General features: G+C 44.2%; 1 protein-coding gene across 1 annotated transcript; it reads left to right on the top strand.

Annotated features, from left to right (window-relative positions):
• The first annotated feature begins 10,086 nt into the window (after positions 1-10,086).
• On the top strand, positions 10,087-46,027 carry ACTR2 (actin related protein 2). The gene is made up of 9 exons (XM_069955576.1): positions 10,087-10,261; positions 26,665-26,775; positions 32,210-32,425; positions 33,468-33,540; positions 37,735-37,871; positions 39,478-39,627; positions 42,586-42,731; positions 42,948-43,080; positions 45,271-46,027. The coding sequence occupies exons 1-9, from the start codon at positions 10,214-10,216 to the stop codon at positions 45,439-45,441; spliced, it is 1,185 nt and encodes a 394-aa protein (XP_069811677.1). The 5' UTR covers positions 10,087-10,213; the 3' UTR covers positions 45,442-46,027.
• The last annotated feature ends 19,925 nt before the right edge of the window (positions 46,028-65,952 follow it).

Below are 65,952 nucleotides of genomic sequence, written 5' to 3'. Positions count from 1 at the left end.
CCAGTAAAAATAAATAAATAAATTAATTAGTATAACAAACTTATGGTGCGTTTACACAGAGAGATTTATCTGACAGATCTTTGAAGCCAAAGCCAGGAACAGACTATACACAGGGAACAGGTCATAAAGGAAAGACTGAGATTTCTCCTCTTTTCAAATCCATTCCTGGCTTTGGCTTAAAAAATCTGTCAGATAAATCTGCCTGTGTAAACGCACCAAAAGACTGTCTTTTTATTAATATAAATTAGTCCGGGTACTGCAAAAATAAATATCCAATACTTACATGCCCCGATCCACCGCCATGCCTCCTTGATGTACCAAATAAACATTTTTTTCTTTTTTAATAAAAGAGACCTATTACACAAAAAAAAACCTGTTGAATCCTATATTCTTTGCTGACGGCTTTCAAAAAGACGTCCAATGTTTGCAGATGACGGCCATCTATAATAATCATGATCATTAGAGATGGCCGTCAAATATCGGACGTCTTTTTAATAGCCATCAGCAATAATGGCTGCAAAATCTCGCAGTATGAACCTAGCCATTGGGTAGATTCACAAATGGCGGCCATCTTTCATAACAACGGACGTCATTGTGCAAATAACACCTGTTATTTTGAAGTAACGGACATTATGCACAATGATGGCTGTTGTTATGAAAACAGACGGCATTTTTACATCGTGTGAACCTAGCCATACAGTATTAAGGATATTAATTTACTTCCACGATTTTATTTACAAGGAAAAGAATTAGGGAAAACATAGTATTATAGCAATATGTTTAACTAATACATAAAAAACACAGCTGTGCACATAAAGTTGCCTATTGCACATGTATATGCTAAAGGGACATTAAAATCATGATGTGATATATTCAGTGTTACCACTAGAGGTCTCCAATGTGCAGGGAAGATGATGTGACCTCATACCAGAAGACCCAGTCATCAGGCCTCTGCACTGTGTTACATACTATAAAATTAGAAGGAAACAGGAAGGCACCACAATAATATAAAAAAAACTGAGTGCGAATCTTTCCAGCTCAATACAAGATACTAACACAAACAACAAAAGAACAGGAAAAATGGGCTGCACCTCCAATAAACAAGTAATATACTTTATTATATAATACAAGGCACAAACTTTAAAACCTCTTAAGGCTATGTTCACACTGCGTATGAGTCCGGCCGCATTTCGTACGCCGCCGTACATGTGCGGCTGAAACTACGGGCGTGGGAAAAAAAATCGGCATGCGGCCGATTGCGTTCGAACCGCGAACATACGCCCGCAGTACAGTTATGCTTCCCTAGCTTGTTTCGAAGCGATCTGAAACGGGTCATTTACTTGGAAATCTTCGCCCAGCCCCGTAAAACTCACAGAACCTTTTGGATCGAAAAATCAAGTTCAATTTGGCTGAAATAAGTACTTCGTACGGGACCGCATGGGAATCCACGGCCGTGAGTTGGAACATTTCCGTCCTCAAACAATGGTCTTGTTCATTTTTCACGGTGCCGCATGCGATCCGGCCGTAAGCTCATACGCAGTGTGCACTGTGCGGGCGTATATCGTATACTTTCAAGCGAACGCATCAACCTCAAAACTACATGCATATATTCGCGGTTCGCACTACGGACGGACTCATACTCAGTGTGAACATAGCCTAAAGGATTAGTTTGGGATCTGATTTTTTTTTTTCCAAAACAGACGGGGAGATGGGTGAACATAACAACATGCACTGACCTCCGCGGCTCCAGCGCTGGGATCCGCTGTCATCCCGGGTCCCTCCTCGGCCGCTGACTAGCTGAGTGGGCCTGACACTTCACGTCCCAGGGTGATAGCACTGGAGTCTGGGAGGTAAGTGTTGTTATTTTCACCCACTTTCCTCCTTTAAAACACAATATGTAGGTTTGGACTTGAATTGTCCACTTTCTCAACAGGTCGAAAGGGGAAAAGCACCCCAAAATTTGTTACACAATGTGCCCTTAGTACTGCAAAATCCCAACTGTACCCAGACAGGACTCACAAGGTTAGAAGCACCCTTTGGAGTGCAGATTGCACTGGAATTATTTAAAGGTACCATGTCGAGTCTTTTAGGCACGACACAGTTTAACTAGTATCCAGGCAATCACAGGTACTAGGCCTCACTCGTAACCAGGCAACCACAGGTAGCAGGCTTAACTGGTATCCAGGCAACCACAGGTATTAGGCCTCTGGTATCCAGGCAACCACAGGTACTAGGCTTCACTAGTATCCAGGCAACCACAGGTACTAGGCCTCATGTGTAATCCGGCAACCACAGGTAGCAGGCCTAACTGGTATCCAGGCAACCACAGATACTGGGCCTCTGGTTTCCAGGCAACCACAGGTACTAGGCTTCACTGGTATCCAGGCAACCATAGGTACCAGGCTTCACTAGTATCCGGGCAACCAAAGGCCTCAATGGTATCCAGGCAACCACAGGTACTAGCCCTCTGGTATCCAGGAAACACCGGTACTAGGCTTCACTGGTATCCAGGCAACCATAGGTACTAGGCCTCACTTGTAACTAGGCAACCACAGGTAGCAGGCCTAACTGGTATCCAGGCAACCACAGGTACTAGGCTTTACTGGTATCCAGGCAACCAAACGTACTAGGCTTCACTAGTACCCAGGCAACCACAGGCACTAGACATCACTGGTATTCAGGGAACCACAGTACCAGGCTTTACTGGTATCCAGGCAACCAAAGGCTTCAATGATAGGTACTAGGTACTAGGCTTCACTCGTATCCGGGCAACAAAAGGCCTCAATGGTATCCAGGCAACCACAGGTACTAAGCTTCACTGGTATCCAGGCAACCATAGGTACTAGGCTTTACTAGTACCCAGACAACCACAGGTACTAGGTCTCAATAGTATCCAGGCAACCACAGGTACATAACCCACATAACTAAGCCCACCCTCATAACTACCACAATATGGCGGTAATAGGTGCTCATGGTGTGGTGGTATTATTTGCTTTGTATATAACTGCTCTCAGTACACTGGATTTGGTCAGTAAGTATGATGACATTATGCATGGTTATGATATTTTTCTTTGTATTCTCTATAGACTGTAGACTTTGCTGGTACCGGTTTACATTACATGCGGCACATTTTAAAAGCATTTGTTTTGGTGCAGAAATACCTGTGAGCCAAAACAACAAAGTTCTCAGCAGGGCAGATTGCATTGCCATATTTTTATGGTAAGGCCAGCAGTGAGAGTTAATTATGATGGAAGAGGTTAGGTGGGCTAAGGGGGGGGGGGGGGGACTTGGGGTATTGATTTTGGTGTGTCTTAACAAAAATGGCTGTTCACTCCCACCAATAGTTTGGAGGTATGCATGCAAGTGTATGAATGGAGATACATGGGGGGGGGGGGGGGAGTAAAGAAGGTTGCACTTATTCTTGATTTTATAATGATGAAATGTATGCAGGACCAGGCGGACACCAACCTATTATTTTCACTTTTAGGGTAGCTTCACACGTACCGACTCGCAGCGTTGATAACGCTGCGAGTCGGCTAGGTCCTGGCAGATCACTTTCACTACATACACACAGCGGTCTGAACAACCGCTGCGTGTATGTAATTCTGCCGGTCGCTTAACCCCTTCAGCTGCCGCCCGGCTCCCGCTCTGTATACATTACCTGTCCTCGCTGCACGGGGTTCCGGCGTACTGCTCTCCCGCCCGGCCAATCAGTGGCTGCGGCAGGGCAACACACTGGTTGGCCGGGCGGGAGAGCAGTATGCCGGGACCCCATGCATCGAGGACAGGTAATGTATGCGGAGTGGGAGCCGGGCGGCAGCTGAAGGGGTTAAGCGGCCAGCAGAATTACATACACGCAGCGGTCGTTCAGACCGCTGCGTGTATGTAATGAAAGTGATCTGCCAGGACCTAGCCGACTCGCAGCGATATTAACGCTGCGAGTCGGTACGTGTGAAGCTACCCTTATACAAGATCTTGCATTGTGTCCTCCACCTCACGAGCAAAACAAAGATCACAGATGTGCGCACGACGTATAAAGAGATTTTACACATTCAAGTCCTGTTAAAGGGCCATCTTTTTGAAGTCACATCTGTGGCTGTGTGTGAAAAGGAGAAGGTGAATCTGCTGCAGAAGGCTGGCAGCTTGTAATAAATGACAGTCTTTGATATACAATCTTGTTTGCTTCAAGGCAAAGGTAGTATAGTGTATAGACATGGTGAAAAATCATTGTCAGATGTGAACGGCCTCCAAATAAAAGGAAACTTCTTTTGAAAATTATTCCTCTATTTGACTATGTGTTGATGTTTAGTGTTCAGTCACATCCTGTAACACTGAAATCACAAAATCACTAGTGTAAAAAATAAAAAAATAGAATTTTGTGTGTTTTTATAGCTTATTAAAAGTCAGGGGGGAAACACATTAAAGAACCTGTAGCACATTGAGTAAAAAAAAATTAAAAGCACTACAGTCGATTTTGTCCAGACAACTTATGACAGGAGTGACACGTGGAAGCTCCAATTGACATCGGGAAGAATGAGCACATTCTGTTACATTTCTTCCTCTGTATAGAAGTAAATATAACAAAAACTTTATAATATCTTATCAGACAAAAATGCTTCCTTCTCCTGTTATCAAGTAGGTCTTGTGCTGATTGAAAAAAAGAGACTAAACACATGAAATCCCAGCCATTACAGACAGTCACAGCTCAATGTGTCCATTAATCACCTGACTGCCTTCTCTGTCAGTGTGTAGATGACCTGGGAAACACTGGACTTCCTGCATTTAGTCTATTTTTTTCAACTAACTTCAGGAGACTGGACCTGGATTTTCAAGTAAGTTTAGCTCTGTTTTACAGCATGATAACAAAAACAACAACAAAGTCCCACAAAATGTAAAAGTCACTTGAAGACAGTGGGTGCAGAAACATAATAAAGAAAGTATACTCACCCTTTCCTGCCCTTCCATAGCACCACCCTGAAGTCTCTTCGGCAGCCACCTGATGCCATTTTAAAGGGGCTGTCTAGGATTAAAATGTCTTATATATTGTTATATATCTGGTCTGATAGTCACCTACCCCGATCCCCAATAGCTGCCATTTGATGCTCCTGGGCCTCACTTGTCACCTCCACTTCTTCTTGTGTTTCATCGACCCCACAGGAATTGTTCTGCTCACTCTGGTGGCAGCAGTGACTTGTCTCTGTGAGCTGCAGGGGATTGGAGTATGTAAGTATAACTTTAAAGCAGCACTACTAGGAATTTTATTTTCTTTCTCTTAGAACAGTTTTGATAACAAATGCAATGCTGTAAAATCCCATACTGGCAGCTTTATTGTCAAGATGAGAGCCCTGTTGACTGCACATTGGACTTGCTGAATGCCACAGCATCCCACTGGCGTCCGATGTGTACTGGTGTTATGGTGACCCAGGGGTGCAAGGTGTAGTATGCAAGGCTTAGTGTGGTAATAAAAGCAGCTATGTTTCCCCTTGAGTTTCCTTTGAGAGGTTATGCTGAGGAAGCCAAACAAGAGACAGCGGGGCACGTCGGCATACTGCAACTTCTCCAGCTGCTTCAGATAAGTCCTTGTGCAGACTGGTAGGATGGAGATAAACTTGTGAGCCATAATTCCCTTAGCGTGGACATGTTCAGCAGCATAGACTTAATTAACTGCAGGCACTGGCCAAAGGGCCAGGTACTGAAAGGAACCCCCTCTGATACTTTGCAGGGATCAGGCTTGTCTAGAAACTGACTGTAACTGGATCTCAGCTAGACTAAATCTCTATATATAGACAACAAGGGAGCTACCTATTGGTGGAGAGAAGCCTGAGGTAGCCCAGCGCAAGTTTGGCCACAAGTGGAGGGAAATTGTTTTTGGGCTATGATAGGCCCAGAGGAAGGGAGCTGGCTGTCAAACCTCCTCTCAAGCAGGTTCAGATTGTCACATACACAGTTAACCCTTTGAGCATGAGCTTGCCATACCTGAATAGAACCACTACACAATAGACAATCAACTACAGTTTTATACACTTTGTTCACAGATTAAAGGGGTACTCCGGCGAAAACCTTTTTCTTTCAAATTAACTGGTTTCACAAAGTTATATAGATTTGCAATTTACTTCTATTTAAAAATCTCACGTCTTCCAGTACTTATCAAGAAAAGGTGTATTCTTTCCAATCTGATACAGTGCTCTCTGCTGCAACCTCTGTCCATGTCAGGAACTGTCCAGAGCAGGAGAGTTTTTCTATGGGGTTTCCTGCTGCTCTGGGCAGTTCCTGACATGCACAGAGGTGGCAGCAGAGAGCACTGTGTAAGACTGAAATGGAAACACCATTTCCTGCAGGACATATGGCAGCTGATAAGTACTTGAGATTTTTAAATAGCAGTAAATTACAAATCTATATTACTTTCTGAAACCAGTTGATTTAAAAGAAAAAGGGGAGTACCCCTTTAACCCCTTAGACCTGGAATAGAGATACAGTGATCAATGCACCCCTCCCTTGTGTTTGGGGAGATAATTGTCCTCTACTCTCAGGATCAGTGGTGGTCCCCTACCAATCCGCTAGTTATTCCCTATCATGTGAATAGAGGATAACTTGTTGGGGTGATCATTATAATGTATTTATTCTGTATAGTAATACATGTTAAAGAAAGAAAAAAAAGTGGGGAAATGAGACAGGAAGCATATTCATAAGAAACTGAATGCAAGATCAAGGAGCTGCGTCCATGACCATGTAGTGTCTATTAGCCAATCAGTGTGGGGATGTCCTCTAGCACAGGGGTAGGGAACCTTGGCCCTACAGCGGTTGCAAAACTACAACTCTCATCATGCCTGGACTGCCAAAGCTAAAGCTTTATTTGGCCAGGCATGATGGGAGTTGTAGTTTTGCAACAGCTGGAGAGCGACGGTTCCCTACCCCTGATCTATACGCATAGACTGTCTGCTATGTGACGGAGTGGTGTAGTACATAATTTTGAGGTGCTGTAGCTGTAGGATGGCTCTAGGCTAGCTCTATTATAGGGACACTATGTATAACTATTAGTGATGAGCGAATAGTATTCGATCGAATAGCTATTCGAAATAATAGTACGCTATTCGTGCTATTCGATTGCGCTTGAGTATTCGAACGATAACGCAGTAAAAATTCAATTCGCCTTCCCACATTCCCTGGCGCTTTTTTCCAGCCAATAAACATGCAGGGGGCGGGAGGGACAGTCACTAGGAGTAGGCAGGACTTAAAAAAAACCCTCTAACTGTGATTGGCTGGCTAAACTACATCAACTCCTGAATATAAGAATAGTGATTTCAGATTTGTGTCACTTGCTGGTTGGAGCTAGAGAGGGACAGACTGTATACCAGGGAGAGAAAGCTTTTAGGTGAAGTTAGGTAGGGATTGACCCCCAAAAGCCCTTGTTAGGGCTAAAAGTATAAAAACCATATATTAAGAAGCTGTTGTGAGACAGGCAGCGTGTTCAGACATCTACTGATGAGTGTGATATACTGTGAGTGTAGGATAATAGCTGTTATCTTGCTTCTACTGATTTGCGCAGTCTGCGTCCTGTAAAGGAGTTGAAGGGCTCTTTCATTTTATTATTGTAAAAAACAATTATATATCCGGTATACGGCTGTATACTGTGAGTGCAAAATAATACCTGTTATCTTGCTACTACTGATTTGTTTTTGTTATTACGTATATTACACTGCACCTGACCTGATACGTATGCAAATGCGTACTGCTAGACCAAAACGCTTCTACTTTATGTTCATAATTTGTTCGGGACTCTTTGGCGTACACTTGGGAAAATTGGGATATTCGCTCATCACTAGTGTTAGATGCACCCAGGCATGCTACCCCTGCTGTCCTATATGCATCCGGAGGTGTTGGCATCATTTCCTGAGGTGTTATTGTGCACTTGGTGACCTCCTAGTGGTCGAATATTGATTTCCAGGTCCCAAGTATTTTTCTCCTATAGACTATAATGGCATTCGATATTTGTTCGAATATACGAATATTGGGAGCTATTCAAAGCGAATTTTGAATTATCAAATATTTCACTATTCGCTCATCTCTAGTGATGATCGAATAGTGAAATATTCAAATATTCGATATTCGTACGAATATCTCCCGAATATTTGAATATTCGACCCCATTAACCCCTTAAGGTCAAAGCCTATTTTCGTTTTTGCGCTTTTGCTTTTTCCATTTTATGTTTAAAAGTCCATAGCGCTTGCATTTTTTCACCTAGAGACGTATATGAGCGCTTATTTTTTGCGAAACCAATTGTACTTTGCAATGACAGGCATTATTTTTCCATAACATATGCTGCGAAACCGGAAAAAAATCATTTGCGCTGTCAAATTGAAGAAAAAACGAATTTGTTTTGATTTCGGGGAGTTTTGCATTTACGCCGTCCGTCCTATGGTAAAACTGACTTGTTATGCATGTTCCTCAAGTCGTTACGATTACTATGATATATAACATGTATAACTTATATTGTATCTGATGGCCTGTAAAAAATTCAAACCATTGTTAACAAATATACGTTCCTTAAAATCGCTCCATTCCCAGGCTTATAGCGCTTTTATCCTTTGGTCTATGGGGCTGTGTCAGGTGTCAGTTTTTGCGCCATGATGTGTTCTTTCTATCGATACCTTGATTGCGCATATACGACTTTTTGATCGTTTTTTATTACATTTTTTCTGGATTTGATGCGACCAAAAATGCGCAATTTTGCACTTTGGAATTTTTTTGCGCTGACGCCGTTTACCGTGCGAGATCAGGAATGTAATTAATTAATAGTTCGGGCGATTACGCGCGCGGTGATACTAAATATGTTTATTTATTTATTTATTTATTTATATTTATAAAATGGGAAAAGGGGGGTGATTTGGACTTTTATTAGGGGAGGGGGCTTTTTATTAATAAAAACACTTTTTTACTTTTTTTTTTTACTGTAACTAGAAGCCCCCCTGGGGGGCTTGTATATACATAGCACTGATCTCTCATAGAGATCAATGCTGTGTATATACACAGCAAAGATCGATTAGATCGGTCATAGATTACTATGGCCTGCTGCAGGCCATAGCAATCTATTGCCGAGCCGGGATCAGCGTCATTCCGACGCTGAGGCCCGGCACGGGCAGAAGAACGGATCTCGCCCCCGCGATCCGTCCCACTAGACACCAGGGACGTGAGGTCTGAAGCCTCTAAGTGCAGCTGTCAGGTTTGACAGCTGCACTTAGAGGCTTAATTAGCCGGCGCGGCAACGGGACCCGCGCCGGCTAATAGAGGCACTGCCCGGCTGCACGTGTCAGCCGGGATCAGCGCCGTTCAGAGCGGTGAACACCCCGAGCGGCACCATGACGTATCAGATACGTCATGGGTTGCTAAGGGGTTAAAGTCTATGGGAACAAGGATTCGATTATTGAAAAACATCTATTCGACCACTTGGAGGTAAAAACCGGAAGCTGGGGGATTTGAACGCTTATCGAATATTTGGCGAACTATTCGATAATATTCGATAGATCGAATGCCTTACTATTCGATCAAACAGCATTCACTCATCTCTAATAAATATGTTATGTGTGCATTATGGCTCTGTCTATGGCAAGAAAAGGGAACTTGCCGCCCTCCAACTGTTGCAAAATTACAATTTCCACCATGCTTTGTCAGCCAAGGCAGGCATGATGGGAATTGTAGTTTTGCAGCAGCTGGAGGGTGGCACTTTCCACTCTCAGGCTCCATGGAGACACTGTCCAGGAATCATGGGCGTGGTCACAGTACACAAGGGTGGAGCCTCAATATGAAATATGTACAGCGCCACGCCCACTTTTCTCCCTTCAGCCATTACGTGCTATTACACAAATCACTGTACGTGAGAACGGCGTTATCCACCCCCGTACTAATTACACGCCAGCAACAAAGATGGCGTCCGACGCTTCATTGCGCTTTTTGAATGGAAGACAAACCGGCTTCCTGGCCGCGGCGTCCAATCATCTCGCCCGCTCGCCCACTCTCTCCACAGGCGTCTCGCGCCGCTCCCTGATTGGCCGCATTGGGGCGGAGGGCTGGGCCTGACGCGTCAGATCACGTGCCCCTGACTTACCGGAGGAGGAGAAGGAGAAGTAATAGTAGGTGTCGGGGCGGGGGGAGCGCACTTCCGGTTTTGCCAGTCATTGAGAGCTTGGCGGCTCGGGCGGAAGGAGGCACCGAGGAGATGGACAGCCAAGGCAGGAAGGTGGTGGTGTGCGACAACGGGACCGGGGTGAGTCGGGAAGCCCTCCGGGGGGGACACACACTGGGCGTTGGTTGTCACCTCCCTCCGTGCTCCCCCTCAGTCAGTGGCCATCTGCAGCAGCACACCCAGTGCCAGCGGCGCCCACACAGCAGCCTGCCTGTCATCTATGGATGGCAGCCTCTCCTAGCATCATGGCCCGGATCTCTATGGCGCCCGCATATACCGCAGCTGCCCTCTGCCTGGATGCATGGCACAGGGGGGCAAATGCTGAGGGTCTATGGGGAAACCAGGGGCCCCTAGTCTGATCGGGTCCAGGGGCCCCACTGTTCTATCCTCATGTATACTGCCCTATAGATGTATATACCACTGCTATATCCTCCTGTATAATGCCCTATAGATGTATATACCACTGCTATATCCTCCTGTATACTGCCCTATAGATGTATATACCACTGCTATATCCTCCTGTATAGTGTATATGGCCCTATAGATGTCTATACCACTGTTCTATCCTCATGTATAATGTGTATATACCCCTGTTATATCCTCATGTATAGTGTATATGGCCCTATAGATGTATATACTACTGTTATATCCTGCTGTATACGGTATATGGCCCTATAGATGTATATACTACTGTTATATCCTCCTGTATAGTGTATATGGCCCTATAGATGCCTATACCACTGTTCTATCCTCCTGTATACTGTATATGGCCCTATAGATGTATATACTACTGTTATATCCTCCTGTATAGTGTATATGGCTCTATAGATGTCTATACCACTGTTCTATCCTCCTGTATACTGTATATGGCCCTATAGATGTATATACCACTGTTCTATCCTCCTGTATACGGCCCTATAGATGTATATACTACCGTCGTTTGCCGTATTTCATTCATTTATAGCGCTGTTCCTCATCCCTGGTTTGTTGGATGTTGCAGAACTACAACCCCCATCATGTCTATAAAGCCTTCAGCTCTCCAGGCAAGGTAGGAGTTGTAGTTGTGCAGCTGCTAGAGCGCCACCAGGTAGGGGAACCTTAATCTATGAGGGTGTTTCGGTATTTCCCTAACGTGATCTGGCGGTTCAGGAGTTAATAATGTCTTCCTGCCTGTCCCCGCCTGCTGGGGAGGGAGGGGAGCTGCAGGCCCCAGCCTGATCACAGAGCTGCATACCTTGACATGTGTTGAGGTGGCAGCAAAATATTTTATGGTTTCTTTTCTAATGTTTAATCTCATCAGAAAGTCTGTGAGCGCTGATTCCCCCCCCCCCCCCCATCACCATGTGACCAGATCGGGATGATCTATGAATTGATCTATGTGTCTGCTTAAAATATTCACAAAATCTAAATAATCATCAACTAGTTCCTTAGATTTCCCTGCTGCCCGGTTGATACATCGATCTAGTTGTGCGGCGATATTGCCAGTGATGCATAGGGTGCAATACCAGATGCAACCTGTGCGCAGGAATGGCGCTGTTTCTGTGGTCACCCAGAACTAAGATGCTGAAATCTTTAGTCGTTTGACTCAAGATGTTGATGACTCAGACTACTGGCTAACACAGGGGAAGTGTTCTCGGTGAGCTGACCCTGCAAATTCGCCAGAAACTGAGAGGCTGTGCAGGACTGGGCTGCCGTCTATTAGGTACAATGACAGGAAGAGGCTGGATGGCTGCGAGATAAGAGAACACTACGGGCTGTGTCGCTGCAGGACGGACGGCTGACGTTTACACTTAGTACAAGTGCTGAGAGTTCTCGATTTATGGTCCACATCATGTTGTACTGTGTCCCCGCTTTCTATCGATGATTATTAGCCGGTCGGCAAAAGTTCTAAAACTTTGTGAATTTGTTCCCTTGAAAGTGTCACTGTTCAAATTTTTTTTTCAGAAATCAATAGTACAATCAATAGATTTAAAGAAACTTTGTAATTGGGTTTATTAGCTGAAAATGCATTTTTATCATGAAAAAGCAGTTTGAAGCGCTTTCCTTTTCTATGGAGAGGGGAGGGGTGGAGGGAGATGAGGCACCAAAACAGGACAACAAAGAGTTAATTTACAGCTACATCACTGGGCTATCTCCTCTGAAGTCAGCACTAACCTCTGAATACCGTCTTTCACTCAGGTCCCGCTGTGTAATCCTCATTTCCTGATAATGAGCAGTGAATGAGAGAGAGGAGGGAGGGGGGGGACCTGGGGAAAGTCTTTTTGAATGCAGATAATTTGCCTAATAAACCCAATTACAAAGTTTATTAAAATCGCCTGTACTATTGATTTCTGAAAAAAAAAAAAAAAAAAATTACGACAGTGACACTTTAAGCAAATATGGCCTCTAAACCGCCATCTTGGAGTGTATATCTGTGTGGATGTGCTGTCCGCCTACATACGTGATCTCTGCCCATATACAATGTATAGATGTCCTGAAATAAAGGGGGCTTCCTGGCCATGGCTGGGAATGGGGGTGGGGGGCAAATAATTAACAATCAAACTTGACCTCTTGAGCTCGATTGCTCCTGACGGCTCTGGCTAAAAGGCCCTAATGTCACTATAAATACATGTGTGTGTGTGTATATACAGCACCGGCTCCTGGTCACTGCCACTTCCTTGTTCCTGTGATGTGTTGCACCCCCACAGTACTGCCCCGCTCAGCCTGAACAGGCATTTTTTTGCAGGGACCTAACACTGAGCAGCTGTGGGGGAGCAGGGGAGGTGAGTATGTATGTATATATAATTTTTTTTTTTAGTACCCCAGCTATTTTATTTTTTCATCCCTGGACAACCCTTTAAAGGAAACTATCAAAAGGTTAGACAAATCTAACCTGCTGATAGCCCCCTATTACGCAGACAGAGCTGAGGATGAATGTATTTCTCTTACCTTCTTCCTCAGCGACGTCCCTGTGCTGTTAGCAGTTTAATCCTGTGTCTGGACACCATTAGGAGCACTGCCCTGTCCCCATCATGCAAGCCGAATTGGCGCTCTGGGGGCGGGGAAGTGCTACTAACGGCGCTCCAGGACAGGGATGGCGCCAAAGAGGAAGGTAAGAGACACGGGGAGATTTATCAAACATGGTGTAAAGTGAAACTGGCTCAGTTGCCCCTAGCAACCAATCAGATTCCACCTTTTATTTTCCAAAGAGTCTGTGAGGAATGAAAGGTGGAATCTGATTGGTTGCTAGGGGCAACTGGGCCAGTTTCACTTTACTCCATGTTTGATAAATCTCCCCTACAGTGTCCTTCTCGGCGCCCTATTTGCAATAGGGGGCTATCAGCAGGTTAGATTTGTCACACCTGCTGATAGTTCCCCTTTAAGCGATAGTTGTTTACTCTCCTGACCTCCAAGGAGGAGGATGCTCTATAATTGTTATATGGGTCATTCATGTATTTACTATAACAGATATAAATTACACCCAGAGCTGCATTCACAGTTCTGCCAGCATCATTTCTGATGTAGGAAAAGCTACAGGAGTCCATACATCTTGGACAGGTGACTCCTGTAATCTCCGTCGTGTGATCGGCCAGGCATTCTTACCACCAGGATGAGTACTCGAGTATTGAACGGGAAGGGCTAATATAGAAAATAACTATTTGTCTACTGAAAACAAAGTTTCACTGTTTCCCATAGCAGGAAGCGGCTTGTAAATGTGGCAAACTCTGGATCAGTGCAAGATCAGTAATGCAAAATACTAACAAAGTTACTCAGCTTTTTTTTATGATGTCAATAAACTTCTTAAATTGCTGGTCAAAGGTGACTGTAAGCTGTAAGGCGTCTTCTATTCTTCCAGAAGTAAGGACGCCATAAGTGAGAAGGTGTCTGACTCTCCAGGATCTGGTTTATGGAGGCCCCCCAAAACGCCAGGGGGAGATGGATGTGGCACGTTGGATTTCAGCTGTACGCCCTTTTATTTTCAGGGAGATAAGCCACCACCGGAGGTGTCTGGCAGCGGCATACTCACATACCCATCTCCTCTCACCATTCTATACATGTATACTCAGTCAAGCTGAGGGTTCATGTGTATGTGTTGAATAAGATACATGGCTGTAGGCTATATATCATCTGTTGAAGACCAGGGATGGGGAACCATCGTCCCTTCGGCTGTTGCAAAACTACAATTCCCATCATGCCTGGACAGCCAAAGCGAAGCTTTGGCTGTCCAGGCATGATGGGAATTATAGTTTTGCAACAGCCGGAGGGACGATGGTTCCCCATCCCTGGTCTATAGGCACAGTGGCCAGAGCAATCTAGAGCCATTGCTTATTAGGGGGAAGAAAACTAGTCCCAGATAATCCTGAAAGTTTTTCACAATTTTTTTTTTTTTTTTTTTTTTTTTTTTTTTTTTAGCACAAATTGACACTTCATGCGCTGTTATATTTTCTGAAACGACTTTATATTGAAATTTTATTGTCTGGTTTCTCTTTTAATACTTGAACCCAACTTCCTGTTAGATCTGGGCGACTCTTGTTCCTTGTCAGAGGAAGTGCGGTGACAAAGGGGAACTTCAGCCGTGTAGCATTCAGTGCGGAGTGCCACTTCTATAGAGGAGAGGCGGCCTTGTGCAGCCTGGGAGGACCCGACCGCTGAAGTACTGTGTTCTCTTCGATCAGCTGATCAGTGGGGATACTATTATACAAAGGGTTTTTTTTTTTTTTTTTTGGCGAACGAACGGCCAGAAACCGTTCACCTAATTACGCGGAGCGATGATCGTTACTTTTGATTATATTGCGTTCGTCCTGTCGCCGCTGCTGCAAACGACAGAACGGCATCTTATTACATACAAACGATCAACGATAAAAATAGGTCCAAATTCTATCAAAGGACCAACAATTTCTCGTTGGTCGTTTAATCGTTGTCTGCTATTACACTAAACGATTATTGTTCAAATCCAAACTATTTAACGATTTTTCGAACTATAATCGTTCTGTGTAATACCACCCTAAGAGTTGGACTCCTAACAATCTGACATTGATGACCTTTCCTAGGGCCAGGCTGCCGTCAGTCTTAAAGTCTGGAATACCCCTTTAAGTGTGCAGTATATGAGTTGTCATTGCTGTAAGAGTCTGTTCAGGATTTTAGATGCTGTTTTTGGACGGCTGCCCGAGTTGCACAATCTCCATACTTACGGACAGTATCCCTAAGATGCGATGGAACGCGTTCTCTGTTGGATCTTTATTGAATCCAATAGGAAATAAAAAAAAAAAAAAAATCTATATGACATTGAAAGCATATGGCAATACTCCGGCTGCCATAGTCCGGCTGTATGAGCCCTGGCTAATGACACCGGGTATAATTGTGAGAAGACTTTACTATCCATTACCTGCGATATTAAGTTTCACTAGGCCGCTGAATGTTACTAATTGTTTCGTAATATGTTGCTGAAATTTCCGGGTTGAAAATTACCATCTCCAGTGCCAGGCATAATGACGGTGTACGCCTCACAATGCACCTGTGTACAGCCAGGGCATCTCCTGCGGCGCCCCGGGGGAGTACCTCGCTCTCACATTGTTTTGGAAAGGAAGAAATGGTCCAGCATGTAATGGAAGAGATAGATGGGCTTGTGCAGCCTGAATGAGAATCTACCATCCTGCATGAAAGCTTCATGATCAGCAGCACTGGGACCTTCAAAGTAGTAGTCTTTTCGATGCTGCAGGAAGAAAAATATGTACAGAACTTTAAGGGGTCTTCCGGTTCTTTAAAAAATTTTTTAAAAAATTGCTGCACATAGAACATAATAAAGAGACTATTGTTATCTAACCACGCCACCCAAGGGATCCTTCTGCAGCGTTTTCCGGTCTATCGTTGACCAGTCTTGGCAGTGGCAGTCCGCTCTGCCAGTCACCGGCCACAGCGCTGTCCCTATTTAGCAAGTGATCGGCTGAGTGGTCTCTTGCAGCCGACACTAGTTCATCTCAGTAGTGGCAGGCAGTGTGTGTGTGTGTGGGGGGGTCAGTAGTGGCAGTGGGGGGGGGGGGGGAAGACACTGCTGGAGGACGGCAACAAAATTTTGATTTGTTGTGGAAATCTTAAAGGGGTGGGCCACTTTATAGTAAAATAGTTGTGTACAGTATTAGTAAGTGTACTCTCTGTATATACCGACAGCAGCTCCCTGTGTACCTAAAATCAGACTCCCCTCCTCCAGGCTGTGCTGTCCTGCTCTGTGGTGAGTCTGTCCACAAGATGGCCGACATGGAGGAGCATGTGACCATGTTCCATGCCCAGTGTTCTCTATTGGTAAATACAGGTTCAGTGGTGGACACTTAGGGTTGGGGCATGCATTGCCATCTAATGGACAGACTCACCACAGAGCAAGACAGCATAGCCTGGAGGGAGGGGAGTCTGATTTTGGCTCTGAGGTACGCAGGGAGCTTTTTTCTTCTTACAGATGTTATCCAGTTCTAGGGAAACAAAAGTAATACGCTTACCTTGATTTCTCACAGTTACCATTCTGACCGCTCCCGTCACTCACTGCTTCTTCTTGTGATGTCTCAATCCCGCTGCAACTTCCTGCTCAGCCAACGCCTGGTTGATCGGGGTCGGGGTTAATCACTGTGGCCAATAACTGGCTGAACAGGCAGTTTCTGCAGGGTCCACAAATCACAGGAACTAGGAAGTAGCAGTGACTGGTGGGAACCGGGAAAACAGCCCCAGTGTTCTCTATTGGCAATACAGGCTCAGTCGTGGACACTGGGGGGTGGGGCATGGTCACATGCTCCTCCATGTTGGCCATCTTATGTACAGACTCGCCACAGAGCAGGACAGCACAGCTTGGAGTAGGGGAGCCTGATTTTAGCTCTGAGGTACACAGGGAGCTGTTTTTACAGGTGTTATCTAGTTATAGAAAAAAAAGTAACTCTCTCTTACCCTGATTCCCCACAGTTACCATTGCATGGCTTTTATGGTTTCCTTTATTGCTTTATGACTACAGGTATTGGTGGCTCCCACCATCCGCTGCTTGTATTCACTACATGGGTTGTGAGTGACCGATATGACGTATGTGATAGACATGTTGGAAGTTGTTGGGAAGCCATCTAACCAGTCTGGGATCGTATGGTCCCTTTGTCTGTAAGCCGCACACGAGTAGTTTTCTTTTCTTTTTTAGCTGATGGAAATAGTTGACTCATCTTTCCTGTCCAGAACTTCAGCAGATTTGCAATTTCCCCCAGGATCCTGTGTACTTCTCGGTTTAGCACTTGATGGTCCGTTGCCAGCCCAAAGTAACCCATTCCATTTTCATTTGGCAAAAGTCCATATTCTAAATAAAGTCTGCAAACCACAAGTATTTCTTGTGCACATCTGGTTGCGCGGCTCTGATGTCTGCTGACCGCTTTCAGGCCTTTTGTTCTGATAAAATGCACAGACCTCATCTACTTCCTTTAACTTTGTGAAAGCTCCTAGTAAAAGGGCTTATCCCATGAGGCGTTCTCATGGCAAAACTCCCGAAAGGCCGGTTATAGCTATAGGAAAGTAGCTTGCAATGTTTATTCCATATACTTATAGCACCAACATATTCCGAAGCGCTGTACAGTATGCACATCTGCCACTCTCCCCATTGGGGCTCACAGTCTACATCCTTTTAAGTATCCGAGCCCTGAATGTTTTGCACTTGTCCAAGCGATTGGTCAGAGTCAGAGCACCCTGAGCGATCAAAGTTTTGGACATGTTTCTATGACACATCAAGTGGTATATTAAAGGAGGAGTCCGGCAAAAAAAAAAGTATTGTATTGCCCCCCAAAAGTTATACAAATCCCCAATATACACTTATTACAGGAAATGCTTATAAAGTGCTTTTTTCCCTGCACTCACTACTGCATCAAGGCTTCACTTCCTGGATAACATGGTGATGTCACTTCCTGGATAACATGGTGATGTCACTTCCTGGATAACATGGTGATGTCATCTGTCATCGCCGATCCATTAAGGTAAAAAAAAACCAAAAAAAAAACACGGCGATGTACCTGATGGGACATTTGCTTTTAAGTGCAGCTATTAGTATTTCTGGTCTTCTTGGGATAACCCCTTGAAGCCGCTGTCGCTGATCAGTGCAGGGCCGAGCGGTCAGCATAGTGCGCTCTGCCCTGCGGTAGGGACCTGCATATAGTACTGAAGCCTGGAAGCTTAGCTCCAACCACACAGCAGCAGTGTCGCTCCAGCTTTAATAGCTTCTGTCTATGTTTATAGGAATCCTGCCCACTAATAACTACATACAGAACCACAAGCTCCTCTCTGTTGGTTAGAGATGACGGTCTATGAGGCCAGTCCTTATGCCGCTAGTGCAAGTGAAGATGTGCACATTCAGAACCTTGGTGAACCCGCAGTTGTGTAATATCTGCTTATCTGAAATTGATGATTTATATACCGCAGATTTTATGGGAAGAATAGCACTGCTGGCGGCCATAGTCCTCCCATTTATTAGGCTAGGTTCGCACCATTGCTTAGGCTGGGTTCACATTATGTTTTTGCAATCCGTTTTTTGCAAAAAACAGATGGAATAAACGGATGCATGTGTGTGTGTATCTGTTTTTCCATTGAATTCCATTATTAAAAAAATAAAATAAAATCCCAGTGGATGTTTTTTTTTTTTTTTTTTTAACGGACACAGAATGAGGTCAACTACGTTTTTGTGTACGTTAAAAAAAAAAACTGATCACTTTTTTTTTTTTTTTTAAAGGAATTCAATGAAAAAACTGATGCACACACGCATCCGTTTTTTTGCAAAAAGATGAAAAAACGGATTGAAAAAACGTAATGTGAACCCAGCCTTACCTTTATTTTTTTCAGCTCCACTATAGGGGACAGTCACTAAAATGGACTATAATGGGGTCCATCTGGGGAGCTGCCTTCAGCTTCGGTTCTGGATTAGGGTATGTTCACACTACGGAATACGTGAGGAAATTTCACGCGGAGGCCACTGTCAATTCTTTGGGACGACTGTGGATTAAGCTTGAGAATATCATTGAGTCAATGGGACAGGCGGAACTTCTAGCGGAGACCACGGCACGGCCTCCGATGGAGATTTTCTTGCATATTCCTCAGTGTGAATATACCCTTACCCTCCGAGAACAAAAGGGACAGGGTGCAAAAATCCCACCAATGATGACGTCTGTTGCTGGGAGGCGGCCATACACCGCATACTGCTGGCACTTTTTCTTTTCGGGTGTGCATGTTGGTTGAATGGAGAGGGAGGAATAAGCTGCTGTCACCTCTGCCAATAGGTTATTATCTCCCATTAGAACAATTAAATTTGGAGTCATTCTTGATAGATTTTCTAGACAATGAGCTGTCGACAATGGGAGGGAAAGAGTGGCAAAATCTGTAGTATGAACGTACCCTAGAAGGGACTGCTATCTATCTGTCTATGACTGCCTCCTGTGTCTCCCCCTGACAGAGGGTTCCTTTAATTGGAAATAAAATTTCCTGGAGGATATGCTCCCTGTGATAGAACAGAGAGGCCTCCTGCAGCCCGGCATGTCATGTTCTTGTAATGGAAGACACATTGCTGCAGGTCTCCAGTCTTACACCTCTCAGCACCCCCACCCCCTGAGGCTGCGCACAGACAGGTATGCATGGAATGAGCCAATGTGCTCTGTGATATGCAGCGTAACATTGTCACCCAGTTATCTCAGGAACAGGTTACCCTTCTCCAGAGAGCACTTTACACACACTAACATCATTCACCATTGTAAAATGGCCGGGCCTAACCATGGCGCACACCAGGAGAATGTCCTCCTTAGCTGCACATAGAGGAACAATCCACGATCTGTAGTATAGACCTCAGTACTCCTCTATGCTTTACAGTGCAGTCAGGATCTCCAATCCCAGTAAATGCTTTACAGTGTAGTCGGGATCTCCAATCCCAGTACTAGTCTCCTGTATGCTTTACAGTGCAGTCAGGATCTCCAATCCCAGTAAATGCTTTACAGTGCAGTCAGGATCTCCAATCCCAGTATATGCTTTACAGTGTAGTCAGGATCTCCAATCCCAGTATATGCTTTACAGTGTAGTCAGGATCTCCAATCCCAGTACTAGTCTCCACAGGACTCCTCAGACTCTCCTGTATGCTTTACAGTGCTGTCAGGATCTCCAATCCCAGTATATGCTTTACAGTGTAGTCAGGATCTCCAATCCCAGTACTAGTCTCCTGTATGCTTTACAGTGCAGTCAGGATCTCCAATCCCAGTATATGCTTTACAGTGTAGTCAGGATCTCCAATCCCAGTATATGCTTTACAGTGTAGTCAGGATCTCCAATCCCAGTACTAGTCTCCACAGGACTCCTCAGACTCTCCTGTATGCTTTACAGTGCTGTCAGGATCTCCAATCCCAGTATATGCTTTACAGTGTAGTCAGGATCTCCAATCCCAGTACTAGACTCCTCAGACTCTCCTGTATGCTTTACAGTGTAGTCAGGATCTCCAATCCCAGTATATGCTTTACAGTGTAGTCAGGATCTCCAATCCCAGTATATGCTTTACAGTAGAGTCGGGATCTCCAGTCAATACTAGTCTCCAGTATGTGTTACCGTGCTATCAGGATCTTCAGTCCCAATATATATGCTTTACAGTGTAGTCAGGATCTCCAATCCCAGTAAATGCTTTACAGTGTAGTCGGGATCTCCAATCCCAGTACTAGTCTCCTGTATGCTTTACAGTGCAGTCAGGATCTCCAATCCCAGTACTAGTCTCCTGTATGCTTTACAGTGTAGTCAGGATGACTACCCTGCGCTTTCAAGACAATTTAGTGTTTGGTCTTCCTGGTGAGCAAGTCCTTCCCCTCCCCCGTTCTGAGCTGGTTACGTCCTGTGTAATATCACTCTTAGCAATTTCCTCCTTTTGAATCTCTTCTTCCTCTTTTATGTCAAGATTATTTTTTTTTTCTATTCTTCCCCAGACATTTTTTTTTCTTTTTAGTCTAGAGCTAAAATTTTAAATGTATTTGTACATCTATATAAAAGTTAAGAAGTTAAGTCTTCCTCTTTGAATAAAACTTGACTGGAAAAATCCTCCCTTTCCCTGCGGCGCCACCACAGGAAGAGTTGAAGCATTACATATTGTCCGTTCAAATCAATGAGTTCCCCGTTCAATGCCGGACAGGGCAGGTCTTGAGGGACACTGTGCAACTGCTGATCATGCTGACCTAGGGATAGGGATGCTAAACAGGGGGCCTCCCACTCATAGATTTTCATAACTGGACAACCCCTTTTAATCTTTGTGTCGTATATGTAGTATAGAGAGAGAGTCACCTATGGTAGTTTAGCCCATTGCATGTTGGTTGTCTGAGATTAGAAAAAGAGTCAACCTGATGCAGCGCCACTCCTGTCCACAGGCTGGGGCTGGTAGTGCAGCTTGGTTCTGTTAAGTTAAATAAAGTTGAGTGCTATATATGTATATGTGTGTGTAAAATATATATATATATATATATATATATATATTATAATTTTACACTAGCATGTGAATAAAATACCATATTAGACTTATGTATGAGCCGTCCCTCCAGTATGAGTCTGCTTAAGATCTTGGTTCCTTATCTGAGCTCCAGGTATCACCATGGTGCCCCAGCCCTGCTGATCAAATGCTGCGGGGGACTTTGAGCTCTGATAAGACGCTGATCCGGAAGCCGCTTTACTCGATTACCTTAGTGATATTAGGACGTGCTGTGACTTCTTACAGACTCTGAGATGTCACCTGACCCCATGTAAACAGCAGCACAGCTTCATACAAGTGAAAAGCGGCGGTGTAGTGCCCTGTATGGCGGGGTAACCAGGAGCGCTACCGTGCAAGAAAAAAAACTGAATCTGCATTGGGAAGTCACTGACTTATACATCTGGGTTGTTTGGGGGTTCAGAGATCAGAATAACACCAACCATGGGCTATCCTAGTGATTATGCTGTCGCTTTTTCTGTTTTCTTCAGTGGGGCAATGCTGCAGTACCTTGTACGGCCACTAGGTATGAGCGCTGGTAAACGCTAAGGGCTTTTTCCTATAGCACTGAGCCAACGGACGGGGAAGCCCTGCAGTGGACTCTTTCTCTGGCTGTGCGGATGTGTTATTAGCGCACTTTCCCCACTCCCAGTTGATAGATGATGCTGGGAAAGAAACAGAGCTGACTACTTCGCTTCCCCATCCATAGGTTCCTTGTTATACAGAACGTAGGAATTAGGGCTAAATAGGTTGCGGCGATTGCTTGAGTGCCACCGCCCCTCCATACAGCTGAATGGTGGCCATATTGAGTCAGACCCCTGCTGACCTTATATTGATGGTCTATCCTACAACTTTAAGTGTCACTGTCGTTTACATTTGTTGCAGAAATCAATAGTACAGGCGATTTTAAGAAGCTTTGTAATTGGGTTTATTAGCCAAAAAATTTATTTTTATTGTGAAAAAGCAGTTTGAAGCTCTCCCCCCTGTCTTCATGGTTGTCTATGGAGAGGGGAGGGGTGGAGGGAGATGAGGCACCAAAACAGGACAACAAAGAGTTAATTTACAGCTACATTACTGGGCTATCTCCTCTGACAGTCAGCACTGACCTCTCTGACCTTAATACCAGCTTTCACACAGCTCCCACTGTGTAATCCTTTGTTCTCTGCTGCCAACTAATCTCCCTCCTCCCCTCTCCATAGGTTACACAGATTTCCTGATAATGAGGAGTGAGAGAGAGGAGGGGGGGGTGGGGGAACTGGCAAAGTCTTTTTGAATGCAGATAATGGCATATTTGCCTAATAAACGCAATTACAAAGTTTCTTAACATTCGGAATTACATACACCATAAAATTATTAATTTGTTGGAAATCTTTTAGTCCGCTCAAAAGGTGTGATCAACATACCAATGAATTTTCATTAGTCATTTGATCATTGCCCGCATACACAGGGAAAGATTAGCGCTTAAACGACACTCCGGAGAAAATTTATTATTATTTTTTTTTTTTCAACTGGTTTCAGAAAGTCATATGGATTTGTGATTTACTTCTATTTAAAAAATCTCAAGTTTTCCCATACTTATTAGCTGCTGTATGTTCTGCAGAAAGTGTACAAATGTCGTGCAGGAATGAAAAATTGTTACATTGTTCCAAAATAAAGGGGTACTATAGCGAAATTTCTTTTTTCAGATCAACTAGTGTCAGTTATAGTGACTTGTGATTTACTTCTATTTAAAAATCTCCAGTCTTCCAGTACTTATCAGCTGCTGGATGTTCTGCAGGAAGTGGTGTTTTTTCCCCCCAATCTGACACAGTGCTCTCTGCTGCCACCTCTATCCATGTCAGGAACTGTCCAGAGCAGGAGAGGTTTTTATGGGGATTTGCTACTGCTCTGGACAGTTCCTGTCTTGGCCAGAGATGTCAGCAGAGAGCACTGTGTCAGACTGGAAAAAAACACCACTTCCTGCAGGACGTACAGCAGCTGATAAGTACTGGAAGACTGGAGAAAATTACAAATCACTATAACTTTCTGACACCAGTTGATCTGAAAAAAAAAATTGCAGTAGTACCCCTTTAAATTGGAACGATATAACAATTTTTCACACAATAATTGTTCTCTGTATTTGTGTGAATTTATATATATATATATATATATATATATATATATATATATATATATATATATATATATATATATACTAGTGTGTCTGAGGTGGGGATATAGTGTTGTGAGCCCCACTGGGGGAGGGGATGCCATATACTTTGCAGGGTTACTACACCTCTCACAGGGCAATCTTCCTGCCTAGTTTAGACACGTTCAGGTTCCTGTGGAATGCGTGTGCTACATGTTCACACTCCCCGCCTGACCTCACATTGCTGGTTCTACATGTTTTTCTTATCTCTGACAATTCAGGGCCTTGATATTTGTTGTATCCTATTACCATACAATGTACAGATCCGTGCACACTCCTGGGCTGTGTGGATGGGGGTGCTGAGGATTTTTTCCAGATTTAAAGGGGTTGGCCACTTTAGGGTGCGTTCACACCTACAGGATCTGCAGCAGATTTGATGCTGTGTTCAGTTATTTAAATGAAATCTGCTGCAGAAAATCAGCTGCAGATCCTGTAGGTGTGAACGCACCATTATAGTAAAATTTCTCAGTGTATTCACATTACTTACTGACAGCAGCTCCCTGTGTACCTCCTAGAGCTAAAATCAGACTCCCCTCCTCTTGGCTGTGCTGTCCTACTCTGTGGCGATTCTGTCCATAAGATGGCCGACATGGAGGAGCATGTGACCATGCCCCCAAGTGTCCAACATGGGCATATACAGGCTCAGGGGTGGACACTGGGTGGCAGGGCATGGTCACATGCTCCTCCATGTCAGCCATCTTATGGACAGAATCGCCACAGAGCAGGACAGCACAACCTAAAGGAGGGGAGTCTGATTGTAGCTCTGAGGTACACAGGGAGCAGCGGTCAGTAAGTAATGTGAATACACTGAGAAATTTTACTATAAAGTAGCTAATCCCTTTTAGAGGTCTATCATTTGTATAAACCAGGGACAGGGAACCCGTGGCCCTCCAGCTGTTGCAAAACTACAATTCCCATCATGCCGGGACAGCCAAAGCCGAAGGCTTTGGCTGTCCCGGCATGATTGGGATTGTAATTTTGCAACAGCTGGAGGGCCATAGGTTCCCCGTCCCTGGTATAATCCTTTTAAACTTTTTATATCAGAAGTTTTGTCCGGTGCTTAAGCTCTCCGAGCATCCATGGCGGTTTTGCAACCGCTGGAAAGGGCTGCAGTTTCCCCCAACCTCACTTTATGGTATTGACATAAAATCCTTGAACACACTTAATGCTTTTGTGTGCAGAAATGGCGCGGTGCCCTGGGAAGCTTCTCTATTGTGCAGCGTCCACGAGAGGTGACTGGCACAATGCTCACACACCATCACCAGACAATGGGCAGCCTGCAAGGTTTTCAGCTAAAATGTGCAGTAAGCCGGTACTGTGCTGAGCATGACTCAATAGGAAGTGGGAACCACACATTTCTATATATGGGCTATATACCGCAACCTGCAGTTCATGCTCCTTCGTGCTTTGTGTCAACGGAAAAGACAGCGCTCAGTGCCCACGGCCGACACTATAAAAGCCTTAGCTGCAAGGCGTCTGCACTGCGGTGGGTGTATCACATAATACTGTGGAGTCTGGCTCTCTGGCTTCATGTGCTTACTTGTCAGTATATTAGCACCCACCCTGTAGGCCACCTCTGACCTCTAGGTGGGTTGGTCAGTAATCTTCCTGCAATTCTGTTTTATCATCCAGATCTGAAGATCATTCCAGTCCTTACACAGTGCATTGCTTTCAATACTTTTTTTTTTTTTTACTTGCTGTGTAGTTATTTTTATGCCCCAGGGTTTATGGTTCTTTTTTGCTTTTCTGACCTGAGCTGCAATCACACATCCTGTCAAATTTTAGGAACCATTCATATCAATAAGTTTTATTCACACAATCCGTGCCACGATACCCACCTCAAAAAAAAAAAAAAAGAAAAGACATGTCCTAGTGTCGGGGAGGATTGCAACACGGATCGCCCAATAGAAGTGCAGCCCCCCACTATATGGGGTGCAGCGGGGGCTTGTCTACTACATGGGGGGGCACAGAGTTGGCTTGTCTATTACATGGGGGCACAGGGGAAGCACTGTTACACTGGGAAGCAATACAGTTGTCTCAAACGTCATTAAAATAGTATTTGCCGATCCTTGATTCAAATCTGGAATCATCCCCAAAAATTTTGGGGGGGGGCTATATTGCCCAGCCCTAACATGTTCATTAGGCAAACTATATAGAAATGCACATTGCATAGACTTCTTGCTGTGTCCATGCCACAATTATGGTCCGCAATAGGACATGTCCTTTTTCTCTTTCATTTTGCGGCAAAAATCCACAACAACTGCGGATGTGTGAATATGCACGTAGAAATGAATGGGATATTAAAGGGGTACTCTGTTAATATGACAAATCTATATAACTTTTTTAAACCAGTTGATTTGAAAGAAAAACATTTTTGCCAGAGTACCCCTTTAATTTGTCCATAATGTGTTAACCTTGGGGCCCTGGTTTTCAGTAGACTGTGCTATAGTATATCTGTACAATGTATTATGCATACTTGGTTCCTCTGCGCTCTAGCTCTGTGCCTATGTGCTTAGCGGTGTGTTGTCACCCAGCATGTGGTACATACGGTGCACTGTACGCAGGTCTGGGACTAGAAGGAACGTCCATCTTTATATACAGTCGGTGATGATCTGCCTCCTGGAAGCGTGAACATGTGTAGCCGCCATTGTCTGATCATAACCCTAATGTGCGATGTACCTGCAGAAACCTTGCACACATTACCTAGCATTTGTCTTAGAAGAACATGGCGCTGAGTTTCCACCCACTCCCAGTGTCCCTCGTGCTACTTCTCGCTCTGGTTTGTGACATCTTGTGCGATTGTTAATCTTTGCCTCTTTTCTTATCTTACAGTTTGTGAAATGCGGCTATGCCGGCTCCAACTTCCCAGAGCACATTTTCCCGGCTCTGGTTGGGCGACCTGTTATCCGTTCTACTGCCAAAGTGGGAAACATTGAGATCAAGGTAACTACTCCATAGAAAAGCATAGACTATATTTCGGATTATCCACTATGATAATTGAATGTGCCATCTCACTTCTCTCTGATGCTCTTGGCTTTATCGGGCATTATTAGATCTTTAGTCATGACATCATTGGGATTCATGTATAATGCAGAATCTTCATACAGTCTTTGTGCTCAATCCTCTTAGTCTTGTGCAGACCCTGTAAGGTACCAGGATGCAGAGTATATAGGAGTGTACAGGTCAGCTGAATCCAGACATGGGGTACAAGGGAGCCCTGAAGACTTTCTTGTTGGAAATGCAAACTCTTTGGAGGAGTCTCTAAAGGCGCCAGCTACTGTCCATTTGTAGTCTGCATCCCGCTTAGATAAAGACTGCACTAAATAAGTAGAGTAAGGGCCCTATTCCACGGGCCGAGCAGGGCCCGATCAACAATGTAAACAAGTGCTGATCTGCAAGATCGCCGCTCGTTTACTGGGCCTATTCCACGGCCCGATGATCGTTGAGCGAGGGCTGCAGGGACATCATTACCAATGTCCTTGCAGCATACATTACCTGTCAGGTCTTCTCCTCCGCTCTGTCTTCCTCCCTGGGTCCCGCACGCTCTGGCTTCAGAATGGCCTGTCAGCTGACAGGCCACTCAGCCAATCACAGGCCGCGGTGGTCCCGGCCTGTGATTGGCTGAGCGCTCCGTCAGCTGACCGGCCATTCTAAAGATAGAGCGCGCGGGACCCGGGGAGGAAGACAGAGTGGAGGAGAAGCCCTGCAGGTAATGTATGCTGCTTCTTAAATTGCCGGTCGCCCGCCACGCACCGCTGTTCCACCGTAGCGATGCGTGGTGGGGGAACGAAGATTTTAGGTCTGGCCTTAAATGAACGATCAGCCGATGACACGATCATCGGCTGATCGTTCTCTATTCCACTGAGCCCTATTACACGGAGGGACAATCGGCCAGTGATCATGATCTGACAATGCTAATCAGTTGATTTTGTCAAATGGTCTGAGACCACAATCATCGGCTGCCGACCGCGAATCAATACGTATAACAGCAATGCCTGACGGCTAACGATTGAGTAAATTGTTATACATTATCTCCTCACGCTTCCTGTCTTCTCATGCCAACTGCTTGCTTCCCAGCGCTGCAGCTTCAGAGCAGTTTCTGAGCTCACAGCCCACTAAGCCAATCACTGGCTGTAGTGGTCCCATCCATTGATTGGCTAAGTGGCCTGTGAGCTCAGAGACTGCTCTGAAGCTGCAGCCGGGGCGACCAGGAAGCCAAACTGGAGCGTGGAGAGGTATTGTATAACAGTTTAGGGCAAGGGCTGTAGGGACATCACTAAGGATGTCTGTGCCGCCCTTGTTAAACGATTATCGAGCTGTGTAATAGGCTCAGGAAACAAGCGTCGATCGGCGATGGTTTACATTATTGATCGGGATATCATCTTATAGTACCCTAAGGGTCCTATTACATGGACTGATGGGCGCTCGTTTCAATATTCATCTGGCCCCCATCTGGTAGATCGGCACTCGTTTACATAATCGTTTAGCAAGGGCTGCACGGACATCATTACCGAGGTCCTTGCAGTCCTTGCTTAAACAGTATACGTTACCTATCCACGCTCCAGGGCTCCTGTGATCTGCTTCCCGGGTCCTGCATGCTGCAGCTTCAGAGTGGCCTGTCTGAGCTGATAAGGCTACTTAGCCACTCACTGGCTGGGACCACTGTGGCCAGTGATTGACTGAGCAGCCTGTCAGCTCAGACAGGCTGCTCTGAAGTTGCAGCACGCGGGACCTGGGAAGAAACAGACCGCAGTAGGAGCCCTGGAGTGTGGATATGTAATGTCTAGCATTAGCGAATATAAAAGGTAAAAAACAAAAAGAGATACAGCTCACCGTAGAATGTTTGTAGCAGCAACAGGTTAGGCTGAGAAGGGTGCTCGATCTTCGAGGCATTGGCCAGACGCCTCATGCAATGCTGAGTTGGGAGGAAGGGGTGTGGAAGTCGGCACTCCGGGACGTAGAAATATTAAAACATAACTTTTATTCGTGCATGTTAAAATACAGCGGGTGGCATAGCAGGTCCTGCTATGCCACCCGCTGTATTTTAACATGCACGAATAAAAGTTATGTTTTAATATTTCTACGTCCCGGAGTGCCGACTTCCACACCCCTTCCTCCCAACTCTGTAATGTCTAGCGTTTGCAGAATGGTCAGCCGTGCATTGCTATTACACGTAGCGATGTTCGGTTGGCGCCCAATTTTAGGTGTTGGCCTAAAGCAGCGATCAGCTGATCATTGTCTCTTACACTGAGCGATAATAGTCCGATTTGGTCAATTATCGCTCCGTTAAATAGGGCCCTAAGACTACTGCAAAAATAACTTGCATTTCCAAAACAGGTTTTCAGAGGACAGGCCCTATAACACAGGGAGATTATCGACTGAACGGGCTGATATTGGTCTTTGTAAGGGTACGTGCACACTACGGAATCGTGACAGAAAACCTGTCGGGATTCCGTAGTGTGCACGTACCCTTATAAGGCCAGTGATCGGTTGAGGAGCAAGCAGCCATCTATATGCATTGTTTTCAGTATCTATGTGCATTGTAATGCGCTCTAGAAACAAGGACACTGTAAAATTATAATCTGCTTAGACAGCGAGATGTGAAAAGATTCAATCAGCCGTTTCAGGTTCCGTAGATCTTTCCATGTTGTGTTAATATCAAGCTATGGTGTAATTGCTCTATAGCAGCGATGAAGCCGGACCCTCCTATAACTACAGATATGTAGCAGCTGCACCTAGTTCTTAACATTGTGTTCAGTATGAAGCATTGTGGCTAAAAATAGTAATGGTGCGGTCACTATCAAAACGGCAGACAGAATCTGACTGACCAGTGTGACAATAGTGCTCACACTTCTACTTACTTAGCACATAACTTTAAATCAGGGTGGCGTTCACACTCGCAGGAGGAGTTTTTGTATATAGGGAAAAAAACTTGAAGATGACTGTGGAAAATAAATACTTGCAAAATAAAGTATGTAGATGCATAGATATGTGGGTAGGTTTCCATTAGGTGCTGTGGATTTCTTTAGTTTGGGATCTCTGACCAGGAGAAGTGGTGGAGCAGGGAAGGTAAGTATGACTTATTTTTTTATATTTTATTTTTGTATCACCCCCCAGCCAAATAATAAAATGTTATGTCCCTAGGAAACTCCTTTTAGGTCTGGTATAGTGAGTTGTGTTCTTCACATTCACCTCTGACTTCCTCTTCTCCTTAATGTTTCTCCCCCTTTACTGAAAACTTCAAGTAGAATAAGAAAAAGATGGTAAGTGAGGCCTATGAGGTTGCAGGGTGATGATTGTGCATATTCTGCTGTGTAGATGATCTGGCAGATCCTGTGTTCTTCTGCATGTTCTCACAGCATGTCTGGTTAATACTCTTATAATAAAGCCATGCAGTGCTCTACTATACTATACTTTACTATACTATTATAGTCTGTCCAATATGTATGAAAAACCTGACGTCCATTACTGACCGTAATTGTACTGAATTTACATGTAGAATGGGATGATTTTTTTTTTTTATACTAACTTGTATTACCTGTGTATGTACCTGGTATTCTGGATGTAGTTTAGCATGAAGGCTTCTTGGCTAATGGAGTGTCTAATATTCTCTACAGCAGTGGAAGACTATTTTTTTAGGCCATTCTTTAGAGGAGAAGTCCGGCGAAAGTTTTTATTAAAGTATTGTATTGCCCCCCAAAGTTAAGAAATGGTTATAAAGTGCTTTTTTTCTCTTCACTTACTACTGCATCAAGGCTTCACTTCCTGGATAACATGGTGATGTCACTTCCTGGATAACATGGTGATGTCACTTCCTGGATAACATGGTGATGTCACTTCCTGGATAACATGGTGATGTCACGACCCGACTCCCAGAGCTGTGCGGGCTGTGGCTGCTGGAGAGGTTGATGACAGGGGGACACTGAGGGACACAGGGCACTGGAGGGACACTGAGTATCTCCCTGCCATCATCCTCTCCAGCAGCCACAGCCTGCACAGCTCTGGGAGTCGGGTCGTGACATCACCATGTTATCCAGGAAGTGAAGCCTTGATGCATTAGTAAGTGCAGGAAAAAAGCACTTTATAAGCATTTCCTGTAATAGGTTTATTTTGGTGATTTGTATTTTTGGGGGGAGAGGGTGGGGGGGCAATAAAATACTTTTTATGTTTGCTGGGCTTATCCTTTTAATATAAATTGTTGTCTTTTTAAGTGTAAGATGCCATTTCAGAAATCTTTTCATCAGTGGGGGTGCTGAGACCTCCAGTCATATAACTAGCAGGGAGAAGCCTGCAGCTGAGGGCCCTAAGGCCGGGTTTACATTCGTCTGACAGCGTTTCCCTTCATCGCAGTAGAAAAGCGTTGGAGGGAAACACATCTTTGAACTGATCCTATTCATTTCTATGGGACAGTTAAAAGTTTAAAGGGGTAGTGCGGCGGTAAAGAATTGACAGGGTAACACACATTACAGTCTGTGAATGGCCCCCTTCCCCGTGTCCCCCCACCCGTGTACCCGGAAGTGTGGTGCGCTATACATACCTGTCACGTGCCGACTCGTCTCAGATCTTCAGTCTGTGATGTCGTCTTCAGACAGCCAGGCCGAATCCCTCCGAGCGTCCTGAGTGCCGGCCGCCCTTTTCAGCGTCATCAGATGCTCAGCCGCGATTGGCTGAGCATAACTGTGCTCAGCCAATCGCGGCTGAGCATCTGATGACGCTGAAGAGGGCGGCCGGCACTCGGGACGCTCGGAGGGATTCGGCCTGGCCGTCCGAAGACGACATCACAGACTGAAGATCGGAGACGAGTCGGCACGTGAAAGGTATGTATAGCGCACCACACTTCCGGGTACACGGGTGGGGGTGGTGGGACACGGGGAAGGGGGCCATTCACAGACATAACATACATTACAAAGTTGTATAACTTTGTAATGTGTGTTATTCTGTCAATAATACTTTACCGCCGCACTACCCCTCTAAATCCCTTGGAGATCTCCGTATCGGCCCCCGACTGAGTTACAAATGGAGTCGTGGGTACAGCATGAGACCCGCGGCTCTATTCATTTCTAGGGAGGTGCCAGAGAGAGCAAGGTAAGCACTCTGCCGGCTTACTCGGCTCTTTCTGGAGGCTCTATTCATTCCTATGGAGCCACCAGAGAGATCAGAGTACAGCACTCTTCCTGCTTACTTGGCCCTTTCTGGCACCTGCATAGGAATGAATAGCTCGGCCATAATTCCTTGTATACACGTGTAGTAAATCCCAGAAACCACATGTACAGGAAGGTAGTCTGAACATAGTCTTGTTATATGGTTATGGTATTATAGAGACTCCTTTTCCGTCTCAATATATCAGTGTTTGAACAAGTCCCATTTGTGTTTTTAGGACCTCATGGTTGGTGATGAAGCCAGCGAGTTACGTTCAATGCTGGAGGTGAACTATCCCATGGAAAACGGCATAGTGCGGAACTGGGATGACATGAAGCACCTGTGGGACTACACATTCGGACCTGAGAAACTGAATATTGACACCAGAGACTGTAAAATCCTTTTAACTGAGCCTCCCATGAACCCAACCAAAAACCGAGAGAAGATTGTCGAGGTGAGGTCTCTGTCTGTCATGCCTTTCCTATAGGTGATAAATATGTGTTTGGCCTATTTAACCGGGCATATGATGCAGTAGCTAAAGAAATCGGATACAGCCCTAGGGGGCCCTAGAAAACATGGATACACCCTATTGCCTATGGCTGTATCCATGTTTTTTAGGCAGTGTTAGGTTGCTTCCAATTTCTTCAGCCACCACTAATTGAATGCCACTCGCTCTGGTTTGGACAGATCTGGGCAGGTCCGAGTTGCGCTCATCTCTAATAACCATTAATCTGAATAGCCTTCTTGTAATACTACATTGCAGCTGCATCATCTGCTGCCAGGGAAATGCCTTCCTATCTGCACCTTATCCAACAACTTGTAAAATCAGCCATTTTCTGGGGGCGATCCTTGGGTGATGAGCAAAGTCTTCTATATATATATATATATATATATATATATATATATATATATATATATATATATATATAAAAAGTGCAAAGACAACTGCTGTTTTTTTTTTTTAAATTTTTAAAGTGATCCTGACAGCATGAATATGCATCTACCCATCCTTCCAGTTACCTACTAAGTGGACATCCAATAGATACTTTTAGCTTGGTTCTGTGATGCCCACCCCACTCTCTGGCCACCGATGTGGTCTTCAAGCCGCCTTCACCTCCATGAGAATAATTGACAGCTGGCTCATCTGCAGCTGTGCTGGATTTCAATGTGGGACAGCTGTCCGTCTTCCTGGAGGAGGCAAGAGCGACCCAAAGACAGAGCAAAGCAGGGGAGTGGAGGGCGCACACAGTCGCGGATCTGCCTCCTTGACAAAGTAAAGATAGTTCCTTCCATAGATCTGAGATTATAGAGCCAAGCTAAATCAACCTACATGATGCCCGCCTAGTAGTAGGTAACCGGAAACTGCCGGCACAGATGCATATTTATGCTGTCCGTTTCCCTTTAAGTATTTTGACACCTTTTTGAAGCTGACTTTTTATTGTATTGTTTGCATCACCATTTATGTCACTTTATATTAAAACATCTGTTTATTTCAGGTGATGTTCGAGACGTACCAGTTCTCAGGTGTTTACGTTGCTATCCAGGCTGTTCTTACACTGTATGCACAAGGTGGGTACACGACTAAGATTACTTTGTCTACTGGCCTAATCCAGATAAAACCACTAAACAAGCTTGTTGGCCCATAGGTCTAGATGGATTACAGCTGGTTCATATACATCAGAGGTAAGGAACCTTGGCTCTCCAGCTGTTTCAAAACTACAACTTCCATCATGCCTGGACAGCCAAAACTAAAGCTTTGGCTGTCCAGGTATGATGGGAGTTGTAGTTTTGCAACAGCTGGAGAGCCAAGGTTCCCTACCCTAGGTATACATGGATTCTCTCTTTGGCCAGAGCGTAGCAACCTCCAGCTTTCAGGGCATGATGGGAATTGTAGTTTTGCAGTGGGTAGAGAGCCACAGGTTGGGGGGAACCGTGATCTAGTCACTGACTATTTTAGTGCACAGTTAGGTCACCCCTAGGCTTGGCCAGCTAGAATCTGTATGCAAAATGAATGAAGCGATAGTTGAATTGTTCCTGGCTTTCTTTCCCCCCTTGTCACCAGTGTTACACAGGAGCGTGACAATGTATAATTACGGCTCATCCTACGCAGTTAACTAGTCCTCTTCAAGAGCCGAGCGCGCGTGAAACCTATCCAGTTACCATGGCAACAGCAATTTACTCCGTTACCCCAGCGAGCAGGGATTCTACTGCACATATGACACTGTAGGGACGTCCTGCCAATGGCCCCTCATGGTATCTTCATCTACCAGTCATGACGTCTGCAAGAGATGATGGAAACTGGGGGTACTGGTGAGAACTACACAGGGCAGGACTAAGGGCCCTATTCCACCGGACGATTATCGTTTGCATAATCGTTAACGATTAACGATCTCAAACGACCGCTATTGCGAAAGACCTGAAAACGTTTGGTCATTTCCATGGAACGATAATCGTTACTTATGATCGTAATTGCGATCGTTTCTCTTCGCTATTTATTCGCTATTGCGTTCGTATCTATTGCGAACGACCGAACGATGTCTTATTCAATGCGAACGATTTGCGAACGAGCAACGATAAAAATAGGTCCAGGTCTTATAAAGCGATCAACGATTTCTCGTTCGGTCGTTAATCGTTAACTGCATTTCAACCGAACGATTATCGTTCAGATTCGAACGATTTAACGATAATCTGAACGATAATCGTCCGGTGGAATAGGGCCCTAAGGCAAATCATGACTGGGATCATAGGAGACTAGAGAAACAGTTTGTAAGACTGAAAAGATGTATGTCCAGCCAGTTCAGCCCACTAACATGCAGTGTTGATCCAGAGGAAGGGAGAAATCATCACAGGGAGAAAAGTTCCTTTAAAAAGGCACTGTCACAATTTTATTTTTTATTTTTTTTAAAGAAAATCAACAGAGGTTGTGATTGCAAGCAGTTTCACAATAAACTCTAGTCTTTTTTTTTTTTTGGATGTTTAAATCTACGTTATACATATGGCCACTAGGTGTCTCTCTTCCTGTCAAACGGTGGACCATGCTCCCTCTGTGCTGATACTGTTTCCCCGAAAATAAGACACCCTCCTAAAATAAGACACCTCAACTACCCTACCCTCTAGCCTAAAGTAAGGCACCCCAAAGTAGGCCTCCTGCCCTGATGCACAACGCCGCCACCTGTCCCCCAAGGCTGAGAGTATTCCGGTGAGGTCCGGGGGGGATAATAAAATAAGACATACCCCATAAAATAAGACACACTGCCTGTTTTTGATTAAAAAATAATATTAAGCACTTAGTCTTATTTTCTGAGAAACGCTGTATTTAGTCTCTTCTGTTTTTTTTGTTTTTTTTAAAATCTGTTTAAAGAGAAAAAAAAAACAAATAAAGGAAGTCTCAGTCCTTTGCACGCTCATGAACACTGCTTGGTTTTGATTGACAGACTTTCCTGAGCATGATGGATGGAATCGGACAGGTCCTCACTGCTATGCGACCACTGCTGTGCTACCACCAAAATCATTAGCAGAGATTCCTGGGGGTGCTTGCATTGTATGGTCAGCTCTCCTATCACACAGCACCAGCCTCTTTAACGCCACATTTGTCAGAATAAACCCTTGCATCTACTATCTATAACTTGTACCAATAAGCCTATTGTGTTGATTCTTTTAAAGCTCCATACTCTCACTGCTATTACAGTAAAGAATCACCACCTGTGTTGGTGTGAAAACATTCTTACCTCTATACCAATGTGGTGTAAAACCTGTGGCCCTCCTCTGCGGTCTTATAATTTGGGGACCGCTGGGGGGGGGGGGGGGTATCCTTTCTAGAGGAAAGAAGGTTTGCACAACAACACAACAAAAAAGGATTTTTTACTGTGAGAGCAGTGTGAGTATGGAGCTCCCTGTCATGGTAAACTCACTACAAGGACCTGGAATCATTCTGGAGTGTAATTATAATACAGGTTATAGTTACTAGGGTCTAGAAAAGGGTCATTGATCTGAGGATTTGTTCCAGTTGCCAGATTTAGGGTGGAGAAGTTGTTCTCCATGAGGAGAACCGATTTTGCTGTAGTTTTGCAACAGCTGGAGAGCCACAGGGCAGGGAACACTCATCTGTAAGGTTTTCCTAGGATTCTCCTAATATTACATCATTGAGCATAATATGTTCCACAGTTTTCTGATTGCTGGCAACAGACTACAGCTTGGTTTTCCCTTAAAACCAAGACCTCCATAATTTGGGGAATTTTCCATGGCTACTTCTCGGCTCCACACTTTTTCCATGTTTTGAGAAATCTGTTCCCCCCCCCCCCCCATGGATTTGGACATGGATCACATGATCACAGCTTCAATATGTATTTCCATTGATGTCCCATAGTTCTCCTAGATCATCCAGTACTTGCAGCATGTGACCTGCTAATGGACACGGCGCGCCAAGGAGGACAGTATGTCTCTTATCTTCCTCCTCGGTGCTGTTTCCATTTAGTTGTTAGTTGAATTCATGGTCCGGAGCACCATTGGGAGCCAGATCGGTAGATGAGGGCTGGGCAGTGTTCTTGATGGTGCTCCAAGCCCTGGATTCAACTACTAACTGTGCCGATGAGGAAGGTAAGAGACAGACCTTCCTCCTCGGTGCCCTTTGCACATTGGGGGGCTATCCGCAGGTTAGAGAACTTTAACCTTCTGATTGTTCCCCTTTAAAATGATGGCTGTCTGTGCAGACAGCCATGGTTTTAGCACGAAATCATGGCTATCCGTAATGACAGCTGCAAAGAGCGTTTATGATCGCTATTTGTGGCCGTCTTTTAGCGATAAAAAGGTGGCCGTCATTTTAACATTGCGGGAACGTAGCTTGGATCTGTAATGTTGCGTGCCAGGATGCAGTTTCCAGCATTAGGGCACGTGCACACTATGAAAGGGCGACAGAAAACCTGTTGAGCATTCCACAGCTCGCGGACTGTGGCGGGCATGCGCGTCTCCATCCGTGTCGTAGACTCTATTCTATGCACGGGCGGATTCCGTCGTCCGTCCAAAGAATGAACAGGTTCGTTCTTTGGATGGAGGGCGGAATCTGATCGTGCATAGAATGGAGTCTGACACGGACGGAGACGCGCATGCCCGCCACAGTCTGCGAGCTGTGAAATGCTCAACAGGTTTTCCGTCGCCCTTTCGCAGTGTGTACGTACCCTAATGGAAGACGAGAAATCTGAAAACCGAGCCGCAGACTCCTGACTAATAAGTATATGACCTGACTGCCCTAGTTTGCATTTCTATTTGGGAGGGGGGGGGGGGGGGGGGGGAGGGTTGCACTTGGGCCGTTTTCATACAGTTCCTCAGTTCCTGCTAGAAATGGGTTAAGAAGGAGAATTAGATGAATTCCTCTATATTATCCCTCCCTTTGTTATTAACGTCTGGCAGGGCTTCAAAACAATGTGTTTTTGTGATATGGGAAGCCCCTTGCTTCCTTCTGTCTCCATTCAGAGAAGTAGGCCAGTCTGCTGCATGTGCCGTCAGCCCTAATCTGTACAGTGAAGAAGCTGCTGTGTACACACAGTATATCATACAGGGGTGTATCCCTCATCCACTACATTTCATTGGACAGCACAATATATGGCCGGGGGTCAGAAGGTCCGGATAATGCCGTGGTTCTTTGTCTCTTTTACACAAATGACTCCACCATTAGTCACCTGGCTAATGTATAACCAGCCATTGTATCCCCTGCAGGGGCCCAGCCCAGTCATCTCCTTCTAAACCTTTTCCGGCTTCTCTTTTCAGGTTTATTGACTGGTGTGGTGGTGGATTCCGGTGATGGAGTCACCCATATCTGCCCAGTATATGAAGGCTTCTCCCTGCCTCACCTCACCAGGAGACTGGATATCGCCGGCAGGGATATTACCCGCTATCTCATCAAGGTGAAGTCTAAGGGATTCTACTTAGTAGAGTTCCATTGGAAACTTATATATTTAGACCCACAGTATTAGTGTCCCTGTCAGTAACAAAACTTTCAACATAACACAGACGTGTCAAGGTTTTAATCTGGGGTCGTTGTCTGGGTTTTCAAACCCTTAAAGGGGTTATCCAGCGCTACAAGAACATGGCCACTTTTCCCCCTACTGTTGTCTCCAGTTTGGGTGCAGTTTGCAATTAAGCTCCATTTACTTCAATGGAACAGACTTTCAAAACCCCAGCCAAACTGGAGACAAGAGAGGGGGGGAAAGTGGCCATGTTTTTGTAGCGCTGGATAACCCCTTTAATAAAAGCTCCGTGAGAGGGAAAGGACTGGCTCTTCTGACCAGTGCAGCTAGGAATGTACAGCAGCTGCGCCCCCTACTGGCTGACGGCAGCACACGCAGCCCAGGGAAGATATGTTGCCTGATCCTATAGCATCGTGTACCGTAGTGTAAAAACAAACAAACAAAAACCTAATCAGGTTGGTTAACAGAAACCATACTCAGTGTTTTTTTTGTTTTTTTTTTTTTGTTTGTTTGTTTTTAAACGATTAATCAGCCATCCCTAGTTAATGTCCTGCAATGCCTTTCAACCTACTGGTCTTTATCACTGCATGTATATGTACATGAGAGGTATAATCCTGCAGGGATTGGCTTATGATATTACATATCCATCTATAATAACACCGTCTGCTTTTCTGACTAACTTATTTTAACTTTAGGAAAGCAGCAAGATGTCTGTACAGCAGAAAAAAACAGCTCTGTAGCGCCATCTTGTGGCCGTACTCCAAATATGCCCTAGAATGACTGTAGGAATAAGAAATGGGGAGTTATAGATTCAACACTTTTTTTATTTTGACAACTGGAAATGAATATAAAATGGTATTGACCACCGACTTTAAAACATTTTGGTATTCTGAATACAAACACGGTATTAAAGTGTCACTGTCGTTATATCTTTCAAACTCTAAATAAACAATAGATGTAAAATAAAGCAAGTTATCATGCTGTAAAACAAAGCTGTACTTACCAGAAATCCAGGTTTCTTAAAGCTTTTTTTGTGCTGGCTTGAAAAAGAGACTAAACACATGAAGTCTGGTCTGTACAGAGAGTCACTGGTCAATGTGTCCATCAATCGCATGACTAAATATTGCAAACTTATGACAACAGTGACACTCTAAAGGGCATTTATCACCTAAATTTTATTTTACCGACTAGAATCCGATACTAAAACTTGTTCTTTTATTTCAGTCTGTTTTTCTATTTTCTGACTAATAATTTTATTTCACTCTTGTCACATGTCGCTGTAATGCTGTACAGATCACTTTACAGCAGCCTCCTCTTATCACCAAAGACACAAAAGTGGTAACAGTAATTTTAGCCCTAGTGGTGAGAATGAAAACTGCAAGATTTCCGCACTATTTTAAAACATAGATAGAAAAATAGAAAATTAGATGACGCATTCCCTCTAACTTCTCCCAGACAGTGTTTTTACTTTATTAAACTTGATGATTTGTTGATTCACAATAGATTATAATAGATGTGTTATAATGGATGTGCGTTCTTGCAGCTGCTTCTTCTTCGTGGATATGCATTCAATCACTCCGCAGATTTTGAGACTGTTCGCATGATCAAGGAGAAGCTCTGCTATGTGGGATACAATATAGAACAAGAGCAGAAACTGGCATTAGAGACCACAGTCCTGGTGGAGTCCTACACAGTAAGTACTAAGCAACTGATACCATATATACGGAGGACTGATGGCTGAGGTTAGTGTGTCTGTAACTGGGGGACGTCTCTGTGACTATTGAGAGTTTCGTCTTAAAGGTTGTCTGTTACACTCCCTGGGTTGATACTGAAAAGTTTGATAGTGCCCTATCTCTTCCTTCACTACTACTTACACAACACTACAATTTCCCTATCTAAAACACTAATATAGTTCGTAAGACAGAGTCCAAAGATGACCGTTCTTTATAGACTCTCCTCCATACAGTCCACATGACAATATTGCTTACATTAATAACTATACCTAGTGCTATATTCCAAGTACTGCGGAAACCTTTTGTAAAATGGCGAGATTATCTGTTTATCTATTATCTATGCAGTTGTATAGTATTTATAGTTGTATAGTGTTGATAGGCTGTGGCGTTGAGATGTCTGTTAAGGACAGAGGCCAAAATGGCTTTAAGGACTGGGACGATTTTCCATTTAGCGTTTTCGTTTTTTTTTCCTCCTCGTCTTCTAAGAGCAATAACTCTTTTATTTTTCCAGATACAGGGCCATGTAAGGGCTTTTTTTCAGGAACAGGTGTACTTTGTAAAGGTGCATTTTGATCTACTATACTATGTATGACAGAACCCCCAAAATATAATTTATGGGGTGAAATTGGGGGAAAAAAAATACAATTCTGCAAATTGTGTGTGTGTGTTTGTGTGGGGTCCCTGTTTACATAATGCACTTTACAGTCAAACTTACATCTTTATTCTATAGGTCAGCCTGAATACAGCGATATGCAGGTTACATAGCTTTTTTTAAATGTTTAACTATTTTTATTAACAGTAAAACTTTTTTTTTTTTTTTTTTGCAAATAGGTGTGATTACAATGGCCCTATTGCGTTTCTATTTTTTCACGTACACAGCTGTTTGGGGTGTCATTTTTTGCGCCATGATCTCTAGTTTTTATTAATACCATATGTGTGGAGATGAGACATAATTGATCAATTTTTATTCATTTTATTTCAAATAAAATGTAATATAAATCAATCCTGGTGTTTTTTTTTAAACCGCCTATTTTTTTTTTTTTTTTTTTTTTTTTACACCGTTCACTGTGCGGGAACAATATTTATTTTATTAGATCGGAAAACGGTATATTATATGTTTATTTTTATGTGTTTTATTTATAAAATGGGAAAGGGGTGATTTAAACTTTTATTAGGGAAGAAGCTATGGTATGGTTTTTTAAAACTTCTTAAAAACATTTTTTAACACATTATATGTCACCTTAGGGGACTTTAACATTTTTAATTTGGATTTTTAACACTGATCATTTCTATGCCATAGCATAGCATTGATCAGTGTTATCTGCAATCATTGCATAGAGCCTGTGCAGGCTCTATACAGTGATCGCCGATCTGACTGCCGGGAGAAAGGTAAGAGGCCTCCGGCAGTCAGATACAAGGATCGGAGACCCCCGATTGGTCAGTGACAGGAGCACAGCTCCTGTCACTGATGTAAGTGCCGCAATCGTGGCACAGCAGGGGTTAATTGCGGGCGGCCGCGTGATCGCAGCAGCCCGTCAATAACAGTGAGGACCTGGCTGCATATAGTAGCCAATCCCCACTTGCTTTGAAGTGAGCTCAGCTCTTTAGCTCACTTCAAAGCACCGACGGACTACATGCCGTACGGGTACGGCATGGGTCCTTAAGGGGTTAAGGGTGCCTCTACACAGAGAGAGTTAACTGACAGATTTTTAAAGCTAAAACCAGGAATGGATTTGAAAAGAGGAGAAATCTCAGTCTTTCCTTTATGACCTGTTCTCTGTTTATAGTCTGTTCCTGGCTTTGGCTTCAAAAATCTGTCAAATAAAAATCTCTGTGTAAAGGCCCCCTAATGCTAGCTTCAGCTATTCATCTAAACTTAAACCAACTTCTGAAGTAGTCAGCGCCGCTTTAGATTTTAGCTGTGAGATCTGATGTCCCTTATGGGGTGGCCTGGGACTCGTAAGGTTGGGTCACACTGTATACACTGGGAGATCCCCTGCTATATATTCATAGGTCTGTCTTCCCCAGCAGAGGACAAGAGTAGGTTGTATTGGCCTTATGGCACCTTTATATGTCATTGATGCCTATGGATGATTGACGTGACTGTTTGTCTTGTTTGAAAAGCCTCGGCTGGACACTGCAGGAATCTAGTGTGATGGTTGCCTTAGAATCTAGCCATTTATTTGGAGGTCGATACCTATGTCTAATCTTTATAACTAGCCATGCAACATGACTAGAGATATCGGTCAAGTTAGAATCCCATACAGCTATGTTATCCAAGGCATGTGTTCCTAGTTAGTCAGGGCAGGGGCTGGGCTGGATTATACTACTTTGACACAATTCTGGGAGGGTGCGTGAGGACATCCAGTTTAGCTATGGAGTAATATTGGCAGTGATCCGCTCCTGGTGAATAGTGTTGAGGGGAATTGTGGAACTGTTTGGGTCCAGCAAAGTTCTCCTAACCCGGAAACTCTGCATTTGACTCCCGCCATCTTGAGAATTTGGATGTCGTCCTAGGGAGTACTGGAAAACATGGATACAGCCTATGACTGTGTCCATGTGTTCTGGCAGTGCTAAGGCAGCATTTGCCTTCTCCAGATGCCGATTCCGGTTCGGAGAGCGTTGCTAAACCCAAACAGTTCGGCATGTCCGCTCAACACTACTGGAGACGACATATGCAACATAGCTTCGCTCCAGAAAAGAAGATTTGCATACTTTCCCATGAAGCATTGCCATTAATGGTTCGTTTGTAAATATGGAGCATTTTCCCATCAGAATTCAGATTGGTTTAATAATCTGTAAATCCTTAGAGAGCAGGGTGTGTATGTGTGACTGCAGGGGGCGCTGTAACCTCCTTACTAACTCCTCTGTCAGGGGTGACACCATTAATGCAGCCATGTTTGCTTCTTATTGTCCAGCTCCCAGATGGCAGAGTTATTAAAGTCGGTGGAGAACGCTTTGAAGCCCCAGAAGCCTTGTTCCAGCCCCATCTTATCAATGTAGAAGGTGTCGGAGTTGCTGAGCTGCTGTTCAACACCATCCAGGCAGCTGATATTGATACCCGGTGAGTACCGTGATATATCCAACGTCACTTGCCCTGACTACACTGAACTCTTCCATGTCAGGCAGGTACGACCCCCCCCCCAAATGTATAGACCTGCAAGCTGTATTTACTGTAATGCCAACAAATTACTATAGTGCTATATATGATGCACTCACCGTTCTGCCTTCTCGTTGGGGAAGCAGTTTTCCTCTCCTAACAATCGTCTTGTGTTTGCAGGCCAGAGTTTTATAAGCACATTGTTCTTTCTGGAGGCTCCACCATGTACCCCGGCCTGCCGTCTCGCCTGGAGAGAGAGCTTAAACAACTCTACTTAGAAAGAGTCCTCAAGGGAGATGTCGAGAAATTATCGGTAAGGATTATAATTGTCTTTCCTGCCATCAGTAGATTGTGTTACTGATGATTGTAACCAGTCCATTCAGATATTTCAGGACCTATAAATGATAATCCAGTGATGTTGCCCCCCAGTAAGGCTGCATTTCCACGTTCTGTGTTCCTCACAGAACACGGACGTTGAATGCCTGTAACGGACTCTCCCCCGCCCGGGCAGAATCTCTGATAAGATGCTGGGAGCAGGGAAACTGTACAGATATGCGCACGGCTGATTCATTACAGCGCAACGTATATCTGTACAGTTCCCCCGCTCCCAGCATCTTATCACAGATGCTGCCTGGGCGGGGGAGAAGTCCGTTACAGGCATTCAACGTCCGTGTTCCGTGAGAATGCAGCCTGACCCTTTATGCTACAGACACATTAGAGGGCAATTTGGCATCTGGGTGGGATGTTCCCAGTAATGCCATGGCTGCAGTCCTTACATTGTCCACGAAGCAAACATGTCATCATTCTAAGCATTTGGTATTGTATACAGTGGGGGCATTGTATTGCATGTACCACATATTTGTCGGTAGTTACAGTATCCTATACCTTGACCATATATTGGTAAACACCACCACCCATACTCACCTGGCTACAAAGCATTGCCCTGGCATCAGTGACGTCACTTGTGCACTGGGCTGCAGGAGAAGAGAAGCAGCCTCGGCAGGGTGGGGAGCCAGTGGCTCTTCGCTCTGTCAATCTGAGCGCTGCATTGAAATGCAGGTGCCCATTAGGAGCACTTACAGTTAAAGGGATGGCACAATAGCAGCTTCTAGCACCAGCCCTGACAAACAGCCCAGGATTTGTTGTGTGGTCGGTGGCCGCTCCTGGGCTGGGATCTTCTTTCACCTCCTTTGCCACTCTCTTCTGACAGCAGATGGTGCTACCTGAGGCAGACACTTCAACTGGCTTAATGGCAGAGGCGCCCCTGACCCTGTATTTTACAGTTCTGGCATCCGGTACTTAAAGCGCCACCTTCACTTAATAAAACATTTGACATATGAGGTGGACATGTCAACGTTTTTACCCATCTTGGTCCTGAGGCCCACACTCATGTTTTGATATAGCCAGGAGACGTACGCAGCTGTGCAAGTGTCACTGAGAAAAAGCTTTTGTGTCGGGGAATGTGACTACTACAAAACCATATTTAGAGTGTTTTTTTATTGTGCAGAAATGGCAAAGCATAAAAGCCATATAAATTCAGTGACATAGAACTGACCCACAGAACAGTTATCATGTCACTTACTGATCATAAAGATTGTATAGCACAGCATGACACCAAATATAGTTAGGTTGATTCAGAAATAATGTCACTGTCCCTTTAAAAAAAACACAACCTGCCATTAAACCTGTACCTGTCATTAAAAAAAACTTTTGACACGTCATCAGGCTTACCAAAAGTGAGATTAGCAGATATAGCTAGGGAGAAAGCATGGCGGCCTTGTCAGTCACTCCCTAGACACTTGCTAATGTTAACAGTTTAGCTTCATAAATTATAATGAGGCTAAACTAAAATTTATTTTTAATGATGGTACTCTTACCTTTATAGTACAAAGGTGGAATCCTATGACCTTTGCTGATGGCTTAAAACAGAGGTGGGAAACCTCTGGCCCTCCAGCTGTTGCAAAACTACAATTCCCATCATGCCCGGACAGCCAAAGCTTTGCTTAAAAGCACACATTTTAGTAATTTTTTAGACTAGTTGAGAAATTTCATTGAAAAGATGTAGTTCTTTGAGGTTTCTAGCATTGGCTTTTTTTATGGTATCCTGAGGATCATTTCACTATTCCGCCACAAGATGGCGCATAGTTACCTTTTCTGGAGTTCAGTTTCCTGATACAAACTTCATCCTTTCTGTATGAAGACTCGCTAGTCTATTGTGTCTACAATGTGCAACATATATATATATATATATATATATATATATATATATATATATATATGTATGTATATATAATTAATATATATATTAGTGTGTGTGTGTGTGTATAAGTATATATAATTAATATATATATTAGTGTGTGTGTGTGTATAAGTATATATAATTAATATATATATGTGTATGTGTATGTATATATAATTAGAGAGAATATTTTTTTCTTTTTGTTGACCTTAGGTCATTGTCATTAAACTGTCCCCCTTTTTTTCTTTTTTTTTTTCCTTGCAGAAATTCAAGATCCGCATTGAAGACCCCCCTCGTCGTAAGCACATGGTATTCCTGGGGGGCGCAGTGTTAGCAGATATCATGAAAGACAAAGACAACTTCTGGATGACCAGGCAGGAGTACCAGGAGAAGGGGGTGCGCGTGCTGGAGAAGCTCGGCGTGACTGTCCGATAAACTCCCCCCGCCTGTTCTGTTGCTTCTCTAAAGCTTTCCTTATATTTCCTTTATTGCCAATCTTTGAACTCATTCAGCTACTCGACTTGGAAAAGCCTATTGACGTTAGAGGTCGGGGGGTGTTCATATACCTTTTTTTTTTTTTTTTGTCCGGGGTGGGGGGGAGCTTCCACGTTTCCATGTTATTAATGTGGCCAAGTTTGATTTATCTCTGAATTGCCCAACTGCTCCAAGACCTATCTACCCCATTGTCTGTCCTGGTGGGCACTGGGCTATACACGGTAGGCTTTTTCCCCCCTCTCTCCATATAGTATTCTGCTTTTAAAGCTGCTTTCTCTCTTCTGATCTTTGGGTGATTTTTGCTTCTGTTACCATCCGGGCTCCTCACTGCTTCCCAGCTCTCTCTGCACCCCACACTGCCCTGGTCTCAGCAATACCATCATCTCTCCTTATTGCAGGGACCCACTCGGCTGGGCTTCACGCCACCACCCGCACCACCCTTTATTTTGTTTTTATTTTTTATGTTTTGGAAATATTCATGGTACATTTCCATATATAATATACTGTATACTGGCTGCAGCCCCCTCCCCCCCCCCCCCCTTTACTCTGTGGCCTAACCAGAAAGCACTTGTCCAGGCGATGAGGAGGTCAGAGGACGACGAGATTCTTAATAATCATTCCCAGGAACAGAAACAGTTACAAATGTGTATGTGATCATTTCTAAATATAGAGAACTGTATCTATAAAAGAGAACAAAAAATATCTTGTGTTTTTTTTTTTTTTGTTTTTTTTTTTTTAAATATCCCCATTTTGATTTGTGGTGTTTGGTCTCCATCTGCTTCATGGCACCCATGTTTCTTTAAGAAGCACAGAAACAAACAAAAATTTAGTGCCAATTGCATTTCTGATGACTGAATAGAAGAGGTTAGTTCAGCGCAAAGTCGGGAGCGCTCAGTGTTAGGCACTTTCTGCAGATACACACGTCATACATCGCCCACGCATCATCGTCTTTGACCCAGTAAGGTGGTAGTTTACAAAAAGTGTTGCTATATGGTAACTAGTGTTACACCTTTTTAAGTAGCATTCCAATAGATAGCATTTGGTTTGCGTCATCTGTGCTTTTTGCCTGCTGTACTTGTATAATTCTGCTCATTCGGATGTTGAGTTTGATCTTGGCCAAGGCCATTGAGGGTGCAGATAGTGATATCTATGTCAGCACTCCTGACATGTATTCCCCATGAAATTACAATTCTGGAACAACTTTGCTTTGTGCCGTTCCTCTGTTGTTCCCTTTGGAAATTCCCACCTTGCCAGAATCCTGCTCCACACTGATGAGGGGCAACACCCCAAAACAGCTGTCTGTGGATGAATACCTGGCCTTGGTTTTTCTCTTGTCATTACATTGACTTATAAGGGCCACTTAATATGGTGGTTTCCTACAGGAGCCACCCCTTGGCTGGGTCCTTCCCGGAGGGATATCTCTCTAGTCCTGTGTTTCAAGACTCTTCAATGAGGCTCCACGGGCTCTTCTTTTGCATATTCATGTTTCCCAGGTGGCACTGCATTGAGCGCTTTCTCTAGCAGCCGGCGGTGTAATTGTTTGGCTGGTCTCCCTGAGATCAGTGATCTGTTCCCCTTGGAAATGTGTTAGTAAGTTGACCAATGGGTGTTACCAATGGAAATGGTAAAGTCTTATGCTCACTGCTATATTATAGGCCTTGTCCCACCTCAGAACACCCATAGACTACTTAAAGGGGTATTCCAGGAAAAATCAACTTTTCCCCTGTCCACAGGATAGGAGAAATGCAGGAGATCGCGGGAAATCCGACCTCTGTGTACCCCTCATGATCTCCGTATCAGGCCCTGGCTTCTGTATTATGAATAGAGCCACAGGTACGGCACGTAACCCGCAGCTTTGTTTGTTCATATGGAGCAACAGCTCTTTCTATTGCCTCCATAGGAGTGCGGATCACATACCGTTCCTGCGGCTCTATTTGTTATGCAAAAGCCGGGGCCTGATATGAAGATTGGGGGGGGAGGGGCGGGGTTGTAGGTCAAACAATACCCCACCCGCGCGTGGTCTCCTACTACTTTCCCCTATTACACATAGTGATGCCCTATTAGATTCAGCCACATAAGGATGTATTGTACTCTTGAAGCATTGCGTATAGGTGGAGGCATCTCCAGCACACAGAGGGGGCTGCATAAATCTTAAGATTCACTCAGTTTCTTCATACATTTCCAGGAGGAATGACACAGTATAGAGATGTCAGGAGTGTTAACAGGTCATCTCTAATGTCTAAGCATAAAAGCCCAATAAAAGGGTAAATGTAACTGGTTCTCGCTGGTTTTGCGCCACCACCAGTATATACAACTATAAGTATTGTAGTAGTTGTGCACTGCACCAGTTATATTGCTTTCCTGGCTTTCTATGCAGCCCTATCCTATCCCTCCAGGTTGCCATGATCCCTGGATTGCTGTATGTACTAAACCAGTGGAAGGGAATTAAACTCAGGAAGTTAAGGGTCTTTCTGGAAATTCCCGTTATACAATTGCAGCTTATAGACAACATGGCCGATATCCGCTTCTAGGTTATTTCAGTTTTTTTTTTTTAATAAATAATTTCTATGTCATTAAATTTTAAGAATTTTTAAAGTAATTTGGAATAAATTGGTCATTCTCTCTCAGCGGCTTGTGATCATCTGTTCATTTGACACGTGGAAGATGGAACCGAGGAAATTCGGAACATGTGATGTCAGTTTTTGTGAGATACAACTGCTTGTGGCAGGTTGTGAGATTTAATAAATTGTGAAGTGGAGACTTCTGGGAGTATGTGATTAATAGTAAGCGTGACAGCCTGCTCTATAGCCATACAAGGATCAATTGCTGTTTTATAGCTACAAATCCTAGCGGCGGTATATATTTGGCACCAAGTCACCTATCTGCTTATAATATGCTTAATAATTCTATTCATTGAATACAGAATGGGAAAAAATGGTAACTTTTGCCATTTACATGCTGTAAACCCAATTCCAGGAAAGAACTGTAACATTTAGGGCCACATGTATCATCCTGCGAACGGATGATTTTCGGCGGAAAGTGCCGATTTGCGTATTTTTTTTTTTTATACGCAAATGGCCGATTTGCGAATAAAATATTCGCAAATCGGGACTTTCCGCCGAGTACGCCAGGGGGAGGAAAGGGGTGTGTAGTGGGCGGAACGGAGGGCGCGGACTCAGAGTCCGCGCGATTTACCATCCGTTCCGCCCAAATATACGCTGAAAACCTACTTCAGTCCTCAGCTGGCGTAGGTTTTCGGCGGTGCGCACCGGCGCGCACGGGATTTGTGTAGAGGCAGTCCGCCTCTACATAAATCTCCGTAGCGCCGGAGCTGCGGGGGCATTTTTAAGTCCAGCGTAAAAAACGCCGTACTTAATAAATGCCCCCCTTAGGGTTCAAACCCACTTGCCGGATCTGCAGCGAGTCTCCATGCTGCGTTTTTGCAGCGAGACTCGCTGCAGATCCCAGCCCTATACTTTCATTAGCAGAGAAACTCGCAGCAGGGATGTACATCGCCCCCCGCACCCCCCGGCCGCATGATCGCCCCCCGCACCCCCCGGCCGCATGATCGCCACCCGCACCCCCCGGCCGCACGGGCTGCGGGGGGCGATCGTGCGGCCAGGGGGTGCGGGGGGCGATCATGCGGCCGGGGGGTGCATGGGGCGATCAAGCAGCCGGGGGAGATCGGGGCTGCAGGGGGGACGGGCAGGATATACATTACCAGGTCCCCGTTCCTGCTTGCTTCGGCGGCTCCCGTCACGTTCTGCCTGGCCAATCAGTGCGCTGCCCTGCCGCAGCGCACTGATTGGCCGGGCGGGCCGTGAAGACACCGGGAGCCCCGAAGCAAGCAGGAACGGGGACCCGGTAATGTATAATGTCCGGCGGCTAGGGGGTTAATGGGGAGGGCTGCAGACAAAATCGCAGCAGGGATGTACATCCCTGCTGCGAGTTTCTCTGCTAATGAAAGTATAGGGCTGGGATCTGCAGCGAGTCTCCCTGCAAAAACGCAGCATGGAGACTCGCTGCAGATCCGGCAAGTGGGTTTGTACCCTAACTCATGGTATGGCACCACCTGGTGTTCAGAATGTATAGCAGTGTGCACGCCCACTTACTGAGCTGAGTGCTGGTGGACACACATGCTCCTTCACTCTTTTCACAACCAAGTCTTTGCATAGAGTTCTGTCTGGGGAAGGGTATGTGCACATTATGGAATACTTGCAGAGACTTCAAGCTGATTCTGCTCTACTTGAAGTTCCACTCGTCCCATAGACTCAATGATATTCACAGACTAATTCCGCCATCTGCCCAAAGAATTGACGTGTCCATTCTTTGGGCGGATGACTGAATTCTCCGCCAAATATCATAAGTGTCACTGTCGTTTAAATTTTTTTTTGCAGAAATCAATGGTACAGGTGATTTTAAGAAACTGACCACTGACCTCTGAATACCGGCTTTCACACAGGTCCCGCTGTGTAATACTTTGTCCTCTGCTGGTGACTAATCTCTTTCCTCCCCTCTCCATAGGTTACACAGGGCTTGACTGATGTAAAAGAGCCGAAATTTCCTGATAATAAGCAGTGGATGAGGGGGGGACCTGGGGAAAGTCTTTTTGAATGCAGATAGTGGCATTTTTGCCTAATAAACCCAATTACAAAGTTTCTTAAAATTGTCTGTACTATTGATTTCTGCTAAGAAAAAAAACAGTGCCACTTTAAAAGTTAAAATACAGCCATATTTTCATTGTAGTAATGTGCTGCATTGACTGTCAGTGCACACACTGCATAAAATGTCCGTAATTGATAGACCGTCCAAATAATGAACGTGTACATTAGTTACCACCTGCTTTTGCAAAGCATGTTTGTTATTTTATCATTTATTTACTATTCATTTCTATGCAGCTGTTATTTCTATCCTTACTCAAAGGATTTTTTCTTTTTGTAATGCTGTCATATATATAAGGGGTCTCTGTACCCAGTGGGTAGACTATATCTCTTTGAAGTGCAGGAATAAACCAGGTTACACAGGAAACTTGAAGAAAATGTGCTCAACACATCGTCGATTGAAATCCAACCAAGAGCAAGGCAGCATTACCAACCCCTGAGATGCCTTCACACCAGGTTATGTTCACACATGGCAAATAAGAAATCCATGGGTCTGTCTCTAAAACAACCCTATTCATTTGATTGGAATTAGAACTGGTTTTAAGAGTTGCCAGGTAGTGAATATTTAGGAGCCCCTTTGTGCTTATCCTGCCTTTCTAAATGTCTTCAAAATATGAGCGAAACGTCCACGTCCAGATGTCTCACAGCACTGACATCCACTGTCCATTTAAAATGGGATGTGCTGCCCCTCTCTACTCCCTGATCTGACATTGGGTGTTGCCAGAAATTGCTAAGTCCATCACCTGATGCCCGGCAAGTTTCATGCCTGTGTTCTGTACTATGTAGCTGGTTGTCTCTGCAATGTCTCCCGTGTCACCCAGAGCCCTATCGGACAGAAGAGATGACGCCTGAATAATTCCTGGAGGGTGGTCTTGCACATTCTTTTTGTGGGGCATTTTCCCCATGCATTGGCATTTTTCCTGACGCAAATGATCTTTTTTTGGTGTTTTTGTGTGCCAAACTTTTTTTTTTTTTTATTTCCTTTTTTTTCCCCTCTGCCATTACATGACCTAGTTGCTGGAGCAATGATGTTTTTGAGACCAGAACAATTTCAATCTTTATGGTAGAAAAAAACACCACAGTTTGCCGCAAAAAGAAAAGCCACAACCTCAGCGTGCTGCGTTTTGGAAAAACTGCCAAAGAGCCTCAAAGACGCCAGAGAGGAGAGATTCTCCCCCCCCCCCCCCCCCCCCCACACACACACACACACAAAAAAAAGTGCCATGGATATAAGGCATAAGGTAAGATAATAAACTTCCATTGACCTCCAGCTAACATCTGGCCGCTGGCGTTTTGCATAAAGAAAAAAACACTCCATGGCGCTTTTATTTATTGGTGTTTTTCTAAGATTTGAAGGCAGTGTGAATCCAGACTCAGAGTAGTTGCCTAGAATTAGAAAAGCATTCTTCCAAAAATGGTGGTGTCTCTCCTACATGTGGGAATAAGGGGGGGGGGCACTTGTCAAAATGTCAAGTGTTTTTTTTTTTCTTTTTTATTAACAGTAACACTATGGTGTGAGTGGTGATGCACAGACCAGGCCTACTCCCTAGTTTCTCTGATTTGAACACCCTGTCATGGATGGCACGTCCTAAAGCCTGTGTGTTCTATAATTTACCATTATCCATAGCTGATTAGTTTCCAGGGTCACAGCCGCGTGAAAGAAGTGAATGTTCTCAAGGGTTTCAATGGGAATCTTAGGAGAGCATAGTAAGTGCAGTGTCACAATTTGGACTCTGTCCCTTCTGGCTCCTGAACTTGCTGCAGGATGATCAATGCTCCATCGCTGAAAGTAAGAATTTATTGTTAAGCAAACTTCACTTTATGACTTGTAAACGGGCCCGACCTTCCTTTCTATCATTTCCCTGAAGCTCTATGGACCTTGCCAGTTGTAGGATGTAACCACTCATCTGTTCAGCCATTCACTGATCCTGTCACCTATTAACCCCTGTTCCTTCCCCCGTTATGTCTCATCTGGGAATTGTTCCATTTCAAACACTTCTGTCTGTAACTTGTCTCATTCATGGTGCCCACTCCGGCTTCTTCCTAAAACCACAACGTATTAGTGCTCCATGCCCGGCACTGGTTTGCTTGGTTTGTTTTTTAGCTTTATACGACGTGCTCGTGTATTTCGTTCGGGCATTGCGTGAGTTTTATTTCTGTACATTTTCCATAATCTCTTCCATACGCCCACTCCATTCTGCTCCTCTATTCTCTCATCTCTGGCGTCTGCATGATGCAACGAGGAGCTGGATAACATTCTATGCAGAACGCTCTTCACGGTCTCCATCTTCTGTCCTCATCTGCATTCACAAAAGTCTGGATTGATATAGATCAGAGGTCCCTAAAGGCCCTATTACACGAGGCATGTATCGGCTGTATTTGGCCGATATCGCTTTGTTTAATAAACTGCGACGATCGGCTGACTAGCACGACGTCGGCTGATCGTTGTCTTTCAACATGAAAGACAACTATAGCAATGATCTGTTGCCTCCTCTCAGCAATAGGAGTGGCGACAGCTGACCACCGCTATCTCCTATGGGATGCCCAGGCAATATCAAGATCGTCCAGGAAGTCCCCCGCATGCGCTATTAGCGCCAAAAGCAAACTGGGAACGAGAAGTAGGCGAGCGCAGACCTGACAGGTCAGCACTCTTGCTCCCTCTGATCGCCCCGTGTAATAAGGGCTTAAATCAACGACACGCAAATGATTTTTTTTTTCTTTGTGATTGTTGCCTGCAATTAATTTGAACAATTATTGTTTAAATTCGACCAATATTTTCGACCATTTTCCACACAGTAGTTGTCCCATGTAATAACCCTTTATGTGGCATAAGCCACCTTCAAACGCAACAGATGGCGTTGGGCCATCCAAAGCAATTCCTTTAATTGGGAGCCGCTAAATCATCTGATTGCGGTGGTTCTAAATGGAGCATTACATGATGGCAATTTAAAGAAATGGCTACCTGTGTAACAAATGGATGGACCAAGTTCAGAAGTGGGTGCTTCTTTTACAGAGCAGCTTTTTATTCCAGCAATAGGTGGCGCTACAGAGACTATCTTCCTCTTAAAGGAAAGTTTATTAGCTTATTTTTTTTTTTCCCCCCATGAAACATTGGAAGACGTCATACATAACTGGATCTCCACAATGAGAATCAGTACCCCCTGGAGCATTGTAGTCCTTCTCTATAGTGTCCTAATATGCAACCTTAGACAACCTGTATTATGTATTAGGGCCCTATTACATGTGCCAAATCAGACAGATATCGGCTTGTGTAATAAAGACAATGATCAGCAGAGGAGCCAGTCATCTGCTGATCGCTGTCTTTAACGCTGTTTAAAGTGTATAGAAAAGAATAAAGTTATACTTACCTGTCTAGGCACCAGAGCCGAAGATTGGCTGAGCGGCCTGTCACTGCAGAGACTTGTTAGCAGTAGCTGCGATAATCGGGACAATCCAGGAGGACACCGGAGGAGTTTTTGCATCAGTTCTTTCATCCGTCCCCCCCCCCCCCCCTAAAAAGTGTGCGTTAAACTGCAAAAACGCAGTGAGAACCCAGCCTGATTCCATTACACACCTGATGCAAGTAGTATGCAACAGTTAATGCGTCCGGTAATATTAAGGGGATATTAAAGTATCATATTGGCAGCTCTGTGTTAGGAAAAACTTCAGAAGAGAAGGATTTAGGGGTAGTGATTTCTGACATCAGACATCAGTGCAACCAGGCGGTAGGGAAAGGAAATCAAACTGTATGTTTGGCTGCATAGCTAGAGGTATAACCAGTAGGAAGAGGGAGATTGTGATCCCACATCTGGAATACTGTGTCCAGTTCTGGAGACCTACTCCAGAAAGATATTGATAAAATAGAATGGCTACAAAAATGATGACTGGTCTGAAGCATAAAGCTTAAAGGGGAAGTTACAACAGGTTAGACGAATCTAACCTGCTGATATGTCCCTAATGCACAGGAGATACTGAGGAGGAAGGTATGTGTCTTACCTCTCTCCTCTGCGACGTTCGGGTGCAGTTAAGTCTTTTGCTCCACAATCCGGTAAGACACTACTGTAACTAGTAAGCAGAAGTGTACTACTATGTCAGCAGACAAAGAGCAGCAGGAGAGAGTAACAAAAGCATTATAAGCCCCTGTAACCGAAAACCAAAGCCATCACGTTAAAGTGTGTGAGACATGTAGACAAATATTATCTTTATGCTTTCGCAGCCCCGATACAGGACATTCTCAGCTGTGTCCACCTCTTCTCTGGGCTTCCTGTTAGTGGTGCTCCGCCACCTGTCAGGGTCTTAGTGAGGCAATAGTCTACATTTCCATATGGACCTGCTGCACGCCACATACCCCGGTGCACACCAGCAAAATGCACAGAAAATTATTCTCAGCCAAGTGTATGAATGTTTGTTCCTTAAACGTGATTCTTTCCCGAGTTGCCAAGGTAACATCGGAAAGTTTAATGGGAAAATATCTCAGTAAAATACTGAGAAGTTAGTTAATGCACGTGCCCTGAATTAACTGCGTGGATAAACAAGGAAACGCCACCGGCAGAAAATCACCCAGAAGTAGTCATATAGCTGCATTATATTTTGTAGTGCACTATACAGAGTGTCAGTTTGTATATAGGCTGGTTCAGACGACATACATGACCACATCAGGTGTCTACTTAAAGGGAATCTGTCACTAGGTTTATTTCGCCTTAAATGAGGGCAGCATAAACTAGTGATATAAATGCTGAACAGATCGGTGTATTACTTACAATCATTCTGTTTAGCCGTTCTCCTAATATGCAGGAGAATAGGATTCTTGCTGCACCCCTCCCTCCAGCTGCTGATTGACTGCCTATACATAGTATGGATAGATAACTGCCAATCAGCAGTTATCTGCTTCTCATGAATATTTTTAGCTAGGTTACAGCCTTGTGTGAAAACCATACATTTACCTGTTATTTATGGGGAGGGTAAGCAGCCATACAGCTCTGCCAGCAGCTTGCCTTCCCGAAAACAAAGGGGTCGGGCAATGAAAATCCTTAACGCCTGACTCCAATCTCCACTAACATCATCTGTTGGTGGAGACTCAGGAGGCCCCCATGTACTTTATACTAATGTTAAACTGTTGAGCTTCTAGTGGCTGGTTTCGTTGACATTAAAGGACAACTCCGGCAGGACGGCAACAAAAACCACAGACACACACGCACACAGATCATACTCACCATCCCTCCGGTGATGATCGGCACTTGAATCCCTCGCCGCCCGCGACTCCGTCACCTCCGGCTCCGGTCTTCAGAACTCCCTTACTTCCGGGTCTGTGTACACGCACCAGCAGCCTTTTCATTGGCTGGAGCGCATCACATGGCTTCCAGCAAGCTCAGCCAATCAGGGCTGAGCAAGCTGGGAGCCATGTGATGCGGTCCAGCCAATGAAAAGGCTGCTGGTGCGCAAGTGCACCAGCAGCCTTTTCATGTCCCATTCACGCCGACGCTGAAGAGGATGAAGACCAGGCCCGTCCCCTGCTGTGACGACATTGTCACAAAATGGCGCCCGGGAGAAGAGGACAGGGTCGACCATAATCGGGTATGTATATTTTATTTAACTTCCGAGGGGGATCGGAGCCAGATAGGTTATTTAGACACATTACAAAGTTATATAACTTTTTAATATGTGTTAAATAAGCTAAAAAGAAAATGCCGGAGTTGCCCTTTAAAGTGTTCGGTGACCTTTAGGGTCGAACATTGATTTGAAGGGGAGCTATGTCCACTACGGCAAGTTCTTTTTTGCTAGAAAGAGAGCTGCTTTACATAAGTTCCTCACATTTCCTAGTCGACGTAGTAGTTACAACAATTCCCGTAATTCCATAAGGACCACCCCACCTCATTGCTATTGCACTCGGTCTATTCACACGTCAGTATATTTTTCACTCCGCAACTTTTCATCCCCAATCTGCAAAATTCCATCCGTATTGCATGCGTAACTTTTGCTGATCTGAAAAAAAGTATACTTAATAATAATCTAGTGACTATTTGCTGATTCCGGATCTCTTCCGCAAAAATACAGATCCCATAGCATTCTATTGGTGTGTCCGTGGAGGGATTTCAGTCCGCAGTAGGGCCTTTTTTTTGTCTATAATACTATAGACATGATGGGGGAGATTTATCAAACATGGAATAAAGTGAAACTGGCTCAGTTGCCCCTAGCAACCAATCAGATTCCACATAGACTCTTTGGAAAATAAAAGGTGGAATCTGATTGGTTGCTAGGGGCAACTGAGCCAGTTTCACTTTACACCATGTTTGATAAATCTCCCCCGATATCTTCCCCTTTAAATACCTGCATTAGTAATGTGCATAGGCAAAGTCTGGTTTTCAAAGTGCCCCATTGTGTAAGTACGGCAAAGAAATGAAACCTGACGGGTATATTACACCCCGAGCTAAGGAAGCAGTCAGCAAACAATGCAGCTATACCGTATCTGAACAATTTCACGTCCTTGTGTTTACACTACGTATAGAGCGAGATGGGAGGAGGAGGAGGACACCTTTCACGCTGAAAAATCTCAACTTGTGGCCTCAAGCTTCATTTCACTATGACTAGGCAGAAATCTTTAACCCCTTTTTTCCCCGAAAGAACAGACTCCACCATTTGCAGTTGTCTGAGGAAACAAAGACGGTCACTGTGATGGCGGAATAGAGGAGCTATGTTTTCCACAGACTATAGGACCTATTCTCCTCCATGGTGAAAAACCAAGATGGCCACTGAACAGAGTTAATGTCGCATTTTCTGGAAGCAACCTTCATGCCAAACAACAATATGGAGTGATGTCATGTATAGGGTATCATGGTTATAAAAGGGAATGTATAGAAGATACTATGCTGCTATAAATTACAGCACATGTATCCCGGGACACATACACATACTTTTCTTGTTAGTAATCCAGCAGTAATATAGTCAGTCTCTTCCCCTGATGAATATGGCTGCTAACAAGAAGGAACAGATTGTATTCAGCTTTGACGATCTGATTTCTGATCAGGGGCTGCAGAGGTAGCAGTTGCAACCGGACCCAACAGTGTTCTATATTATAGCGGATGATCCAAAGTGTATGTTAGGGTATATGTGTCTAAGCTGGGACTAGGGATGAGCGACTTTAGAGTAAGAACGGAGAGAATCGCTTCAATTTCTCGGCAGTCAGGGGCCAGGAAAAGCTGGATCCAGTCCTGGGAATTTTTTCCCAGTTTCCCAAGACTGGAACTAGGGTTCTCCCTGCACACAGGGAGGAACGACACAGAGTGATAAACGGCCAAATCAGGCCCATGCGGCTGATTTTCATTCTGTGTAATAGAGAAAACGATCAACCGATGACAGCGATCATCGACTGATCACGTCTTTAGGTCCGGACCTAAAATATTTGGACAGCCCTTGTAAAACGATCATGGATCCGTGTAATAGGCTCAGTAAATGAGCCCTGATCTAGGAGATCGACGCTCATGTACATTATTGATCCGGCTGCCAGCGGCTTGTGAAACGGTCACTGGAATGAACTTATCGCACCACCCAAGAAAGGAGAGGAACGAGCACGGATCTAAAACATTTAGAAGAAAAATGCAAAAATTTTGGTAACTTACAGCTATTTGGTAATTGGTAATTTACAGCAATTGTGCAATTCACTAAAAATAATTCTTGAAACATATACATAGTGGAAACATAGTGGTAGAAAGCACAAAAATTGCAACAAAAATACCATGAGTGAACACAACCTAAGGTCATATCTCATCACCCAAACAAAATCCTCTAAAGGTCCTATTACACGGGCAGATTATCTGTCAAAAAACAGCAGAGAAAAAAAAAGACTTTGCTCACACCCTCTTGCACGACGCGACGTGTAATTTAGCCCTTTTGCAAGTGTGGTTTACAAGGTGTCAAAGTGCTCTCTTCACTATATGTATCTGGGTAATAAAGCAATCAAGTGATAATGATAACAAGGGTATCAATCAGTTAAAAAACCCCAAAAACTAAAATTATCATACCGAAGTGATCAGGCCAACATCACCCCATGTAATATAGTAGATCAGTAGATCGGTAGTAGAGTGAATCGGTTAGTAAGTAAGCCCCCATCTATATCAATGCTCCTTTACAGTGTAGCTTGACCTTCTAATAATATTTAAAAGAGAACTCCGGACTTATACATTCACTAAATTCTAGTAAAAAAAAAAAAAAAAAAATCTTTAGCCTATGCTTCCAAAATCTTTGCTACCACTGTTTATGATTTTCCTCTTTTTTTTTTTTTTATTTTAACCTGTAATTAATATCCCAAGTTCTACCAGCAGAGGGCCCCTTGACTCTCCTAGGAGATAGAAGTTGCTGGCTCTGTCAGGGAGCTGACAGGGTATTGGGGAATATAGGAACTACTTCTATGGGCAAGGTTTGCAACTACCTAGTAGATGTGGGCACGGAATCCCATCATCTGGGCACTGGCAAAGTAGGGCGCTAACTATATAGCTTATGTATCTTTATAGCTCTGTGTTTGTAAAGTAGGACACTAGGTGGGCAGTTAAGGTGGAGACACTAAAAGGGACAATTGTGGCTATCACTCACTTTTATTGGAGGTTCTTACCAAAAAAAAATGGATGCATGGCGCGTCATGATATTTACAGCATGACAGGATGGAGTGGGGCATGACTGTAAATGTTATAGGATATAAGGCAGTGTTTAAAGGGGTACTCCAGCAAAAATTGTTTTCTTTCAAATCAACTGGTTTCAGAAAGTTATATAGATTTGTAATTTACTTCTATTTAAAAAAAAAAAAATCTCAAGTCTTCCTATACTTATCAGCTGCTGGATGTCCTGCAGGAAATGTTTTCTTTCCAGTCTGACACAGTGCTCTCTGCTGCTACCTCTGGGGATTTGCTGCTGCTTTGGACAAATCCTGTCTCAGACAGAGGTGGCAGCAGAGAGCACTGTGTCAGACTGAAAAAGAAAACAATATTTCCAGCAGGACATACAGCAGCTGATAAGTATGGGAAGGCTTGAGATTTTTAAATAGAAGTAAATTACAAATCTATATAACTTTCGGAAGCCAGTTCATTTGGAAGGAAAATATTTTCGCTGGAGTAACCCTTTAATCCTCACAATCCTGATACTTGGAAGAATACCTGGCCTCCAATGGTGCATGAAAGAAATTCTGCCCCACTTGGAAAACCCAAGCACCATCCTTATGTGTATTCAGGGGGTCTCATTGCATTACACTGTATAGTTTCTGATTATATAGGCGGAGTGATCATTATGTAACCCAGTTATACTCGCTGTGTTACTTTTGCATGTTTCTGTTTTCAAAACAAAAATAAATCGCACTCATCATCGCCTGTATCAGATGTCTGGTGATGTCATCGCAATTTACTCTTCAACACAACGTTCCAGCAAAGTATGAGGGGATTAGCAAAAAATCAAGTTACAACAAATCTTGTTTCAAAAACAAAATTATGATATGAAATGTGGAGCAAAAAGTCACATAACAGGGCCTAACCCAAGGGTGCAAGTAGATCCGCCCTTACCACCAATGATAATAACAACAATGCCCTCCAGCTGTTGCAAAACTACAATTCCCAGCATGCCTAGACAGCATCCAGGGGCCTAAAGAATTGGACCACGCATCTGCCCTAAAGCTTGGGGATCTGGGCCTGAGACAAGTGAGGATTCCTTAAGAATACAAACGTCATGACTCCCGAAACATCTTGAATTTTTCTCGATATGGAGTATCTTTGAGCGATATAAACGTATTATTTTCCATATGCCTTCGTTTTGCCCTGTTGCCCTTGGTTACGACCATCTTAGGACATCCACTAAGATGGTCGAGCATGCTCAATTCAACTGCACATTAATTATTCATCTCTACTTTGTAGTGTGTGCTCTGTCACATGGCAACGGCAGGATCATGATTCAGGGAGGAAACCAGGAAGTGATCTGTTTCTTAGAGGAGAAGAATAGTACAGAGATGTAAGTCCCTATACATTTACAGGGTGGTCCAAAAGTAGGTGGACAGTATGTGTAATAGGGGGAGATTTATCTAACATGGCATAAAATGAAACTGGCTCAGTTGCAGTAGTGGACTATAATAGGCCAGTTTCGGGTCGTAGCCCGGGGCCCTTAGCTATTGGGGGGCCCATGGCCAACCAAAAAGTTTTATACTTTTAGTTGTGTATTGTCTCCTGGCTGCAGTTCCGCCACGATTTGCAAAAAAATGCTGCTTTTTTACCGCATTTTTGCACAAATCAAGGTATCATGACATTATCTATCCTGTACTATGACCACCATGCTAGTGCTGCATAGTAAGAGTAGGGTGAGGGGGGCCTAAGCTTGGTGAACAGCCCTGGGCCTATGGTAAAGTTAATCCGCCCCTGCTCAGTTGTCCCTAGCAACCAATCAGATTCCACTTTTCATTCCTCACAGACTTTGGAAAAAGAAAGGTGGAATCTGATTGGTTGCTAGGGGCAACTGAGCAGGGGCGGATTAACTTTACCATAGGCCCAGGGCTGTTCACCAAGCTTAGGCCCCCTCACCCTACTCTTACTATGCAGCACTAGCATGGTGGTCATAGTACAGGATAGATAATGTCATGATACCTTGATTTGTGCAAAAATGCGGTAAAAAAGCAGCATTTTTTTGCAAATCGTGGCGGAACTGCAGCCAGGAGACAATACACAACTAAAAGTATAAAACTTTTTGGTTGGCCATGGGCCCCCCAATAGCTAAGGGCCCCGGGCTACGACCCGAAACTGGCCTATTATAGTCCACTACTGCAACTGAGCCAGTTTCATTTTATGCCATGTTTGATAAATCTCCCCCTTCATAACCCTATTACACATACTGTCCACCTACATTTGGCCCACTATCTATCTATCTATATATTACATATCTCCCATATAAATGTAAAACGGAACGTTTCTGTATTTTGGAGGCTCAGGGCTTCCTGTGACACCATTGCTTCACCAGGAATAACCTGTGGGAGCCCCAGACATGGCAGCATCAGGCCTGAGCCAGTTAGGGGCAGAAAGGGTGAAATAAGTGATATAGTAGGTGTCAGTCCTGAAATTGCAGAGTTGATGATGACGCTATTACATGATCACACAGACCAGGATGGGATTTTCATTGTGGACGACTTTCCAGTCCCGCTCAATGGGTGTCTAAGTTGTTTACATTTTTTTAAGTCAGATCGCACGTTTCAAGCAGAGGTTTCCATGGCGATGAAAAAAAATCTTTATGTAAATCTACTTCTTTTATTCTCCTTCTTCCTGTCGCTGTTTGAGGATTTGTCCAGCCAAGCAAAACAAATTGTGCATTTCACAGGACTGAGCGTCTTGTTGCTGAGGAAGTGAGATATTCTTCGTACTGTACTATGGTTACAGCTCCCAATTCCCAAAGGTTTATGTTAAAATCTAGAATCAATCAACTTGTCCAAGGTCAGAGATATTAACCATATCATTAGTAAACTGGGAAGCACTGGTAATGCTGGAGGTTTGTTAAGTAGTGCGGCTAGGATTCATGGGGCCATATATGTGGGGCCCTGTGAGTCCTGTATACAACCCTCTAGCACACACACATACTCACCTGGCCCGGGAGAGTCCCTCGGCGTTCCTTCATTCTCCCAGCTCCCTAGTGCACAGGTGACGCCACTTGTGTGCCCGGGAGATGGGAGAACGCCAGGGGACTCCGACAGGCCAGGTGCATATGTGTACCCCCTTTATGTGTATGCCTCTTATGGCTGGAGGTGCAGTGCTGCCTCCGGCCACAAGAGAGGCTGGCAGAGCAGGAAGGTATTGGTTTCTTGCTCTGTCAGTCAGAGCGCCACAGAATTTAACTGTGAGCATTCATTGCAAACACTCACGGTTAAAGGGCCAGGGGCCTGCGGGCACGGGCCCCATAGCAGTGGCATGGTCTGCCTTTATGGTAGCTACACCACTGGACTTGTTCTACAGACTCCCAGCAATAGCAAGGTTTCCTAATTTACCACTTACAGTGGGGAAAATAAGTATTTGATACACCGCCATCTTTTCAAGTTTTTCCACCTACAAAGAATGAAGAGGTCTGTAATTTCTTATTGTAGGTTCACTTCACCTGTAAGTGGCAGAATCTGTAAAAAAAAAATTCAGAAAAACACATTGTATGTTTCGTAATAATTATTTTGCATTTTATTGCATGGAATAAGTATTTGATACTATAGAAAACAGAACTTAATATTTGTTGCAGAAATCTTTGTGTGCATGTACAGAGGTCAGAGGTTTCTTGTTGTTCTTGACCAAGTTTACACACTGCCGCAGGAATTATGTCCCATTTCTCCATACAGATCTTCTCCAGATCTTCAGGTTTGGGGGCTGTAACTGGGCAACACTAAGTTTCAGCTCCCTACAAAGATTTTTTTATTGGGTTCAGGTGTGGAAATGCTTAGTTGCCTTGGCTGTGTGTTTCGGGTCATTGTCATGCTGGAAGAGCCAACCACGATCCATCTAAAATGCTCTTATTGAGGTTGTTGAGGAAGAAGGTTGTTGGCCAAAATCTTGTGATACATGGCCCCATCCGACTTCCCTTCAATATGGTGCAGTCATCCTGTCCTCTCTGCAAAAAATCAATCCAAATTATAATGTTTCCACACCCATGCTTCATGGGGTTGTATTGATCCTTCTTCTTCCTCTAAACACGGCGAGTGGAGTTGATACCAAAAAGTTCTATTTTGGTCTCATCTGACCAAACGTCCTTGTGCAGGTCTACAATTTTGTCCTTGAGGTCCTTAGACAGCTCTTTGGTCTTGGTTATGGTGGAGAGGTTGGAGTGTAATTGAGGGTGTGGGTAGGTGTTTTCTTTTATACGGGTAACAAGTTCAAACAGGAGCAATTAATACTGGTAATGTATGATAAGATTGTATAATATTTTGTATGGAAATAAAGAATATTTAATTAAAAAAAAAAATACTGGTAATGCGTGAAGAGTAGGAGGAGCTTCTTAAAGAAAAATGAACAGGTCAAAGAGCCAGAATTCTGGCTGGTCGGTTGGTGATCAAATACTTATTAAATACTTATACTTAAATACTTATAAAATGCAAAATAATTATTTAAAAATCAAACACTGTGATTTTCTGGAATTTTCTTTATAGATTCTGTCTCTCAAAGTGGAAGTGTCCCTTTGATAAAAATTACACACCTCACCATTCTTTGTAGGTGGGAAAACTTGCAAAATTGGCAGTGTATTTTATTTCTCCACTATCTATGGTAGTCAATATTAAGATTTGATACAAGAAGCATTCCTGTATTTTCTAGGAAGCATATAGGGCTATAGGTTACACCATCATATACACAAAGGCAAGCTTATAAGCAATTTATTTAGAGCGGTATTACCATACCATAAATGTTCCCACCTTAGGTGGAGGTCCCACCTCTGGGATCCGCATCTACTTTGAGATCCTTGGACCACTTTGTGAGTTTGACCTGCTATGTGTTCCTATTAAAATCATTGTTTCCAGATGGAAATACAGTTCCCTCTACTCAATGTCTTGTTAGTTCACCTACAGCAAACCTGTTAAAGGACATACAGAATTTTTTGGTGGAGAAAACACTTTTTATACTCTATTGGGACATTTTAAGACCCTCCTCTGGGAACGTTTTGAGACATCTGTTGCCCCTGAGTACTTTACACATTTATTGATTAAAGAGATACCCCTGTAATTGATATTGATAATATTTAATTTGACCTTGATCTACCCTTAGGATAGTCCATCAATGATAGTTGGGGATTGGAACTTTGGGGCCCACACTGATCAGTAAAATAACCTCCTTACCCATGTAACTGTGTCTGATGCTGCACAGGTCCTGTTAGACGGCCTGATAATAAACTGTAAATGAGTAGCGATCTGCTAGATCGGCGCTTGTTTACTAAGCAATTACACGGCTGACTATCGGGCAGCAAAGGCCCTGGTGTCCTCGGATCTTCCCCTGTGTCCTTGGAGGCCTTCCCTGGTCTCTGCATAAGCATCTACTGGAGGCCTTCTGTTCCGATCTCTACACTGACAGACCGCCGGACGCTCAGCCAATCACTGGCCGCAGCCTGTCTTGGCCAGTCACTGGCTGAGCAGCCGGACAATGATTTTTGCTCTGGACCTGAAGAAACGATCAGCCGATGATCGTTTCATCTGCTGATCGTTCTCTCTCTATCAAACAGAGTGATAATCCACGTGATAGGGCCCCAACTCAGCCCATTCAAGTAAGTAAGCTAAATGGGGCTAAACTGTAGACACACCAACACAGGCCTCTCTGCCCCTTACTTCTGCTAATAGAGGGTAGAAGGAATTTTTACTATCCCTAGATTCCCATATTTCAGTGGCGTAGCTACCATAGAGGCAGGGTAGGCAGTTGCTATGGGGCCCGTGCATAAGGGGGGCCCGGGGGAGAAGGTAAGAGCACGTGTCCTTCTGCTTAACCCCTTATGTACTGCAGTGTGTAAGTGACCCAATGTTTACTTACATGATGCTTACATGGTTAACAAGCAGAAGACAGAGATCTCTGCTTCACTGCTTTGTTCTCCAGCTGTGCAATCAAGTAGGATAGGAAAATGATCCGTGCAGAGGTCAGGGGTTATCAGTGCACCAGCAGTAGAGCATATACACATACAGTGCTTCGTGTTGTGCGTAGGGGAGGGGGCCCCTTAAAAAATTTGCTATGGGGCCCCATGAATCTTGTTACGCCTCTGCCAGATTTCATTATAATAACTAGTTAGTACAATGGATGAGATTTACTAAAACTAACGCAAAGTAGAGCTAGTGCAACAACCGATTCAGTTTTTGATTTTGACTCCCCAAATCCCCCCCAATTGTGAAGAAGATACTGGGCAATAAACAATAATAATAATATTCTGGATCTTTCCAGTGCAATAGTCTTTGATTGTGGTTCTGTGATCCTGAGAGACGCTGTCTCCCCGGCTGTGTATACAGTACGTTCCTTTGCCCTCAGGCAGAGATCGCTTCTGCTAACATTTGCCATTAGTTGTAAATAGTTTGATGCTTTAAATCTTCAAATACCAAGATCAATGGAGAACAACATGTTGCTTTTAATCAACCTCATTATCCCGTAATGTTAACCAGATATCTGTGATCAAAAAGAATGAATTATGGCCTAATTTGATAATTACGCCGCCTGAATCAAATCTCTGGGTGCAATTTTCTGACTTTAAGTGCTGTTTTTTTTTCTTCATTTAACACTCGCACTGCTGGCCCGTCTGTATCAGTACAGATGTTTTCTAATACAATCAATAAGGACTTAAGCAATACAAGTCTGTCTACTATGGGGTCCCTAAGTATTTGAGAGTTCTTGTTGTGTTCTGCTATTTTAAGGGAGAGCAAAAAGTTTATGTGTTGCTGCCCATAGGATGACTAACAATTCCTTCCATACTTCCCACAGTTCTCAGCTGCTGCTTTCTGCTGAAGACAAAAAAAATCTGTGTGTGAGCTTTTCTCTCTGTCTCCCCCTCACCCCCTCCCTTCTGAGACAGCTGATGTAAACAAGTCCCTGGCAGACTTTATCTGCAACATTGTAGCTTCTTTGAAATGCTGGGAGAGTTATTCTGAGGTCAAGTTGCTGATGAGCTCACTGTGATTAACCCTCCCAGTATTACAAAGAAGCTAAAATGTTGCAGATACAGACGGCCAGGGACTTTTAAATCAGCTGTTTCAGAAGGGAGGGGGACGAGGGGGATACAGACAGAAAAGCTCACACACACATTTTTGTGTTTTCAGCAGAAAGCAGCAGATGAGAACTGG

Source organism: Dendropsophus ebraccatus, chromosome 15 (genome assembly GCF_027789765.1).
Source record: "Dendropsophus ebraccatus isolate aDenEbr1 chromosome 15, aDenEbr1.pat, whole genome shotgun sequence".
Taxonomy (NCBI): domain Eukaryota; kingdom Metazoa; phylum Chordata; class Amphibia; order Anura; family Hylidae; genus Dendropsophus; species Dendropsophus ebraccatus.
This window is presented reverse-complemented; position numbering and strand designations above follow the sequence as displayed.

Excerpts from the sequence above, each read along its gene's own strand:
- ACTR2 (XM_069955576.1), top strand. The coding sequence starts at position 10,214 with ATGGACAGCCAAGGCAGGAAGGTGGTGGTGTGCGACAACGGGACCGGG. Across the intron at positions 26,776-32,209 it reads TGGGAAACATTGAGATCAAG|GACCTCATGGTTGGTGATGA; the intron begins GTAACTACTCCA and ends TTGTGTTTTTAG. Across the intron at positions 33,541-37,734 it reads TCTTACACTGTATGCACAAG|GTTTATTGACTGGTGTGGTG; the intron begins GTGGGTACACGA and ends TTCTCTTTTCAG.